This window comes from Pecten maximus, chromosome 10 (assembly GCF_902652985.1).
Source record: "Pecten maximus chromosome 10, xPecMax1.1, whole genome shotgun sequence".
Taxonomy (NCBI): Eukaryota; Metazoa; Mollusca; class Bivalvia; order Pectinida; family Pectinidae; genus Pecten; species Pecten maximus.
In genome coordinates, this window is record NC_047024.1 from 27,098,301 (window position 1) to 27,156,035 (window position 57,735).

Below are 57,735 nucleotides of genomic sequence, written 5' to 3' on the forward strand. Positions count from 1 at the left end.
AATATGACTTAAATTTGAATATTTTGCCATAATTACTAAAACATCCAGGTGAACTATGCAAGGATCTGGGCCTTTGTCATTCACCTACGCAGATTTATGCTGGAAATTATTGAACATGTCATGCACTGTACTTTCTCTGTGTAGAAACATTTGTAAAAACCGAGGTGATAATTTGAACAGCCAGAAAAAATCGCTAGATGTACGTCTCAACAAGACGTTCGCAAAATAAAACAAGAAGCCAATTAAATAAAAAATGAATAGTTATAACTGTACTAGAGTTAGAACCCTTGTTAAAATGTTTCAGAAAGAATGTAGAGGAGCTACTGCAAAAAAGGATTAAAATGGATTCATAAAATAAACAAAATCTATTTTGAATGTACTTTTATCGTGAATTCACTTAGAAATAAACTTAATAATTCAATCAATATGCATTCAGCAGTCAGTTTTAAACAGGGATGGTAAGTTAAGAGGCTTGTGACCTCAGGCTGCAAAATAGTTGTGTTTTTCCAATAAAGGCATATTTTCCAAGAGAAATTGCTGTTGACCACCACCTGGCGGATCCTACATCTATATTTCATATTTCTTTTATATTACAAATGTTCAAACGGTGCCACCAGTTTAAAATTAAGTACCAAATCATGTAATATTATGTTTACACTTTATTTACGACATCATAACTCGTGGGAATCCACAAAAATTAGATAAATAAATAAATGAATAAACAAAATAAAAATATTTCATGCTCAAAAGCAGTCTCCCATGCATCATTTTTTGCTATACTATGACACATCTACTTAGTTCACAGACACCATTTCAACTATACCCTATACACACTGTCGACCACAAACTACTCGGCGACTACTAATCTATCCTTTCTCTGGCCTTCTCTACTCTCCTCGAAGTCTCCGCACTTCAATCTTCTACTCTAAAACACTCCTTTACTCCCAACTCCAGATTGCATCTTTACTGACTGTCTGCCCGACTCCAAACTGACTGTTCTCTTCGACCTCCTCAGTCTATACTTGGACTGGCCACCAGCGCTGACGTTTTTTGTTAAAGGATTGTTCAACTAAATTCCAATACTAGCTTGTCTCCCCCTAGTCCTAGAGACCAGCAATCATGAAGCTACATTTTACTTATAATTTAGAATTCTAGAGACGGGGCCAATCTATTCTAGCCTAGATGTGTTTCCTTTGGCAGAATCCTGCTGCACTAATACAAGGTTGCTGATAAGGATAAGACTGACCTTTAAACAAAATGATCCTACAAATGCTGTATACCCTGTCGGATACGGAAAAGCTAAGCCTGTTTTTCTTAGTGAACAAGAGGTTTTTGGCTTTCGCTATGTTGATAAAAAAATGTGGTTGAAGCATGAAGAACTTTATCTCTCTCTCGGAAATGTAGTCTCTCCCGAACATATCAGTGGTATTCAACGCACGGGGAGATTTTGGAGGTTATATGTTGATAATACGGCTGACAGAACTAAACTGTTAACTGAAGGGGTTGTAGTCAGAGGGAAAGAAATCATGCTATTACCCGAGAATCCAAACAGTCCAAAATACGATCTTGAAACGACCACAAAGTTACGCGTATCAAGCGTCCCGTTGTCCGCTGATGACGGTCAGATACGCCGAGCTCTAACACTCAAAAACTGTAAAATTATCGATATGTACCGTGAAAAGTTGAGAGTGAATAACAAGCTTACTAACTGTGATACTGGTGACAGAATAGTAATCGTTGAAAAGCTGACAAACCATCTTCCTAAATTCATTAAAGTTGGTAAGTACAATGCCGGTCTCTGGTACTACGGTCAACCCAAAGAAGCTTCTAATACAAATACTGTAACAAAAAATTCCGTCTGTGTGAAATGTAAAGAAGAAGGCCACACTTCTTTTGAGTGTAAAAAGGGATGGGTCTGCAACTTCTGTCATGAAGTAGGACATAGACAGAATGAATGCGAATATGAAGGTTTCGCCAATTCGTCAGATAGCAGCGATGAGGACGACGCAGACAAGGACAGTAACGTTGAGGAAAAAGAGATAACAAAGAAAGAAAAGCGGAAAGAAAAGCACAAAAAGGACACGACACGATCTCCGAGTAAGGGGACAAGTACAACAGACAGGAAAGGCAGAAAAGGTAACGCTGGACCAATGGAACGTTTCCTTAAGTCAGCTGCACAACAGAAGGACCAGACACCAAACAGAGCAAGGGACAGAAGTCAATCAAAACATAGATCCCCACCTACACCCGCTGAGGGGAAAGAAAACAAAAAAACGAAAAAATAACCTAAAATGAAATTAATGCCATGAACGTGTTACATTTATTAACATTAAATGTACAAGGGTTACGCGACAAGGAAAAACGATATAGACTATATGAATGGTTAAAACATCAAAAATTTGGGATTGCTTTTTTACAGGAGACACATTTTTCTGAGGATTTGTTTGAACAAATCAATAGAGAAATATGTTCTTTTGCTAAAGTTTTTCATAGCTTTGGGAAAACCAATAGTAGGGGAGTATGTGTTTTGATTTCAAAATGCGTACCAATATCTGTAATAGATAGTAAGTCCGATAATGAAGGCAGATATGTCATGCTCAATTTAGAATTGGATGATAATGTCTATACTTTATTAAATCTGTATGCTCCAAACGATGAAAAGAACAGAAACACCTTTTTTAGAAACGTGAACAGCGAATTGAATGCTTTTAAACAAGGAGTAATTATAGCAGGCGGGGATTTTAACGAAACTAATGATAAAATAGATAGAATTTCAAAAAATGAAAGCAGAGTGTTTAGAAACACATATGGGTATAAGCAACTAACAAAAAACAACAGTTTAATTGATATATGGCGATTACGGAACACTCACAAAAAACAATTTACATGGAGAAGAAAAATGACAGGAGATGCTAGTAGGTTAGATTATTTTTTGATTGAAAATTGCTTAAATGACATAAAAAGTTGTGACATAAGACCGGCACAAATAAAACATACAGACCATCTGGCAGTGTCTTTAAAAATCCAATATAATAGTTCAAAAGGTAAGGGAAGCGGAATTTGGAAACTCAATAACAGTTATTTAGAGAATGACGAATATGTAGACTTTGTTAAAAAAGTCATTGATGATATTATTAATGGCAATGAAAAGTTGAATCCAACTGATTTATGGGATTATTGTAAAGTTATGATTAAACATAAAACTATCGAATTCTGTAAAGAAAAGAGCAAGAAAAAACTATGCATTATAAATCGTCTAGAAAGGGAATTGGCAATTGAGATTGTAAAATTTGACGAAAATCCCAGCAAAGAAACACAAGATAAAATTAATGATTTTGAGAATCAGTTAAACCTCCTCTACCAAGAACGAGCTAGAGGGGCCCAAATAAGAGCACGGGTGGATTGGGTAGAAAACGGGGAAAAAAATACCAAGTATTTCTTGGGCATAGAAAAACATAGACAATTAAAAAACACGATTACACAATTAAGATCGGATAATGGGGAAATCGAAAGAGATCCAGAAAAAATCCTTCGTGAAATTGAATTGTTTTACTCAAAATTATACCAATCCGACAATCCTGATAAAAACAAAATAAACACTTATATCGGAAATTGTAAGGTAGATAATGTACTTAATGAAAAAGAGAAAACTTCTTGTGAAGGAGAGTTGACCATGAAGGAATGTGAAGATGCTGTAAAACATATGAAATTAAATAAAAGTCCGGGAAGTGATGGTTTAACTGCAGAGTTCTACAAAACATTTTGGGGAAAAATAGGAAAAATTGTACAAGAATCCCTTAATAACTGTTATAGAAGGGGCGAATTAAGTTCTTCTCAAAAAAGAGGAATTGTATCACTGATTTATAAAAAAAATGACCCATTAAGTTTACGTAATTGGAGGCCGATTTCTCTTTTGAATACAGACTATAAGATAGCTGCCTACGCTTTGGCATCTCGAATCAAACCTCTCATGTCAAAGATTATCAGTACTGATCAAAATGGTTACATAAAAAATAGGTTTATTGGCTACAATATCAGGCTAATTCAAGACATAATTGACTTTTCGGAAAAAAATAACAGTGATGCCTGCATATTATTTTTAGATTTTTCTAAGGCCTTTGATACGATTGAGTGGGATTTCATGTTCAAAAGTTTAGAAAAGTTTGGTTTTGGGGTATCTTTTATTAATTGGGTAAAAACGTTATATAATGATATTAGAGGAAGTGTTAAAAACAATAATTGGCTAACCGGAAGTTATAAGATATCACGTGGTATAAGGCAAGGCTGTCCTTTGTCTTGTTTATTGTTTGTAATAGCAACAGAACTTTTAGCTTGTACATTGCGTAATGAAAAAGAGTTACATGGCGTCAAAGTACGAAAAAAAGTTATAAAGTTATCTCAACTAGCTGATGATACGACGTTGTTCATGAAATATAATGACATTGAAATGGCGTTGAAGTTAGTGGAGGAGTTTGGTGAAGTATCTGGCTTAAAGTTGAACAAGGATAAAACAGAAGGGATTTTTGTCGGAAGAAATAAAAATAAAGATGAAAGTCATGCAGGTATCAAATGGGTCACTATGGTTAAATCGCTTGGGGTTTACTTTGGCAGAAACAGTAAAACATGCTCAAACCTTTGTTGGAAAAAAAAAATAACAAGCATAGACCTTCTACTAAAGAACTGGAAGAAAAGAAAACTTACTTTACTCGGAAAGTCTATTATAATACAAAGTCTGATCATACCAATGATAACATTTCTTGTAAACACCATCGGAATTGATAGCAAGACTATAGCAGTTTTAGAAAAGATGACATACCAATTTATATGGGATGGAAAACCCGACAAGATAAAGCGGAGTATAATGATTGGCGATTATGCAAAAGGTGGGCTAAACGTTAGGGACATTGATTGCCATGTTAATGTATTACGCATATCATGGATAAAACGTCTGTTAGACAAACAGGAAGCTAACTGGAAACTAATTCCAAGTTTATACTTTGAAAAGTTTGGAGATGATTATCTTTTATTCAAAATGAACACTGGTACTATACAACTTCTGCCAAAACACCATGGAATTACAGATTTTTATTTGGATCTACTTATTGCATGGTATAAAGCTCAGTCCGATACCAATGTTAAGAAAAACTTCAGAGAAATCAAACAGCAGGTGATTTGGGGAAATAAATACATCACTTTTAATGGCAAAGCTTTATTCTTTAAACATTGGTGCGATTCTGATTTAATTTATGTAAATGACATTATTGGAAAGGACGGAATTATCGATGAAAATCTTATACATCAAAAATTAACTTGCAAAAGAAATTGGATTGTGGAATTATTAACAATTAAACGCGCAATACCTAGAAATTGGTTACAGGAGCTGAAAACAGAGAACTCTAAATCAATTGTGCAGATTTTATGGAAAGAGGTCTGTCTATACAATTCTATTAAAAAGTGTGTAGTGTCATTGGCAAATTTAAATAACCATCACATTTACGCAATACTCAGAAAGGAAAAAACTTGTGATACCCTTAATTCAGTTATAAAGAAAGATATACTAAACATCGGAGAGGGGACTCACAATCTAAGAAACCTATTTCGTTTTGTCTTTAAAATGATACCTGAAAACGATGAAAAAATATTTCGCTGGAAATTGCTTCATAACACTATCCCTAATGGTATTCTGTTAAAAAGATGGCACATTAAAGATAGCGAAAATTGTCATATTTGTAATATAAGGGATGACTACAATCATTACTTTATTGATTGTTGTTGTGTCGACCCAATTTGGCAACACATAAAGCAGTCGATGGATAGACTAGGCTACACCATTGATTTAAGAAACTTGAAATATATAGTTTTCGGCTACAAAATTACTTATAATGCATATAATGAGATTAACACCCTTTTATCATTGATTGGTTTTGTAATATACAAATGGTTCCATCTCAGTGAGTCAAGAACGAAATACGTGGATATACTGCAGCTATTTAGGTACGAATTAAGAAGAAAATTGTACCTGACAGTTTACAAAAAAATGTCCCTATTACCTAACTTTCTGTAAAAGACTTGAGGTATAGTGCATACAATACATTTAAAAATAGGCAAGCATTGCTGAACTTACGTAAAATCAAAAGAAAAATTGTAACAATATCATAATTTTTTTTATGATGCATTTCTTAAAAAATGTGAAAATTGAAAAATAAAATAACAAACCACTATGATGAAACGAGAATATGAAGTGTGAGCATTGTATCATTTCAATAATAAATTATGAATATTTCAATGGATATATAAATATAATATTACAATGTATGTATGTATGTATGTATGTATGTATGTATGTATGTATGTATGTGTGTGTGTATGTATGTATGTATGTATGTATGTATGTATGTATGTATGTATGTATGTATGTGCAAGTGTATGTATGTACGTATGTATGTATGTATGTGTGTGTGTGTGTGTGTGAGTGTGTGAGTGAGTGTGTGTGTGTGTGTGTGTGTGTGCGTGTGCGAGTGTGTGAGTGTGTGTGTGAGTGTGTGTGTGTGTGTGTGTGTGTGAGTGTGTGTGTGTGTGTGTGTGTGAGTGTGTGTGAGTGCGTGTGTGTGTGTGTGTGCATGTGTGTGCATGTGTGTATATGTGTATGTATGTAATGTGTACCATTCCCATGTTTGTATCTACATGTGTGGTGCTTATATGGGTGTATTTATATGATTGTAAGGAAATGTTAATACAAAACTAATGTAAAGAATGATAAGAAAACTGCTCACATCAAAGAATTATTCTCTTATCTGAGTGAAAAGAGAAAAAAAAAAAGAAAAAAAAAGACTGACCTTTATGTCCAAGACTTGCTAAACTTAACCCAGAGGTCAGCTCATCCGACCACGCCGACAAGTTATCTCACAGACTAGACCCCCCCCCCCCCCCCCCCCCACCCGGCCATTTTAGCTTCTAACATAACAGTTATCTGTCTTGTTGACTACCTAAATAAACATTCAACAGTTGATTATAGGTTCCTTAGGTCTAAATGATTCAGTCCATTCAAAAAATAAAAGGTATAGAGAGTTTTATCACTTATCCTAATCCTGCTCAAAGATAGAAACTTGACCATTTGTGCAAAGTGTTGATTTTTGGCTTTAATGTGTGTCAACCCAGTGACATGTTGAACGATATTGGACATAACAGACCACCCTGTGACACTCCAAACCTTAATATTAACATGCCTTTCTATAAATTCCTAAATAAAAATTCAGCACTGCCCACATGCAAACATGAATACATGAATACATAAGTTATTTGTACAATGAACAGTTAAATGACCAGTAGATGCGCACGTTTACCAATATTGTGCAGTAAACAGTTGATTAGGTTCCGTAGGTCTAAATGATTCAGGAAACCTATTCACATAAGTAGGCTGTCATTTTCATATCCATTTGCAAAACGAACAGTAAAATAATTTGTCACTTTGAAATATGAAATGTTGTTCCAACGGTCATTCCTGCAAAATAGGTCATTTTTTTCTATCAAAATAACATTCAGATGATAAGAGACCAGGCAGCGTGTTAGAGAAATCACCTAACACCAGAATATTCGACAAAATCAACAGAAATGATCATACAATGCTGAGGTACAGCAGGGATTACCATCGCCCCCCTCCTCCCCTAAAATTGTATTCCAAGTAACCATTTTTTTTATCAGAATCAAAACTATGAATTTCATCAGAACACCCTATACATCAAAGTTTATTCCAGAACAAAATGTATGCCCCCCTCAACCCCCAAAATCCTTGACCAGCCTATGATTACATTTTAGAGGAAAGTTTTTCAGATTTTTTTTATTGAAAACACTGATAACAATACAGCTTACAAATGTTCATACCTGACTAGGAATATTTCTGATTAATACACAAGACAATAACTGCGAAACAACATAAAAAAAGTTAAAACCGAGCCAATGGTTAAGAATTGTATTAGCAAACATTCAATGGAGAAAACATTCTTCATCCTTTATCATATTTTTGAACACCATGTGTATATATAATTTCTAAATTATATCGTAAGTATCAACGTTGGATACCCACAGTTGATTGCAGTGTACTGATAGCCATATCTCTGTCAGACAATAAATCAATAATAATTTGCTGAAATGGTTTAAACCCATCGATACTAGATTTCAGAAACACGTTTCGAGACCATTTGCCGTCAATGTAGTGGATATGCAGCTTCTACAAAGCGTATGCTGCTTTAAGTCTGACTGTCTGAAATTCTGATAAGAAAATGTGACAGAGTCATTTAAATTCACCGAGTCGCTCCACAGGTGTCATTTAAATTCACCGAGTCGCTCCACAGGTGTCATTTAAATTCACCGAGTGACAATGGTAACTATCCGACGATGATAATAATAGCGTAGTGCGGTGTAACCAACCGTGGCTGTACGACAATGCGTTAATATAAATTACCATTGTAGTCTGTTTTCACAATCCTGCAATTGGACTTGGGTATATTATGTATATATTTTTCATTATGATATATTTTTTATGGATCTATGTCTCCAGCTCTGGTAATAAACCTTGTCGGACACTCATGAACGCCGGTTGCGATGAAACCTGAAAATATCATAACTTTCCCCGGACGTTACGCGATATCTCCTGTTGTTATTAATCAGGGTATTTTTGTTTCCATTCTGACCCTGACCCTTTTTACATGTGTGTTCCATTTGTTGCAAAATAAGATCCCAAAGATAACAGGGACCTTTTCTGTCTCGTTTGATGTTCTGAGATTATGGCCAAGCTATCGGCTGGCTGGTTGACCTTTTGAACCGCTTTTCGTAGTCTACATATCGCCATTATCTCAACATTACACATCGTAATTCATGGTTCGTTCTGGACGTAATGGGGCCGACAACAGTGAGGGATATGACCGTTCAATACCGAAGGTGTTGACAGAAGTATGTATTGTATGTATTACAGAGATAATGATCAAATTCGTTCCAACATGGTGCTGTAATAATCTTTGTTGCATTCAAATACGGAAGTATGCTTAGATGTTGAAATAACAATTTCCGTTTTGCATTAGAGATATAAGCATTTGGCTGTAGTTAATTCTGCATTAGCATTATACTAGTTGTTTGATATTCCATTGTCGCTGAAGTAATCATGCCTATTGTTTGGGATCCGAATACGCTGAGTGTGCTTGCTGGCATGTAAAATAATTACACTAAAGATCCCGAAATCATATGATTCAATAGTAAAGAAAATGGCCGAATTGTCCTCTGGAAATTCTTTGATAATATTTTCCCTTTCAGTTTAACAAAAACAATGGAGTGATTTAAAAAAAGTTTAGGTATCAATCAAGGTCATTTTTGCAACGCAGCTAAAATTTGCGCCTTGTGAAAAGTCAGAAGAATCCGTTTAAAGCTGACAGTGCAAGTTAAAAAGCATCAAATTGAAATTAAAAAAAAAAAATACATGTACAGATTTCCAAAAATCGTTTCCGAGACAATCCCCAGTTATGGTAGTGTCGTATCTAAGGACGGGCAGACATTTTTCTTTTTTGTTATGCGTGGATACAACCAAGCCGCCGCTGCTATAAAAAGAACGTGCTTCGTCACACTCGCATTCACTCTAACCTCAGGTGTTCACGGTGACCACAGGTGCCTGACTCGTTTTTATAAAATAATAACATATAGAGTACATATAAATGAGAAAGGTTCTGAACTCCCCCAGGCTTGAAATCTGATGTATTTATTTCTAAGTACCGTAGCTTCGGTTGTATTGGGTGGATTTTTTCGAAGTAGGACTTAAATTGAAGAGAAATGGTCAATCTTTAAAATAAGCCATAACATGTTGTCGATTTCTCGATATTAGTTTACGAAATCGGGCGTGAAACTTCAAAATCCCCTCGATTTTGTTTAGTCGGACAAGTTGACGTAACGGGGTCACCACACTTTGACTCTATTGGACATAGCTTTAAATACGAAGTCCACGGTTTAATCAAGAGGTACGCTTCATCAGATCACCGAATACAACTATTACATACACTTACTTTATGTATACGAGCACCCTATCGACGGCCCCGGGACTTTTTATGCATACTGATAGCAGATTTTCCACTTGAGTAGCCATGTTGTGTCAGCCGCGGTAAATTTGAAAAAGCATTCTGATTGGTTCAACACATTTTCTATAACCAATCAGAATGCTTGTTCAAATTTACCGCGGCTGACACAACATGGCTACTCAAGTGGAAAATCTGCTATCAGTATGCATAAAAAGTCCCGGGGCCGTCGATAGGGTGCTCGTATACATAAAGTAAGTGTATGTAATAGTTGTATTCGGTGATCTGATGAAGCGTACCTCTTGATTAAACCGTGGACTTCGTATTTAAAGCTATGTCCAATAGAGTCAAAGTGTGGTGACCCCGTTACGTCAACTTGTCCGACTAAACAAAATCGAGGGGATTTTGAAGTTTCACGCCCGATTTCGTAAACTAATATCGAGAAATCGACAACATGTTATGGCTTATTTTAAAGATTGACCATTTCTCTTCAATTTAAGTCCTACTTCGAAAAAATCCACCCAATACAACCGAAGCTACGGTACTTAGAAATAAATACATCAGATTTCAAGCCTGGGGGAGTTCAGAACCTTTCTCATTTATATGTACTCTATATGTTATTATTTTATAAAAACGAGTCAGGCACCTGTGCGGTGACACACCTCTATTTTTTACACTATATACACCACGTGACCTACAACTGACACCAAACAGAAGCACTTACCTGTAACTTGAGCAGAAAGATGGTCAGTGTCTCTCAATTATCTTTCAAATTTTGTTGAAAATAAAGTCTCCAAATAAATGCTTGAAAATGCATAACGAATTAATCCCAAATACTCTATCCATCTTCTCACGTGTTTTTCGTGGGTGTCCGAGGAGTTCCGATTTTTACTCGTATCCTACACTAGCACTCCTCGGATGTTTTCCTATTGTCTACACTACACTAGGGCTGTTGTGCGGTTTTATCACGTTTTAATTGCGTTATGGCACGTGCACAAATAATACATTTGTACGAAGACACGGAAAATATTTCGAAGGAAACTATGGATATAATGATGTAACAGTTGTAAAGTTGTTCTTGCTGCATATCCCACTGGAAAGACTCAGGTAGGAATTTACTCATATATTTACTCTGTTTATAATTTCATTAGGTACATGTTTTGTTGGGGCCCAACTAGTTTGTGTTGTCAATACTTTCTTTTCTTTCTTTTATTGTAAAATAAAATATATATGTATATATATAAAGTTACCTCTTCAAATTCCATATTCAAGTTCCGTAATGTGAACAAAAACTCATTTGCGTTTGTATTGAGAACGTATACTATGTACATGTATCGATAGACTGATACATTTATAGCGGCTCGTATCTACGCATAACAAAAAACAAAAAAATGTCTGCCCGTCCTTAGATACGACAGAACCATAATTGGGGGATGTCTCGGAAACGATTTTTGGAAATCTGTACATGTATTATTTTTTTTTAATCTCAATTGGATGCTTTTTAACTTGCACTGTCAGCTTTTAACCATTCTTTAGTTATACAGGCAGACGACAGATTTGACAATGTTTCATGTATATTCATGTTTCGGTGGGATTCTAAGTACTGGGCGAGGACATGAACATATGTCATACCGACCTTGATCCTATACTTATAGGCTGAGGAAGTGACCAAAATGGGTCAAATTAGCTGAATGGTTAGGTTTCCAGCAATGTTATAAGTTCATACAGGAGCCGGCCTAAATAATTTTTACCCTTTGAGACCATTCACAGAAATATTGCTTTGTACCATCAATGTTGGTTCCCTTGGCCATACATTTAATTAAAATTGATCGATGATGCACTGGCCTAATTAACTAATCACGTAACTAAATTTCTAAACTAAGAACGCAGATTGTCACCAAACAGATAAAAAAGTAATTATATATTTTAACGAAATAGAAAATTTTGAACCATTAACTAAAAACCAAAGTACTTAACCAGTAAGTATACCGCTGATACTATTTATTTTTAAGCATTTTGTTGAAAAAGAAACGTCTAATGCTTTGTGAACAAATGACATTTTGAATGTCTTCCATCATATTCAGTCCATTAAAAAAAACAACGTATAGAGAGTTTTATCACTTATCCTAATCCTGCTCAAAGATAGAAAATTGACCATTTGTGCAAAGTGTTGATTTTTGGCTTTAATGTGTGTCAACCCAGTGGCATGTTGAACGATATTGGACATAACAGACCACCTTGTGACACTCCAAACCTTAATATTAACATGCCTTTCTATGGAACGCCAAATTAACATATATTCAGAGATAGGTTCAATTCAATTAGAGATAGATTTAATTCAATTAGAGATAGGTACAACTCAATTAAAGATAGGTTCAATTCAATTGAAGATATGTACAATTCTATTACAGATAGGTTTAAATAAGACTAATTGAACCTATCTTCAATTGATTTGAACCTATCTCTAATTGAATTGTGCCTGTCTCTAATTGAATAGAACCTATCTCTAATTTAATTGAACCTATCTTTAATTACGAACAAAATAGGGGAAAGGGACGAATTAAAGATAGGTTCAATTGGATTAAAGATAGGTGCGATTTATTATTTATTTATTACACTCTAGGCATAAAAATAGTGTAAAGTACATTGTTCGGATCCAGCATGACTGCTCCGACACCTTTACTCCCATAAAGGATTATTATTACCAGTGTCGTACTGGACAGATAAAAATGGAGGTATGTATCCATGTAGCCAGTATCCTATACTATGTTTGCTACTACATGTATTCATATTCTTCAGACAAACCAAATTCTCTACGTACGTACAGTAGGCCTAGTGCCGGTTTGTAATCGGGTACAATCTAACAAAACATCGTCTGACCAATTATATTCGGAACTCGACCGGTTATTTCGACCAACTTCTCCAAACCGAACCCTCTGTAAACCGAACACATATCAATGTCCCATGCATGTTCGGTTTATAAAGGTTCCACTGTACATTCATTTGGAAACCAGTAAGACTTTGCATCCAAAAGTCAAAAGGTATAAGACAAACCTCAAGTTATATATATTTATGCTAACAATCGTCCAGGTTTTAGGTATGGTCGACTTTGACAATTAGAACTTGTAGACTAACACTGACATGGTTCAGCAGTTTGAGAACATTTTGAAAGAGGCAATTTGAGTGGGTTCTTAATGTAGGTCGGTTCCTATGTACTTATAAAACCAAGTATAAACATTTTAGTTTAGTTCACTTTACAATATTTCAAAACAAAGAGATTTTCCCCTTTGCTTTTCTTTTAACAATTGCATAGCAATATTTTAAATCAATTCTAATATTGCTTTGCATAATACTTCTTATTACTAATTTTGGGCAATCTGTTTTATACTGTATAAAGATGTCTTAAGCATATAATTATGAATGGACTGCAATGGAAAGTTGTGTTTTTGACCTTCAGAAAAATTCGCTTAATGTAAAAAGAGAGGGTTCTTACTCAAAATCTGTCACCTTTTTATATCCTGTTCCTGGGGTATTTTTAGCATGTTAATGTTTAGTTGTTTTTTTTAATTGACGAAATGATTAAGTAAAACCTGATATAAAAAACTGATAAATTCCATTAGCACTGATTACGTTTTTGAAACTTTAAAATGTTGCATCAAATATACCGTATAGCGGGAAATTTTAGCGGGGCTTTAATTTGGCGATTTGGCGGGTCCGTATATAGATCGCCAAAATCAAACCCGCCAAATTTTAACACCGCCAGTTAAAAAGACGCGAAAATTTCAATTTCGCCAAAAGTTTCCGTTCTGACCGTCATTTAACCTTTGATACTTCCCGAGAGTAACGGATGGTTGTTGCCTGGAAACTGTCGGCCAAAATTCCGATATGTACATACGAATAGCTAATGAACAACTACTCACGATACATGTATTTTTATGAAAACAAAACCATTTATTTATACCATTCAATGAACTGATGTCAACACTTTACCTTTAGACTCGTTGTTAAAATTACCTGTACGTATACACATCATACAATAGATGACCACTGCGATATCATACGGTTGATTAAATTCTCTTTGTCTGTTGCTTGTACACATACTCATATAAACACTAATTTAGCAAATAAAAATATATGTGTTCGTCTGACGATTTTTGGTATAGTTTCCGGTTTCGAGACAGATGATCGATAATACACAACACACTTAATCAGCATGGATAGGATGTATGGACATAACATAATTGTCTACATATATCGGTAGGTAATGCATATGCTCAACGCCAAATTAAAACCCTGGATTCAAGGGAAATCGCTAAATTTCAACCCGCCAAAATTTAATCTTCAGTTTTCATGACCAAAATTGCCAAATTTTATGACCGCTAAAATTTCTCGCTATACCGTACTATTTTTAGCAAGTTTTCTTCAAAAGTATTCGTCCATTTTTTTCTTTGAATTAATTAAAAGCTAAATAAATTTTATATTGCTCGATCAAGTTATAAAACATACAATCCGGAAAACAATAATTACATTTTGCATCAAATAGGAGACCTCTGAAGAAATATATAATTTTCTCCTAATGTCTGCGTGATAAAGTAGTATTGTGTAATAGTTGTCACGTCTTCATGGTTCAGTGCACAAAAACAAAGCTCACGCTACGCCGGTCTCCAAACTGGCTGAGTCTCTTATCCCTCTATATACGCCCCTGACCTTATACATTCAAATTATGTTCCTAGAATTATTTACATATCGATCCAGTAAAATCCGTGACTAACGAACAAGGCGGAGATTACAAAGAGCGTCAGGGTCATCATGGTTTTCACCATTGGAATATTTTAAACCAGTACACAATCTTTATATTACAGTTCATGGAAAGTTGATAAGATGTCCAATCTTTTCCGATTTCGACTGGCAGCTGGTGTGACGTTTGTATGTTTGACTTCTCTTGTCTGGCTGACTCTATATTCACGAAACTCCAATCATGGATCAGAATTCCTCAGGTTAATCCAGCATTTAGTAGTCAACGATTACTTTCCTGAAAATCACCAGGTAATCAACATGAGTACTCGAAATCCAGCAATGTTTAACTACACCTTGAATGGCGATGGGGTTACATTACGACACGTACAGATAAAGCCACAGAGAACTTCTCTGTCACCACACACCAGAGGTAAGTAATTATTTCAAATTGTTGTACACACAATATATAAGTACCTAATTATTACGTTTCAATACATATTGGGAGTTTGATAGAGCTAAAATAAATTAAATGGCATCAAATTTTGTTTCGGCCACATATGACTCGACAGTGATGCAATAGGGGTCAATTTTGTAATTCAAATTTGTAATTCATCTTAATTTATAACAATGCAAATATATCATGCATAAACATTATATCTCTCGCACATTACCATTCATTCATTAAATATTCATTAATGATAAACTGCTAATATGGCCATAGTGCCTCTTTATTATTCTTATATTATTACTATTATAGGTATACTTATGATTATGCCAAATCAAACAACTAAATCTACATTATGTCCGTTATATATAAGCGTTATTTAGTGTTAGAAAAGAGGTTAAAGCAGGCCTAAAATGGATAGGGAGTTTAAGGGTTAAAAAAAAAAATAATTAAGGGGTGTTTTGAAAAGACGCTATGTAGATGTGTCTAAAAGTTCAAGGATTTTGAGGCTCCTTTATTTGGAAGAACACTTTACATAAGAAAATTAGAATTGTGATATTATTTATAGAGCCTTGCTCTTTTTCACATTCCCATAGTGTGTGAATTGTTGTCTCGATCTCAGTCTTACATTGAAAACAAATAGCAGTATAGGTAAGAGCTGCTTTGGATAGATAAGAGTTTGTCGTTAAAACGTGCTGATTTATTCTGTATTGAAGCCATTGTAATGTTGAATTTCTAGTTACTGTAAAAGAAATCAAATATATCGATTTCCATGTGTCGCCATCATATTCACACAATTCATTCCATTTCCCCCCACTGGATATGGTAATATTTTGGCAGAACAACTGATAAAAATCTTGAGTTATTTTATTTATACTTCATTAATATTTGTAATTCTTTCATGAAAACGTACTTCTGTAATCCTTATGAACTATCCTTGCCCATATATAGATACAAAATTATGTTTACCATGCACTTTTTTAATTAATTGTTAAGAGGATCTTAATCTTATAAACAACAGTTTAAATGCAAATAAGCCAGACATATTTGCACACTTCCACCTGTGAGCATGCGCAATTCCGTCTCATGTAAACAAAAATGGATTTGCATCTGAGGCATCAGAGGATACTTAAAAGGGTTACGGGTCTCATACCAAACGGAGACAGTGAATGATAGGAAAATATATGGAGAATTACTGTTAGGATAGGATTATGATATGGTTTTTTTTCTCAAACAGTTGCGATAACATCAAGAAGTTGTGAGCGAGCTTACAAAGGCTCGACCTTGATCTAGATCAACTACGGAGTAATGTTGTGTAATGTTTTTGTTTTTATGGATGAAATAAGGCACCTAATGTATGTTAATGTTCGTTGGCATTCGTACACAGAATGTAAATTGCTTCTAGGAAGAAAACTTTCTCAGTATTGCTTTGGTTTTATGAGATCAAGGGATTTTTTTATAGGAATCATTGCATCAGTAACAGAAAATAATGACGATCGATCTGTTAAGACCCAGTAGATTTGAAGTTGCATATAGCTACACATTATTAATATAATCAAACATGTTAAAAAGGCACATACTTTAGACACGGAAATGTATATTACGATTTAGTCAGCTGATAAATATGTTGGCTCATGAGTATAACAATCGACAAATGAAACATTCAAGTTGTAAGTAGAATTGGAAACGAACGTGGAAACGGGTACTTAAAACGAACAGTGTATATTTTTATACGGTTTATATACTACTCTGATACTCAACAAAAGGTGAACAGGTACATCGAAATTTATTTAGTCTATTTTTTGCCACCTGGACGTGATGCCAGGATATTTAGGATATAGACTGCCCATCTTTTCAGTTTTTTGAACCATGTTGCTTTTCAGAAATATAACAGCATACAACTTATCTCAGTATAAGATATTAAAGTTATACATGAAGTTCCCGGGTTATAGTCCCTCACATCAAATCAATATTTTACATTCACTTGACGAGGGCTGAAAATAAAAAGGAATGATCTGTTTAATGAGAAAAATCATAATTGTAAGGTGATGTCCAGATTTTCAGATTTATAAAAATCGTCAAGATCATCCCTGATGTCGTTTATGTCAACATGCGAATATATACATGTTATTATACGAATTGTGACGAACGTGGAACGCAATTTTTAATTAAGTCTTGTACGTGTTTATTAGATTATTAAGTAATGTTAAGTTTATCCCAGTACACGATTTGTTCAATACTCCTCACCGGACCCACAAACATAAAAAGTACATGATACTAAAAATATAGACAAAATAGTATATAATATAAACTGTTAAGTTTAGTTATGTTGATAATCAAATGAGGTACTACATCCTGCAATACTTAATTTAATAGTTGCAAATATCAAATGTAGGGTGTTTAATATCCTCATCAACATTGTGTATGGTTCCGCCTATTTTAGAGGTATCACATTTATTTAATAAGTAATGTCATATTTCTGTGGTAGGAATACATGAAAGGTAATTTATGCGTTAGGCGAAAGCAGAGACGTACCAGTATATACATGTGTTCACTTCCATGAACACGAATTCCTCTCAGGTGCCTCATTTGTGTGCACACTGTAAATAGATGTTGTGGTCGATTTGAATCATCAAAACAATAATTCATCTTTGAATCTATTACTTGTGATTCATTTTACAAATATTTGCCTCGTATTTTGTTAAACAAAATCCAAAGAAATAGGGAGGTCAGATTTACAATATCATCACTCATCTTCGCTTGGCTGCAGACTGCATAAATAAGAAGCGCAAGGGCCAAATACAAAGGGGCACCGAAGGGGAATTTGTGTTTATGAAAGTGTACGGTATCTCTCTGTTTTCACCTGAAGAAGAAAATAAGATTAAGGTGTTTTTACCGCAGGAAGCAGACATTATCTATACATGTACTTCTAAAATAACCGGAACCATATTATGAGATTAATTTTATTTATTGTTCCATCTATCTAATTATATATTAAAAAGGATGAAGGACTTCATCATTTGTGTGTGACATGTTTGCGAGACCTATGACGAGGAAAGATGTGCTTCGTGGAATCGAACGCAGTGAAAAAGAAAGTTTGTCACTCTACCAAGACATCTGATATCTGCCGCTTACACAAACCGCTTGAAAAATGCAAGTTTGAAAACCCAAGGGCTTGTTAATTTTAGAGCCAAACACTTAAGTTAACAATAAATATAACTTTGCTAAAAGGTCTCTGTATTAAATATATAACATGTACATTTTATGAATGGTATAATTACATGTATAATATGTGCATCTATATATACGACTTTATATTCCTTTTTTATTTAAGTCCTCGTAAATGTCAGATATTCATGTGTTGTGTAGAACTGTAAAACCCAGGAGTTCTTGGTGTTTACATATAACTTGCACTTTAAATAACTTTATAATGAGATAAGTTGTATGCTTTTATGTTTCTGAAAATCAGAAATTTCATAAAAAGTACCATGTTTGGCAGTCTATATCTAGGTCCTGGCATCCCGCCCACTTCCAAGGATGCAATGAAAAAGATAAATCTCGATGTACTTATTGTCTAGCTCTTGTTACACATCAGAGTAGTATACCACGGATTTTTTAATGCCTGATAATAAAGTTTAAAGTGGCATTATGGTAATATTTTTCGGTACTGTTATTTTTATTAATTAATAACTATTGATGAACAATCTGGATATGTAAGTTTTTCGGCGTAGTACTTGCGTACAGCACACCACACACCTGTAAACAAAAATGGTCTCCCAGTGACTCGACTGCGAGCATTATTGAGTGTCGAATTGGCAGTATCAATAAAAATAATGTATGTTAGACCCTTAATTACGCATGTTTTCCTGATTACTTGAATGTTTACATGTCCATGCTAGACTCATATATGACTATACTAATGAGCTAATTAATTTCAGTTTTAGTTCAACTAGTCCGAAGGACTGGTGGGCTTATGCCACAGTGATGTGTTCGTCTTCTATCAACGTTTCCATTCAATCGCTACCAGTGATAATAAAAAATTACAGACGAAACATATCACACCTAGCAACATTACTCCCTAGGCCGATCTAGATCTAGGTCAAACCAGGCAAACTCCCTCGTAACTTCTTTCTTCATTGCTGTCGCAACTTCTTTCTGTCTTAACAGTCTTCTCCGTGTTTGTTCATCCAATTACTGTCTCCGTTTGGTATGAGACCCGTAATCCCTTTAAATATCTGCTGCCACTTCGTTGGACAATCCCTTTTTGTTAACAGTCACTTCCCCCTTACACTTGATTGAAAAGTACATGGAAAACATAAGCTTGCATCAGTATATGGGCAAGAATAGTTCATAATGATTACAGAACTACATTTTCATCATACAAGTAAACAAACCGGATTAAATTATTGTCCGTTTACTTTTGGAATATCACAATTAGATAAAAAAAAAACTTATTTAAATCCCCATGTTCGATATTACTATTCCATGCATACAGTTGTTCATAAGATAATTGAACTTCATTTGAAATATCTATTTTCGACATTAAGAAATAGTTTGTTGGTTTCCCTCTCTCTTCCGCCCACTTTGCCTTTGTTCTTATAATCCCTCATTTCAACTTGTCTTATTTATTTTAATTCCTTCTTTTTCACCAAATTGATCCAGATTGACATTATCAATATTTTCTAAAGTGTTAATATATTCTATAGTGTTTTCTTGTATATTTTTTCTGAAGTGTTAATATATTCTATAGTGTTTTCTTTTATATTTTTTTCTGCTTTTATCCGTATGCAATAGTTTTACCTTGATTTTTTTAACAGTAAGGTCTCTAAGACAAGTTGGTCGTTTATTTGGAACAGATATACTCGCATTATTAATAAAATGCTTGTTTATATAGAAATAGGACATCATGCTTTTTAATTTCAAATATATATATATATATATATATATATATATAACAGACTTTGCCGCAAGGCCTTTCTGCCCTCTCAGGCTTCTTTTGTGTTTTTTTTTTGTTTATTTGTACGTTGCGGCAAAGTCTGTTTTTTGTTATTTTTTATACATTCACCTTCTCAAGGACAGATTTCAATTTCTTATATATATAGTTTTGAGATGATCCTCATCATTAATAAGCTATTATCAAATTTCTTCTATATATTTTCTAATATTTGCTCCACTTATGAAATATATTTGGTATTACTGAAGATATTGTTGAATATTCTGTTCATTATTTTATAGCAACATTTACATTTGCAGCTTTAAAGTTCTCCCATTGTCGTTTGTAAACAGTGATTTGATTAGTCAAATCAGAAAAAAATGATATACGAAAAATATCAATGCCTGTTTAATAGGGCTATTTCTCTTCCATTACAATCTGGATGTCCGTCTCTAAAATATCTACTAGACTAAATTCAGCTCCCAGTTGAATCATTTTGTCTCATGCATTATGATTGTTTATGTGGTATACCTCGTATCTTAATCTAGATCAGGGTTCAGCAATAAATTAAAACATCTGCATATAGTATACGTTTTATTACGGTCGGTATTCATTTATCACATCTATTTGCTGATAAAAACTGGGGGTAAATAAGTTTGACACACATTGTTATTAGACATTTCCATTAACTGTCGGATATGAGAGTGAGCTGTGAATGCGAGTTATATTTGGGGGTCGTCTCAAAACTTTCCTTTTGTTATTTGGGTCATTACCGCAGGCTATAAAATAAACTATGCATACCTTGCAGAGAAAGATATCTTTAAAATAACATAGGCTGGTATATAAGCCGTTAAGTTCTACAAAGCTATCAGACTGGTTGGTAAGATATGGATAAGCAGGTTTTGATTACCTGTCAGAAATGCTTATTGTTTATTGTGATAAGTTCTGTGATACCTTATCAAGGTATAAGTCTTTATTCACGAAATTGATATTCGAAGTTTCTTAAAATTACAATGACACTTTGGCATAACTGAGGATCTGTAAAGGTATGATGGTCTTCAACTTAGGACGTCGGATATGTTGTCAACAGAAATCTTGAAAAAGCCGGTCTCGAAAGAATAAAAGCGAGGTGTCCATTAAATTCTGCATTTCGACTTTAGTTCATATTTAATGATATACAGGATATAAGTTATATACCTGCGGCGTAACCCACATAAAAAATTATATAAACGATATCTTTTCAGATTCATTCAATACTGACACAATGGATACCATTTGATGCTTTAATTGCTTAAAGTTTATGATAATATAATGGCGTGATTGACATAACTGTTCTATCATCGGTATCGTATTTTTTCGTTTTAATATGACCATTTATTACATTTTTACCAGTGAAATATCAAAAATTATTCATTCTATAAAAGTGATATTTTTCACTAGTGAAGAATATCATATTTTTCACTAGTGAAAAATATCACTTTTGCTGATTTGACCAATCAAATTAATGATTAGAAAATACCAAAATAATTGACCAATCAGAAAGCCCGACATATATGTCAGCACCTGGACAGGGGAAACTACTTTTTTTGTTTACAAATTATCGCTGTAGTCCTAGTTAGCATACGGGGTAGGGTTTTCGTTGATAAAAAATGTAATAAACAAAATATCTAACAGTGTCTTCAGTAAAACCAAATATATTTCACTCGTGTGGCTAATATTTTGATATTTTTCACTCGTGCTGCGCACTCGTGAAAAATATCAAAATATTAGCCCCACTCGTGAAATATATTTGGTATTACTGAAGACACTGTTAGATATCCTCTATGTATTTCTTATAATTCTTCAACATGTTAGGGATCACTGGACTGTCTCTCGCTGTTTGAACATCACATATTAGACTTGCTTAATATAATGCATTGCATACCCGTTTGTATCTCTCAAAGGTATACCTGGATATAGCAGTATTATTCTTCATTTCTAGCAATAATAAAGGTTGGAATGCAACCCAACGTTCATATATATCATATCATATCTACGTCGATTTTCAGAAGAGATCATGAACGCTTATTTGAATTAAGTCTTGAAAATAAACCATAAGATTTTTACTAGAGGAATATAAATGTTGCTATACGGGTATTGCACGTACATTTATGTTTTAGGTGACTACTGTTAGAAGCTCACATTCATAGCTCATCCTCACAATCTAATGGAAATACCTAAGGAAGTCACTTTATCTACTATTAACATGTCCGAGACAATATAATTACCTACTTCATATTTGCCTTCACCTTCAAAATTATTACCGATTAAAATGACTACCACACCCCCACCTGCTCTAGAGTAAGATTTATTAGAACTTAAATAACAGCTATAACCTCATTCTAATAATATTTATATCTATAGTAAAATGAGTGTTTTGTGAACAGGAAATTTTACCCTTCTGGAACTTTAGTATGGTAATATATATCTTTTCGCTTACCTTTGTCCTCCAAACCCAGAAAATTTGCCGATAAGTTGCTTATAGATTATAAACTTGATATAGTATAGACTTGAAAATTAAAACCAATGCCTTGAACATGAACACTACTACGGTATAACGAGAATGTATTAAAAAGAAATAGAAAGGAAGAAGGGGAAAGAGAATGAGAAAGAGCAAAAAAGTAATAAAATATCAATTGGACCAACAGTGTTCATACCAATAAGGCGACGGAGGAAACTAAAAAGAAGGAAAGGGATGATAAAAGCTCATAGGCAGGTGAATACACCCAAAGTTGAATGAATTTCACAATTTTGAATATTGGATTTCAAAGAAAGTCAAACAAATATATTCTGAGCCGTGCCAGTATTGTATGAATTGAAACGTGGCATACAGGTTACGGAAACTAATAATCACGAATTTAGTGTCTGTCATCTGTAATCTCAAAGTAATGTACACAAGAGACAGATATAAGTAGGTATATCTTTTAAAAGAACATTTAAGGATTGAATAAAGTGATGTTGAGGTGTATGGGGGTCTTGAGACAAATTTATCATGAACTGCTTCGCAGTTCATTGAATTTGTCTCAAGACCTATTGAGGTTTATACCCCCATACACCTCAACATCACTTTATTCAATCATTATATTTATATTTTTTGATATTTTTGTATAATATTTTGTCCTTGACAAATAGGGACTTGTGCAAGTCTACCACGGAACTTGCCGAAATGTATGTCATCATTCTTCGTCTACATATGGTTATTACTTTCAGAATTTCTTTCATGAACAAACTTGATAACGAATTAAAACAAATATGATTTTTAATAGAACTTATTTCATATAAATATGATCATTTTTAAAAAGGAATTAAAAAATATAGTCCAAGCTCGACAAATGTATTCCTACGCCGGACTTGATATAGTTCATTGAAAAATGACTCGAGTTAACTGTGGTAGGTTCATTGAGTCTGAATTAAGTGGAAACATAAATATTTAATGATGTTTAAAGATAATCGGCATGGGATTTATTTGAAAATGTGTTATATTGTATTGTATTGTATTGTATTGTTGTGTTATTATTTTCATTTTGTCTATTTCAGCAGACGCCTCGAAGAAACTGTCGTTTTGTTCATGTAAAACTGGAAATGGATGGGATTTTAAATGTACAGTGCAATGTCCAGATCCAGTTGATATATTCAAAACTGATCTTCGATCCAAGTTACGAATCACATGCGATGCGCATGTGTCAACGGAAGTGAGTGCTAATGCTTCAGTGCCTATGTTCAACTTTACCGATAAATGTTTGAGAGACGAACTCGATAATCAATGTTTAGACGGCAAAACCGTACCCAATATTGTGCATTACATTTTCTTCGGTTTATATAAACTTTCATTTTTTCACTTTCTCAGTATTTGGAGTATTCATATCATACAAAAGCCATGTGCTATTCTGATCCATGTTGATAAACAGTTATCTGGTCGATTTTGGGGCTACATCATCAGGGTCATACCTAATATAGTTGAAGTACGAAGAGCGCCTCCTAGTCACATCTTTGGGATTCCGATACATTTGGTTGAACACAAAGCAGATGTTGCCAGGCTGGAGGCGGTCAGAGGTACGTCGTTTCTAATTTGTATCCTCAGAAAGTTTACACTTATTAACTTAATGTTTTCTTTCGACATTTTTGATACAACGAAGTGTCAAAAATTTATTCAAGTCACTTGCTTTAGAAACAAGAAATCCGAGTTCTCTTTGAAGAATTACAGTTGTTTCAACATATTATCTCTGGTTGACATAAAATACTTTCACCGTCAAAATTAGATAAAAGGAAAATATGAGATACGTCTAGCGACATTGGATTTTAATTCAAATTGTATGACCACATCTTACATTCATGTTTTGATTCAACTATTGCCAAGAGATCCCAGATGGATATTGGCGCCAACCATTGAATTATTTTTTTTTTCTTCTTTTACGATTCCCTTTGAACTATTTTAAAACAAGGGGAACCTAAAAGAAGAGCTTTCTGTGAACAAAATTAAATATGCGCAACAAGAGACCACGGAGAATATACACATTAAATTTGAGATATATCATTCTAGTGCTTCTCAAAAAATAGTGATAACTGTAGAAATCCAAGATGGCCACCTCTGGCCAATTTGTTTTTCAGTAAGCCTCTAAATACGACATGCAAAACCAGACACCAAGGTGAACGAACAAAAGAAAGATCTACAAAAACTTTATGAGAAATATGGATAACAATCTTCAAACGTTAAAACTCAAAATGGGCCGTTTGTCAACCATTTTATCATCAATCTTTAAATAAAACACGCACGACTAGGGATCAAGGATATCCTACATATAAGATTTCAAAGTCCACAGATTGCTTTTTGAGAAATAGCAATCACAACTTGTCAAAACACAAATTGACCGCTTGTCAGCCATTTTGTTTTTCGATCAGTCTAAAAAATTCAATAGCCGCAGGTGAGGACCATGGGAAACTTAATATAAAATTCGAAAAAAATCCATTAAATGCTTTCCGAAAAAAAAATTGAGGTTCCAAACTTCAACCTGTCAAATTTTTTTATCAGTCTCGCTATCAATATGCAGAGGTTAGAACCATGGGGAACCCACATATAATTTGAGGAGAATCTATCAAATAGAAATAATAAAAAATAAAGAAATATGTGTAGCCAATTTTTTTCCCGATCATTCCTAAAATTTAATTCAATCTGTGAAAATACAAAAATGGCCGCCTGTCGAACATTTCAATTTCTATCAGTACTTCATTGTGCCCAGCTTAAATCAATTGAAAACCTACCTAAGAGATTTAAGAGAGATCCATACATCATTTTCTGAGAGATAATTGTGACCAAACTTCAATTGCGCTTAAAATCTAGTTTTTGTCAGTCGTAAGCTACACGTTGGAAGCATTATATCTATAACGTTGTGCGGATGTCCTCACAACAGAGTATGATTGCCTTGATTATTACCAATAAAGACCGTCTCTTTCTGAGATGAGATATTGTTGATTCTGATGTTTTGCTCTTCGAGATTCAAATCTGGTCGCCTCCCGTCGTCAGATTTTTCGGAGGTTGCTACGCTGTAATCATAGTTCTTATATATCTTCTCTTCAAGACTCAAATTTGATTTCCACCTGTCGTCGACAATATTCCTGACATAACATCGCTGAGCTCCGAAACTCAAGTTTTAGTCGACTCCCGTCATCACATTTTCGGAGGTTGCTACGTTACAACATTTTGGGAAGAAACGTCTGTAAAGACTTCTGCATCTTCACGTGCGGGAAAAAAAGAATAACGTTCCATCATAAAACATGGTTCTGTTCATGTTACGCTAGTATCTGTCTTCTATGGCACGCCATTTTGTCATAAAATACTCAAAATACTGAAGGTCAGATATTTTTACCTTAAGGTCAAATAACTTCGTAATAATAACTGCCCGTCCTTAGATACGACACTACCATAACTGGGGGATGTCTCGGAAACGATTTTTGGAAATCTGTACATGTATTATTTTTTTTAATCTCAATTAGATGCTTTTTAACTTGCTCTGTCAGCTTTAAGGTCGAACTGTCAAATCTTTTTACCTTAGGGGAAATACACCCAAAGTCGTGATTAAAACTGTGCCCTGGACATAAAGGACTCGTCCATTCCATATTCGGAACAATTAGCTCGGGTGCGGGTACAGCGTGTTCACTTTATCGCTTTGCCAAGGTTGGCTTGACGTTTAAGAAATCTGTCATATCAAACACACCGAAAACTTGTTTTTGACAATATATGTGCATGGGTAGTTCATAGGGAATACAGAAGTACAGCTTGAAGAAGATCTAATAAAAATAGACTATAATCAATCTGACTAATTGTCCTTTAGTTAAAAAAACTTTGTTGACCTTAAGGTTAAAACATCGTTTGAAATTGTCACTTATTTATCTTAAAGTCCAAATTTTTAAAATAACGTTTTTTTGCCATTATGGCAATAATATAAAAAGTTTATTTACCTTAAGGTCAAAATATTCATTGGTGTTACTAATGTAAGGTCATATACATGTTAACACTGATAATCATTGTATTTGTTATCGCTGCCATGTGAAAATCAGTCAAGCATAGTCTTGGGTAGGAAAGGGTTGAGTACACACAATAAGTGTCACTGTTATCTTGATCAGGACTTGTAATGGTAAAGGACAGAACTAGAAAAATAGCAAATGGAAAAAAAATTGTGTGTTCACTGGCCAACGAGGGAACTTTTGTTCAGCGACTCGACATACGGCATTTGACATTCAGATTTTGAATGTTATGTAGCGCAACATACGACATACAACATTCAAGTTTTGAATGTTCATCGGCTCTACATACGACATTGAGATTTTGAATGTTGGGCAGCTCGGCATACGACATTCAACATTCAGATTTTGAATGTTATGTAGCGCGACATACAACATTCAAGTTTTGAATGATTAGCGGCTCGATATGTATTAAGATTTTGAATGATTAGCGGCTCGATATGTATTAAGATTTTGAATGTTGTGTAGCACAACATACGACATACGATATTAAAATTTTAACTGTTCAGCGGCTCGACATACGACATACAAAAGTATAAATATAGATATTTTTTATTTTTCTTTTCTTACACAATTCTTTGTTAAATTCATTTGTTCCTGAGGTTTTCTATAGTTTCAGATAAAACTATCACGGCACAAGTTCAACAAGAGGCCCACGGGAGCTGCATCGCTCACCTCAACTCCCCCTGTTAGGCCTCGCCCCTCTAGTCCCGGAGTAGTCGAATTTGCCATTTATGCAAAATATGTTCCCCATACCCCAAGGATGGCAAAATTTGGTTCAAATTCATGTAGTATTTTATGACTACATTATAGTAGCAATTTAAAGCAATTACACTATTTTCCCTATTGGGTCCCACCCCTCTGGTCAAAAGGAGTCGGAGTCACCATTTATGCAAAATCTCTTCCCCTTTCCACATGAATGTTTGCTGACTTAAGTAGCGATTTAAAAGAATTACTCCTGTTTCCCCTGTATGGCCTCACCACTCTGGCCCCTTGAAGGATGTGTCTGAGTAAATTTGGTTAAAATCCATTAAAAATATTATGAGTGGTAGCGATTTAAAGGAATTACGTCTATTTCCTCTATTTGGGCCTCCCCTCTGATCCCTTGAGGGTCAGAGTCACCATTTATGCAAAATATGTTTATAACAGTCGTTATCATAGTGTATGACAGTGTAACAGTCGTTAATATAGTGTATGACAGTGTAACAGTCGTTATTATAGTGTATGACAGTTTAACAGTCGTTATCATAGTGTATGACAGTGTAACAGTCGTCATCATAGTGTATGACAGTGTAACAGTCGTTAATATAGTGTATGACAGTGTAACAGTCGTTATTATAGTGTATGACAGTTTAACAGTCGTTATCATAGTGTATGACAGTGTAACAGTCGTTATCATAGTGTATGACAGTGTAACAGTCGTTAATATAGTGTATGACAGTGTAACAGTCGTTATTATAGTGTATGACAGTTTAATAGTCGTTATCATAGTGTATGACAGTGTAACAGTCGTTATCATAGTGTATGACAGTGTAACAGTCGTTAATATAGTGTATGGCAGTGTAACAGTCGTAATTATAGTGTATGACGGTGTAACAGTTGTTATTATAGTGTATGATGGTGTAACAGTCGTTATTATAGTGTATGACGGTGTAACAGTCGTTAATATAGTGTATGACAGTGTAACAGTCGTTATTATAGTGTATGACGATGTAACAGTCTTTATTATAGTGTATGACGATGTAACAGTCGTTATTATAGTGTATGGCGGTGTAACAGTCGTTATTATAGTGTATGACAGTGTAACAGTCGTTAATATAGTGTATGGCAGTGTAACAGTCGTTATTATAGTGTATGACAGTGTAACAGTCGTTATTATGGTTATGACGGTGTAACAGTCGTTAATATAGTGTATGACAGTGTAACAGTCGTTATTATAGTGTATGACGGTGTAACAGTCGTTATTATAGTGTATGACAGTGTAACAGTCGTTATTATAGTGTATGGCAGTGTAACAGTCGTTATTATAGTGTATGGCGGTGTAACAGCCGTTATTATAGTGTATGGCAGCGTAACAGCCGTTATTATAGTGTATGACAGTTTAACAGTCGTTATTATAGTGTATGACAGTGTAATAGTCGTAATTATAGTGTATGACAGTGTAACAGTCGTTATTATAGTGTATGGCAGTGTAACAATCGTTATTATAGTGTATGACGGTGTAACAGTCGTTATTATAGTGTATGACGGTGTAACAGTCGTTATTATAGTGTATGACAGTGTAACAGTCGTTATTATAGTGTATGGCAGTGTAACAGTCGTTATTATAGTGTATGGCAGTGTAACAGTCGTTATTATAGTGTATGGCAGTGTAACAATCGTTATTATAGTGTATGACGGTGTAACAGTCGTTATTATAGTGTATGACGGTGTAACAGTCGTTATTATAGTGTATGACAGTGTAACAGTCGTTATTATAGTGTATGGCAGTGTAACAGTCGTAATTATAGTGTATGACAGTGTAACAGTCGTTATTATAGTGTATGACAGTGTAACAGTCGTTATTATAGTGTATGACAGTGTAATAGTCGTAATTATAGTGTATGACAGTGTAACAGCCGTTATTATAGGGTATGGCAGTGTAACAGTCGTTATTATAGTGTATGGCAGTGTAACAGTCGTTATTATAGTTTATGCCAGTGTAACAGTCGTAATTATAGTGTATAGTGTATGACGGTGTAACAGTCGTTATTATAGTGTATGACAGTGTAACAGTCGTTAATATAGTGTATGGCGGTGTAACGGTCGTTATTATAGTGTATAGTGTATGACGGTGTAACAGTCTTTATTATAGTGTATGACAGTGTAACAGTCGTTATTATAGTGTATGACGATGTAACAGTCGTTAATATAGTGTATGGCGGTGTAACAGTCGTTAATATAGTGTATAGTGTAAGGCGGTGTAGCAGTCTTTATGATAGTGTATAACAGTGTAACAGTCGTTATTATAGTGTATGGCAGTGTAACAGTCGTTATTATAGTGTATAACGGTGTAACAGTCGTTATTATAGTGTATGACGGTGTAACAGTCGTTATTATAGTGTATGGCGGTGTAACAGTCGTTATTATAGTGTATGACAGTGTAACAGTCGTTATTATGGTGTATGACGGTGTAACAGTCGTTAATATAGTGTATGACAGTGTAACAGCCGTTATTATAGTGTATGACAGTGTAACAGTCGTTATTATAGTGTATAACGGTGTAACAGTCGTTATTATAGTGTATAACGGTGTAACAGTCGTTATTATAGTGTATGACAGTGTAACAGTCGTTATTATAGTGTATGACAGTGTAACAGTCGTTATTATAGTGTATGGCAGTGTAACAGTCGTTATTATAGTGTATGGCGGTGTAACAGCCGTTATTATAGTGTATGGCAGTGTAACAGCCGTTATTATAGTGTATGACAGTTTAACAGTCGTTATTATAGTGTATGACAGTGTAATAGTCGTAATTATAGTGTATGACAGTGTAACAGTCGTTATTATAGTGTATGGCAGTGTAACAATCGTTATTATAGTGTATGACGGCGTAACAGTCGTTATTATAGTGTATGACGGTGTAACAGTCGTTATTATAGTGTATGACAGTGTAACAGTCGTTATTATAGTGTATGGCAGTGTAACAGTCGTTATTATAGTGTATGGCAGTGTAACAGTCGTTATTATAGTGTATGGCAGTGTAACAATCGTTATTATAGTGTATGACGGTGTAACAGTCGTTATTATAGTGTATGACGGTGTAACAGTCGTTATTATAGTGTATGACAGTGTAACAGTCGTTATTATAGTGTATGGCAGTGTAACAGTCGTAATTATAGTGTATGACAGTGTAACAGTCGTTATTATAGTGTATGACAGTGTAACAGTCGTTATTATAGTGTATGACAGTGTAATAGTCGTAATTATAGTGTATGACAGTGTAACAGTCGTTATTATAGTGTATGGCAGTGTAACAGTCGTTATTATAGTGTATGGCAGTGTAACAGTCGTTATTATAGTTTATGCCAGTGTAACAGTCGTAATTATAGTGTATAGTGTATGACGGTGTAACAGTCGTTATTATAGTGTATGACAGTGTAACAGTCGTTAATATAGTGTATGGCGGTGTAACGGTCGTTATTATAGTGTATAGTGTATGACGGTGTAACAGTCTTTATTATAGTGTATGACAGTGTAACAGTCGTTATTATAGTGTATGACGATGTAACAGTCGTTAATATAGTGTATGGCGGTGTAACAGTCGTTAATATAGTGTATAGTGTATGGCGGTGTAGCAGTCTTTATGATAGTGTATAACAGTGTAACAGTCGTTATTATAGTGTATGGCAGTGTAACAGTCGTTATTATAGTGTATAACGGTGTAACAGTCGTTATTATAGTGTATGACGGTGTAACAGTCGTTATTATAGTGTATGGCGGTGTAACAGTCGTTATTATAGTGTATGACAGTGTAACAGTCGTTATTATGGTGTATGACGGTGTAACAGTCGTTAATATAGTGTATGACAGTGTAACAGCCGTTATTATAGTGTATGACAGTGTAACAGTCGTTATTATAGTGTATAACGGTGTAACAGTCGTTATTATAGTGTATAACGGTGTAACAGTCGTTATTATAGTGTATGGCGGTGTAACAGTCGTTATTATAGTGTATGACAGTGTAACAGTCGTTATTATGGTGTATGACGGTGTAACAGTCGTTAATATAGTGTATGACGGTGTAACAGTCGTTATTATAGTGTATGACAGTGTAATAGTCGTAATTATAGTGTATGACAGTGTAACAGTCGTTATTATAGTGTATGGCAGTGTATTTTTTAAACCCTTTTTTTATTATAGTGTATGGGCGGGTAACAGCCCTTATTATTGTGTTGGCCGGGTTTTTTTTTGGGCCGTTAAATTTTAGTGTTATGGCAGGAACAGTCGTTATTATGGGGGATGGCAGTGTTTAATTTCCCTTATTATAGTGTAAAAGGAAAAATTTTTGGGGTTTTTTTTTCCAAAGGGGGGTTAAATTATTTTTGTGTATGACCGTGTAAAAAGTCGTTTTATAGTTTTATGACAGTGTAAAAGTCGTGATTAAGTGTATGACGTGTAACAGCCCTTTTATGGGTTGGCAAACAGTCGTTATCATGTGTATGGCAGTTTTAAATTTTCCGTTTTATGTTTTGCAAATTTTAAAACCCTTCCCTAATTTTAGTGTTAAATGGTAGACGGTTTTAAAACCCTTTTGGTTTTTATTTTATGACGGTGGGGGTGTTTATTAAAGTGTTTTGAAGTTTAGACAGGGCGTTTTTTTATAGTTTTTAGGCGGGGGTAACCCGTCTTTAATAAATGTATTTTGGTTTTTACCGGGTTTGTTATTATAGGTTTTAGTGTAAAGAAGGGGTTTTTAACGTCTTTATTTTAGGGGTTATAAAAGATGTAACCCGTCGTTTTAAAATAGTGTTAAAGGGGGGTTAAAAGTCGTTTAAAATAGTGTATAGTGTATGAAGGGTGTAACGTCGTTATTTTAGGGGGAGGACCGTGTAAACCCTCTTTATTATAGTGTTTTGACGGTTTTTTTTAAACCCGTCGTTATTATGTGTTTTGGGGGGTTTTTACAATTTTTTTGTAGTGTATAACCCGGGGTTTTAACAGTGTTTTTATAGTGTTGGCATTTTCCCTCTTTTAATGTAATTCCCCTTCCCCTTCCCCTTTTTTTTTCCCTTTTTTCCCCCTCGTTTTCAGATTTCCCTTGGAAACCCTCTTTTTTATATTTTTCCCCCCCCTTAACCCCCCTCCTTTTATATTTTCCCCTGTAACAGTCGTTAATTTAATAGTGTAAGACAGGGGTAACCCCCCGTTAATTTTTGTTTATGGCGGGGGTTTAAAAACCCTTATTATGTGTATGACAGGTTTTAAAGTCTTTTTTATAGTGTATGGCCGTGTTACAGTCGTTATTATTTTAGGGTTTTAAAAGTCGTTTTTTTGTTATGGCGGGGAACGGGGGTTCAGATAAAGTTTTATGGTATGACGTGTAAAGTCTTTTTTAGTGATGACAGTGTAACAGTCTTTTTTTAGTGTATGGCAATTTTTCCCCGTCGTTTAAAATAGTGTATGGCGGTTTTTAACGGGCGTTTTAAATTTTTATTGTAGACGGGGGGTTTAAAAGTCTTTAAATTTTTATAAGGGGTTGGTTTTTAACATCTTTTTATAGTGTATGACGAGGGAAAAGTCGTTTTAGTGTATGGCGGGGTAACAGTCGTTTTAAAAGTGTATATTGTTAAAAGTATAAAAAAGTCTTTATTATAGTGTAAAGAAATTTTAACGTCGTTATTATAGTGTAGGCCCTTTTCCCGTCTTTAAAATAGTTATTCGGTTTTTAACTCTTAATTTAGTGGGAATTTTTGGCAGTTAAAGCTTTTATTATAGTGTATAAAGGGGGGGTAACAGTCGGTTTTTAAGGGATGGCCTTTTTTTGGTTTTTTTTTTTTGTAATTTTCAGTTAAAGTTTTAATTTTAGGGTTGGTTTTTAACAGCCCTTTTTATAGTGTATGGGGGGTTTTAAAAGTCGTTATTTTAGGTATAAAGGTTTTAAAATTCCCCTTTTTATAGGTAAAGGGCAGGGGGTAACAAGGGCGTTTTATTTAAATTTTTTTCTTTTAAAAAAAAACCTTTTTTTAGTTTTATTACAGTTAACAGCCCTTATTTAGTGTAGACCGGTAAAAAAGTCTTTTTTAGTGTTGACATTTTAAAAAAGTCCTTTTTATAATGTTTTTGGGGGTAACCCGTCCCTGATTTAGTGATACGTGTAAAAAGCCCTTTTATAAATTTGAAAGTTTTTAAAATCGTTATTATTTTTAACGGGGTTACCCGTCGTTTTTTTATAGTGTGACAGTTAAAGTCGGTTTTATAATGGTAAACGGTTTTAACGGGCGTTTTATGTGTTGACAGTTTTTTAACAGCCCTTTTATAGTGTATGCAGGGAAAATTTGTTATTTTTGTGTATTGGGGGAAAGGGAACCCGTTAATTTTAAATGGATGCAGGTAACAACCCTTATTTAGTTTTTGGGATGGGGGGTTTTAACTTGTTATTATAGTGTTGCGGGTGTAACGTCTTTTTTAGGGTATGGCGGGTAACATCGTTTTTATGGGGTATTCGTGTTAAAAAGCGTTATTATAGTGTATGGCAATTTTAACCGTTTCTTATATTTTATGGGAAGGGGAAAGGGCTTATTATTTTTAAAGCCGGGGGTTTGTTTAAATTTGTTTTTGGGGGGTTTTTAACACGTTATTATTAAGTGTTGAAAGGGGCCTCCCTTTTTATCTTGTTGGCGGTGGGAAATCGGGATTTTAGTGTAGGCAGGTAACAGTCGTTATTAAGTGGATGGCAGTGTAAAAAATCCCTTTTTAAGTGGGAATTTTACAGGTTTTAAACGGTTTTGTTTTCGTGTAAATGAAAACAGTGTCCCTCGTTATTTATTAAGGGGTTTTAAACAGTATAACCCCCGGGGTTTTTCTTTTTGTGTATGGCGTGTAAACGCTTATTAAGTGTTTTTGAAAAGGGGGTTTTCATTCCCCTTAATTAGTGTATGGCCCGTTTTTAAAAGTCGTTTTTATAGTGTATGGCGTGTAAGGGGTTTTAAAAGTTTTTTAGTGTATTACGTTAAAAGGCCCTTTTTATAGTGTTTTTTGACAGTTTTTAAAATCTTATTTAGTGTTAGAAGTTAAAAAGTGTTTTTTTTATATGTTGGAAAGGGGAACGTCTTAAAAAGTGGGGAATGTATGGCGGGAATTTTTTTAAAAGGGCTTTTTATGTGTAATTTGACTTTTAAAGTCCTTTTTTATGTGGGATGACGGTTTTTAAAATCTTTAAGGAAAAAGGGGGTAAAGGCGGTGTAACAGTTGTTAAAATATAGTGTTATTGTTTTTAAGTAAACAGTCCCTTTTTTATAGTGTTTTTGTGTAACAGTCGTTTTATAGGTTGGCGGTTTTTAACAGTCTTTTATGATGGGTTTTAACAGTGTTTAATTTGGGGTTTTTATTTGTATGGCGTTTAAATCTTTTTTTGGTTAAAGGTGGTAACAGGGGTTTTTATAGGGGTAATTTCGGGGTAACAGTCTTTTTATAGTTTTTTATGGACAGTGGAACATCCTTTTTATTATAGTGTTTTTAAAATTTGAACAGCCCTTTTTTATAGTGTTGAAGTTTTAAAAGTTTGTTATTATAGGTGTATGACAGTGTAAAAAGTCGGAATTTTAGTGTAAAGGGCGGGTAAAAAGCCCATTAAGGTGTTGACGGTTTTTTAAAGTCGTTATTATAGTTTTATGAAAGTTAACAGTCGGTTAAATTTTTGTGTTGACATGGTAACAGTCGTTTTAAAAGGGGGGTTGGACAGTTAACATTTGTTATTTTTAATTATGACTTTAACAGTCGTTAATATTTTATGACAGTTGGGAAAAAGCGTTATTTTAGTGTATGGGCTTTAACAGTCGTTTAAAATTTAGGGGTATTTTTTGGAAAAAGTCGTTTAATTTTAGTGTATGACAGTGTAAACCCCCGTTATTATAGTGTTTGGGCCCTTTTTTTAAAAGTTTCCTTTTTTAAAAGTGATGAAGTGTAACGTCGTTTTTTATTTTAAAGACAATGTAACCCTCCCTTATTTTTAGTGTATGACGGTTTTTAACGGTTTTTATTATAGTGTAAAGGCAGGTGTAAAATCTTATTATATGGTTTTTCCGTTTTAACATTTTTTTTTATAGTGTTGGGAGTTTTAACATCTTTATTTTGGTTATGGCGGGGGTAACGGGGCTTTTTTAATGGTTTTTAAGTGTAAAAAGTTGTTATTTGTGTATGGCGGGTTTTAAAAGTCGGTTTTTTATAGTGTTTTTGACGGGGTAACTTTCTTAATGTAGGGGGTTTTTTTGGGCTTTTTTTGGGGGATGGAATTTTAAATCGGGATTTTAAATGTATGGCAAATTAACATCTTTTTTAAGTGTTGAAAGGTTTTTAACAATCTTTTTTTTAGGGGTTTTGGCGTGTTTAAATTTTTTAAATTGGGATGACAGTTTTTTAACAGTGTTTTTATAAATGTTGAAAGTGTTTAAAAATCTTATTAAGTGTATGACGGGGTAACAGTCTTTTTTTATTAGGGGGTTTTTTGGGGAAAAGCCTTATTTAGGTATGACCCGTTTTAAAAATCCAATTTTAGTGTATGAAATTTTAAAAAGTCGTTATTTTAATTTTTGCAGTGAACAGTCTTAATTTTTTAGTGTTTTCGGGGTTAAAACGGGTTCGTTTAAAATTAATTTTTATAGGGGTTGACGGGGTAAAAAGTCTTTTTTTTTGTGTAACGTGTAACAGTCTTTATTTATGGGGTTGGGGGTAAAAAGGGCGTTAATTTTAGTGTATAAATGTTACGGGGGGTTTTTTGGGGGGGTTTTTTGTTGAAGTTTTTTTTTAAAAATTTTTTATTATAGTGTTTTGACAGTTTTTAACAGTCTTTTTTAAGTGTATGACGATTTTTCCCCCCGTTAAATTGTGTAGGGGGGGGGGTAAAAGTCGTTTTTAAATAGGTATATTGTATGCAGTATAAAAAAATCTTTTTTTAGTGTATAAAGTGTAACCTTTGTTTTTTAGTGTTGGCGGTGTAGAAATTTTTATAGGGTATTCCGGGGTAAAAAAGTCTTTATTATATTTTTGGCAGTTAAAGTCTTTTTATAGTGTATAGGTGGGAACAATTCGTTTTAAAAGGTTTCGGTTTTTAAACGTTGTTTATTTTTTGTGTTGACAGTTTTTAACATCTTTATTTAGTTTTAAAACATTTTAAAAAGCCCTTTTAAGTGTTGGCAGGTAAAGTCGTTATTATAGTGTTTTTGGGGAAGTTTTTAACAGTCCCTTTTATGTGTATGACATGAACAGTCGTTATTATAGTGTAAAGACGTTTTAACAGTCCTTTATTATAGTGTATGAAGGGAACCCGCCCTTTATAGTGTTTTGCAGTTTTAACGTGTTATTTGTGTTAAAGCCGGTTTTAAAAGTTTGGTTTTATAATGTTACGGGGGTTTAAAGTCGTTTTAGTGTAGACTTTTTAACAGCCCTTTTTAAGGGTTGACAGTAACAGTCGTTTTTTAAGTGTTCAGTGTAACGCTTAAATTTGTGATACGGGAACCGTCGGGTTTTTATAAAGTTGACGGTTTTTTAACCGGGCGTTTTATAGTGTTGACAGGGGTAACAGCCCTTATTTATTTTATGGGCATGTTAAAAGTGTTATTTTGTTTGACGTTTTTAACAGTCTTAAATTAAAAGTGTAGGGGGTGAACAGTCTTTTTTATAGTGTTTTGACGTGTTTGTTTTTTTTTTTTTGTTGGTTTTAAAATCCCTTTTATTGGTATAAGGGTTTTTTGGGGGTTTAAAAGGGCCCTTATTAATTGGATGGCTTTTAAAAAGTCGTTATTAAGGGGTTTTGCTTTTTAACAGTTTATTATAGGTTGGCAGGGAACTCTTTTTAAGGTTGGCATGTTTTGTCTTTTATTTAGTGGGATGGCAGGTTTTACAGGTTTTAAGTGGGATAAAAGGGGGGTAACGGGCTTTTTTATATTTTATGGACGGTTTTAACATTCCTTATTTTAGGTATGGGGGTTTTTTAAAAGTCTTTTTTATATTTTATGGGCAGGTTTTTTAAAAAATTGTTATTATAGTGTATGGGATTGGGAATGTCTTTTTGATGGTTTTCAGTGTAAAAATCGTTTTATAGGGGATGACATTGTACCCGTTTTTATTATGTGGCGGGGTGTTTAAAAGTCTTATTTTAGGTATGGGTGTAAATTTTTTTGTTTGTAAAGGACTTTTTTTAACGCCTTTTTTATAGTGTATGACAGGTTTTTAAAACCCTTATTATGTGTATGACGTTTTAAAAGTCGGATTTTGTGGATTTCAGGTAACAGCGTTAAATTTTTAGGGGGTTTTTGACCGTTTTAACAGTCGGTTTTTATAGTGTTTTGGCGGGGGTTGTTTTTTGTTTTGCGGGGTAAAAGTCTTATTTGGGTTTTGGCGGGGTTTCCCGTCGTTATTTAAATTTGGTTTTGACGTTTTAAACAGCCGGTTTTTAAGTGTATGACCGTGTAAACCCCTTTTTATGTGGGAAAGTGTAAAAAGCGGGGGTTTTTATAGTGTTAAAGACCCTTTTAACATTTTTAAATTTTAGTGTAAAAGGGGGAGGGAAAAGTCCCTTATTATAGTTAGGGCGGGGTTAAAAGGGCGTTATTATAGGGTAAAGACCTTTTAAAAGTCCCTTTTTTATATTTTATGACAATTAACGTCGTTTTATAAGTGGGGTTTTGCGGTTTTTAAAAGTCTTAATTTTAGTGTATGGCAGTGTAACCCGGCCCTTATTTAGGTTACATGTAATTTTTTTTTAAGTGTTTTTGGCAGTGGTTAAAATCTTTTTATTTGTAGACGTGAAAAGGTTTTTAGGGTTCCGGGGTTAAATTTTTGGTTTTTAGGTTTTTTTGGGGGGTAACGGTTTTTGTTATTTTTAGGGATGGCCGTGTAACAGTCTTTTTAATTGTATGACAATTTTTAACAATCGTTATTATAGGGTATTTGGTTTTTTAATTTGGTTTTTTTAATTTAAAAGGGTATCCCGGTTTTTAAAGTCTTTTTTAGGGTATGACATGTAACTTTTTATTATAGTGTATGCGGGTTAAAGGTTTTTTTATGTAATGACGGGGGGTGGGGGGGGTAAAATTTTTTATTTAGTTTACAGTGTAACAGTCGTTATTATGTGTATGACAAATTTTAAAATCGTTATTATATTTTGGGAGTTTTAAATTTTTTATTATAGGGTAGACAGGGAACGTCGTTTTATAGGGTATGCGGGAAATTTTTTTTATGGTTGGCGGTTGGGAACCGTCTTTATTTTATTTATGACGGGTTTTTAAAAAAATCGTTTTTTATGGTAAAGCCCGTTAACCGTCCCCTTTTTAGTGTATGACGGGTTTTTAAAGCCCTTATTATAGGGGAAATTCAGTTTTAAAGTCGTTTTATGGGTTTTGGGGTGTAAAAAGCGTTTTATAGTGTATGGCGGGGAACAGTCGTTAATTAAAGGGGATGGCGGGGGGAAAAAGTCGTAATTTAGGGATGACAGTGTAACCCGTCGTTATTATAGTGTTTGACGGGTAAAGTCGTTAAATTTTAAATGATGACAGTTAAAGCCCCTTATTAAGGGGATGACAATGTAAAAAAGTCGTTATTTAAAAGTGTTGGCGGTTCGTTTTTTGTGTTTGGGGTTTTAAAATTTTTTATTATGTGGGAGGACAGGTTTTAAAAGTGTTTTTAGTGTATGACGTGAAAAAAGTGTTTTATAGTGTTGAACGGTTTTTAAAATCTTATATAGTTATGGGGTTTTTTTAAGGCGTTATTATAGTGTTTGACTGTAAAGTCGTTTTATATTTTATGACAATGTAACGTCGTTTTTATAGTGTATGACCGGTTTTTTTACCCGTCTTAATTTTAGTGTAATTCATGTAAAGTTTTATTATGGGGTAGACAGTGTAAAGTTTTTTATAGGTATGGCAGTTTAAAAGCCCTTATTAAGTGTATGACAGTGTAAAAGGGCTTTTTTATAGTGTATGGAAATGTAACAGGCGTTTTATAGTGTATTTTAAAGGGGTAAAGTTTTTGTTAAAATTAAAGGGTTTTGCGGGTTTTAAAATCGTTATTTTAGTGTTGAAAAGGGGGTAACAGTCGGGATTATTTTGTGTTTGGAGGTTTTAACCCGGGCGGTTAAATTTTATTTTAAACGTTTAACGTTTGTTATTTTAAATGTATGACAGGGGGAAAATCGTTTATTTATGGGTTTCTGGGAACAGTCTTTTTATAGTGTATAAAAGGGGGGTAAAATTGTTATTTAGTGTATTCGGGGTAACGTCGTTATTTAGTGGTTGACCGTTTTAAGTCCCTTAATTTTTAGTGTATGGCAGTTTTAAAAATCGTTATTTTAGTGTTAAAAAGGGGTAAAGTCGATTTAAAGTGTATGAATTGGGACAGTTTGTTTTTATAGTGTATAACGGGGTAACAGTCGTTTTTATGTTTTATGGGGGGTTTTCAGTCTTTTTTAAGTGTATGGGCGGGGTAAAAGTTTTATTTAGTTATGACGGTTTTACCCGTCTTTTTTATAATGTATGGCGTGTAAAAGTCGTTTATTTATAAATAAATTAAACCCTGTAACAGGGGCGTTTATTTTTTGGGATGCAGTGTAACAGTCGTTATTATAGTGTATGGCGGTGTAACAGTCGTTATTATAGTGTATGATGGTGTAACAGTCGTTATTATAGTGTATGACAGTGTAACAGTCGTTATTATAGTGTATGGCAGTGTAACAGTCGTTATTATAGTGTATGACAGTGTAACAGTCGTTATTATAGTGTATGACAGTGTAACAGTCGTTATTATAGTGTATGGCAGTGTAGCAGTCTTTATTATAGTGTATGACGGTGTAACAGTCTTTATTATAGTGTATGACGGTGTAACAGTCTTTATTATAATGTATGACAGTGTAACAGTCGTTATTATAGTGTATGACAGTGTAACAGTCGTTATTATATTGTATTGCAGTGTAACAGTCGTTATTATAGTGTATGGCGGTGTAACAGTCGTTATTATAGTGTATGACGGTGTAACAGTCGTTAGTGTATGACAGTGTAACAGTCGTATGATATTGTATTGCAGTGTAACAGCCGTTATTATAGTGTATGCAGGTGGTAACAGTCGTTATTATATGTGTATGACTGTGTAACAGGTCGTTATTATAGTGTATGATGGTGTAACAGTCGTTATTATAGTGTATGACAGTGTAACAGTCGTTATTATAGTGTATGACAGTGTAACAATCGTTATTATAGTGTATGACAGTGTAACAGTCGTTATTATAGTGTATGACAGTGTAACAGTCGTTATTATAGTGTATGGCGGTGTAACAGTCGTTAATATAGTGTATGGCAGTGTAACAATCGTTATTATAGTGTATGACAGTGTAACAGTCGTTATTATAGTGTATGACGGTGTAACAGTCGTTATTATAGTGTATGACAGTGTAACAGTCGTTATTATAGTGTATGACAGTGTAACAGTCGTTATTATAGTGTATGACAGTGTAACAGTCGTTATTATAGTGTATGGCGCTGTCGTTCAGATAAATAATGTCCTATAATAATGACGTCGTACTGCAAGGCTTGTCTGCTGATCTGAAAAATCAATTATGTGCAGGTGCAGTCGCACACGTTATGCGCACGATGTGTGAAATGTGCGACTCCAATCGTAACGACAGATGTGCGCACGCTAGGGAATCGGAACGGTTATGCGTGCAATATAATGTTGATTTTGGAATTTATCTTATAATGTACATGTAAAATTTTCGGAACGATTGCTACAGATACATATATAAAAAGGCTATTCTTTTACTAAGCAGGCTTATCACCCTTTTTTTGAGCAATGAATGCAATAATTATTTAAATCCATTGCAAGAAAATTTGTATTATTTGCCAGAATGTCATCAAAGACACCAACGATACAGTTAGCCTGCTCTCAAACGAAAATATTAGACTGTAAAACGCCATGAATCCTAAGAAATCAGTTAATACATTTACGAAATAAAGATAATAATGATAAATCATGTTAAATGGTTATATTAACATGAAATAATAATGTATGCCAGGTATGTCTTATAATGACACAGCATAAGGAAAACGTCAAGGCCCAAAATATCTAAATAAATCCAATATACAACACCTGGAATTTGAACATATTACCTGTTTGAATCAAACTAATATAGTCCTGACACGTGAACATAATTACTTACTGGAGTCAAAATTCAAAAGCATCCCTGTAGTTACGTAAGTTTCAAATACACGAAGATAATACTGGGCTAAGAATCGCCAAATCAAGTACATCATTTACACCAAAAGTATATTAAGTTTGAACCATCCATAATTGAAGTGATCTATACTTGTAATTATGTAAAAGGACAGATCTCGGGAGCTTTCTTCATCAAAAATCTTTTCAAAATAGTTTATGTCATATCAAATATGTTTCAAATATCAAATCATGAAAAAAAATCAGATGAAATTATTCTTGATTTTTGTATATATTAAAAATGATATAACATATCGAGCATCGATTGATTAATCTTTAGATACACATGGCTTATTGGAAATCAATGCAATTTCAACATCAAAATCTGAATGTCTGTCGAGCCGCTGAACATTCAAAATCTGAATACTGAATGTTGTATGTAGAGCGGCTGAACATTCAAAACTCTCTTCGTTGGCCAGTGATTACACTTGAATGTTGATAGTCGTATGCAAAGCCACTGGAAATTCAAAAGATGACATGTTTGAATGTTTAATGTCATATGTCGTATGTTGAGCTAACTTCACACAGCCGAAAGGTTCATGTTTTTTTTTTCAAATACCATATAGAATTCTATTTCTTATTGTATTTCTAGTACTGTTTATATATCATGTGATTGTGTTTGTATTCTTTGTGACGTGATGAAGGGGCAGATTGCCTCGAAAATTTGACATCTTCCATTGTCCACACTGTCTGAATAATTTCTTTGTCACATACTAACATTTTGAGTAATTCGTATCCTGCAGATAACGCTTGCAAGGATCCAGTGTTAACCGGAAAATAACCGTTTATATTACTTCCTGACCTTGTTTTAGATATTCTTCGTCATTTTTTAGATCTCAAAAAAGTATGTCACTATCAATGAATGTTTTTTTTTTTGTTTTTTTATTTTACAGATTTTGGGGGAATTTACATGGATACGGACGAAATATTACTCCGATCTCTGGAACCACTCAGGAAATATGCGTTCACGCTGAGTCATGCGTATGATTTCAACCTAAGTAACGGATTGATCATGTCATCCAAAAATGCATCGTTCGTGAATCTGTGGTACAAGGAGTACAAAACGTACAATGGTAACTTGTGGGGTCATCACTCTACCATTGTCCCATATAAACTTTCACAAAAGTATCCTCATCTTATTCATGTTGAGAACAAGACTTTTGTTAACCCAGACTTCGATCATGTAGATATGATATTCAAGGAAAATTTTAACTGGAGTAATAACTATGCTATTCATTTGTTTATCAGAAAATACAGTTTGGAGCATAACTTTACCGATATACGTCACCTTAATACTACATTGGGTGCCGTGTCTAGACATGTCTTATACGGCTGTAAAGAACTCTGCTCGGATTAGCCATAATCTGATGTGCGAATGATCTTTTTGAGGATGTTTGATATTGTGTTATTTTTTGAACAGGTACCAAAATATGTAATATGGCATCATACATGTATTCATGACTTGATTTGGTATTGTTTAATGCCCCATCGACAAATTCAGTCATTTGAATACGGGTTGTGTGCGAGATGCATGCGTGCGGTGAGTGTGTTTGCTTGGGTTCGTAATTGTCTCCTTGTGATAGGGTGAAACTGCTGCTTAATTTATAGTGCTAGCTCTCTGAAGCATACTGCCGAAGACATCCCATAGGACAAATTAGCTGGTCACATTATACTGATGAAGGACTAACCAGTCGTCCTACACCCAAACATGCTGAGCGCTAAGCAGGAGCATAAACTACCATTTTTACAGACTCTGGCATGTCTCGGCAAGAGGACAGAACCCAAAGCCTTCTTCACAGGGGCGAACGCTCAACTAAAGGCCAGAAGTAAGGCATTGTCAAGGGTAACATGACGAAGAATAAAGATGATAGAAAGAAGGGAAAATGAAATATAACCCAAATATGTTTGCCTCTTACTATCTGGCAATGGTGGACAGCAGGTAAAATTCCTATGTCCTACCTGCAGGACAGCCCAGCTAGATGATTCTTGAATCTCTTTTCACCTGAAACCTTAAAAAACATTTGCGTATTTACTTAATTGAAAATATGCAAAATTATTGAAATTATGATGAATGAAATATTTCTGAAAAATAATCAAATATAGATCGTCCATAATGTTTTGATGCTCTAGTAAGAATATAATATTTGTAATTCTATAGAATTGGTCCATCAATTATTAAGGGGAGTGAACTGTTTAAACAATGCCAACACATGTTGCGTTACAGATGATGGATAACTCTGATATAACTGGTATAGATATGAGCAATTTAGTAAATCCATTTGTGAAAGATACATCATGTACACTCTCAAATGATCTTAATGTATTGAAACCCGTTTTAGTTACTCATTTTTCAAAATGATACTTGAACCAATCAGGATATTATCAAAAATGACAAAGTAACACAGTATTTCAAAAAACAAGTGCCTTAGAGCTGTAAAACAAAGCAAACGTGTCGAAGAAAATAGAATGAAGTTCAGTTAAAGTCACAAGATCTACGCTATTCACGTGAAAATAGTACGTTCAGTTTTCAGGGAAGCGACTCTCAAATTAAATAAATGCATTGTAAAAATACTCTTCTTTGTTTTGTTTTAATCAAAGATCAAACGCTGAAACAATGAATACCTTTTGAGGCTATATCTTTAAAGTTAATTAAAATATAATAACGGAAAACAAGATACACACGATTATTTTTCGATAGTAATTGTATTACATGATTCTTTAAAGTTGTGTTCATAGTGTGGTTTTCTCGATTATTTATTATTACTGAATAAATTTTGATGACGTTTTTTGTCTTATCACAAACGGTGTTTCGTGAATAACGTTAAAGCAAGGGTACCCTACGCTGTTTCCTGATTAAAATCATTAGCGTGTGTGCCCACCCTTGGCATCAATCGCTGGTCTTATTCTTTTTTACATTGACTACATCAAGCTGTTTATTGTCCTTTCAGGGAAACTATTCCACTACTGAATAAGAGCCTGCTTGAGTTGAGTGACGTTATATGGGTGTTAACGCGGTTCCAAACCCTCCTGTCAAGCTCGACTATAAAGGCTCGATTGGAGACATATATGGATTGTTATGTGGCCAATCAGGAACTGCAATGTTGTTTTGAGCCAGAAAGTCATGAGTTTTCATGTTGTAATGTAAGGCTACTTTGATGGATAGGAAGATGAAAGTTTGGTCTCAAGACCCGATCTCGATATCTTACTGCTTTAAGATTTCCATGGACAACCATGAAATATCCCCGTGCTAGCCATAACAGACTCTCCCCCGAATCTATCGCTTTCCGTTAAGCAGGCGTCAGAATATCACTACGACGTCGATAGACACGTTGTCGTCCATCTGACCTGTAAAGCGTAAAGTGTGATTCTTCTGTGAACAACCTGTGTCTGTAATGGTCCAAATGAAATCGAATAGGTGCATTTGAAAGTCGCCACTGCTTCGACATAGGCGTCGCCTCAGCGTAAGTGGTGGACCAACATAGGGACGTCGTGGTCTAAAATAAAACTCCCGCAACCGATTCGTAACCGCTCTTGGACATACTGGCCGATCATTAGAGTCAACAGTTTGACGTGTCGTTTCCGTTGCCTTCTGATATCAGTTATGAATGTGCAAAATATGTGTTCCTCTATTTTTACCTCACAACGTAATGCGCGAGCGTCCGTTATGTAATCTCCAAGTGGTCTAACTACATTATGTACACGGTATATTGTGATCTCATATACACCCTATTACCGGACTACAGGACGTTGCGGATACCCCTGTATTACACGAGCAATGGCCCTACCCCTATCGTCTTCACTCATTCGCGGTATATCGCTGTACAACCGTGTCGAAAAGAAAAGTTGTGTAACTGATCTGAATTCTTCCAATGTTCGTTTTATAATGATTTGCCAATACATATCGTGCAAGAGTATCCGGATGCACCATTACTTGCACCATTACTTGCAAGATCTGCTAAAAAAGCAAGCAGCGTCTAGCGAGGTCACAGTCGATTTGATTGTACCTGAAGTTCACAGTGGTAGTGTAAAACTTAATTGAGTTATATTAGAAACACCCAAATTGCTTTTTCATCCGTGACGTACTTCGTCGTGGTTTTGTGACTATCAAGTTTTTATACACCAGATAAAACATTTATTTCTCACTATGCTTGTGATCACTGGACTGTCGCTAGCTGTTTGAACAGCACATATTATACTTCCTTCATTTCTAGCAATTACAAAGTTTGGAATGCTATCTCATATTTATTTAACATCTATGTCGTATTTCACGAGACATCCTCAACGTCCCTCAGAATTTAGCCAGTCTCGAAATTCAATAAAAGCATATTTACTGTGACTAAATGTCATTACATGTATCACTACTGTTAAAGATCACATTCACAGCTCCTTCACAAAATTAAATGGAAATGGCAAATAAAGTCACTTCTTTATTGACATATTTGAGGCAGTTATATTCCCTACCTACAGTTGAGTGTAAGCTAACCTTTACACCTAGTGCACTAGTAGTACACTACGTTTAAACTAGTAGTGCACTACATTTAAACTATTTTAATTCTTTCTTTTAAAAGGCAAATAGCATTTTTTTGATGCGCGTTAGCTACCGACTATACTGTGATATAGACACATATAACGCTAAACTGAAAATGTTACTTTTTTATATATCATAAAGTCACATATAACATCAATTTAAAACAAATATTCTGATCCAAAATATAGCGTATATATAATATCAATGAATTTTTTTTTATTTGACATATTTTAGGGATAAGATACAGGTAGCTCGTATTTGCTATTGGTAGCCCATGTAGTGCTTGATTTACAAATAGGCATTCAAGCTCAAACATATACATACGCAAGGATATAACACACTAAACGAGGCAAAAAAACCAACAAAACAAAACAAAACAAAACAAGCAAAAAAAACAATCGGGAAAATGCTTCAATAAAATTTCTTCATTTTTTAGTAAACTTATCACGAACAAGCTTGAAATAACATGTTATATATCATATATGCAAAGTAAGAACATTTATTTTTGAATATATTAGGAACAAGAGATGAACGTCTCTGAAATAAGAACAATCTCTTATAACAGTAAGCGAGACTTCCTGATGCAGTCCCTTCGTAATATGTGGTAAAGCATCTTCAAACAGTATAAATTATATTCCCCTTAAATAGTAATTGTGAATTTGTTTGCAAAGTTATTAAAATTGATTGGCAATATTGCTTTATAATTCTCAAAAGAAAATGAGCAAAGAGTAAAATCTGTTTTGAATTGAAATATTGTAAAGTGAACTGAAATAAAATGGTTACACTTGGTTTCATTAACACACAGGGACTGACACCTACACTTATACGCAACTTAAGTGAAATGTTTTACTTTCAAAATGACCTTTCCCCGATAACCACAAATATCAAATGTTCTTACAACTGCTTATAATCACTTTTCTGAGAGTACGCAGCATGATAGAGTTATGTTGGTTTACACAATAAACCACCTGATCTGGAATCTAATATGACTTACTCGTCCTAGAATCTGATATGCCTTGTCAGTATTGGTCTATATTGTAGTTCTAATTGTCCGGGTCGACCAATCCTAAGAGAAAATTTACATCACTTGGGGTTTGTCTTAAACGCTTTGACGTTTGGATACAAATGTTTACTGGTTTAATCCCAAATAGGACATGATACTGGCTACATGGGCACATACCTCCATGCTTATCTGTCCAGTACGACACTGGCAATAATAATCCTTATGGGAGCAATGGTGTCGAAGCTGTCATACTGGATCCAAACAGTGTACGTTACACTGCTTTAATGCTTCGAGTGGATCTGACATCGTCGTCACCATGACTGAGGTGCTTACTGATATAGTCAGCTGCCAGTGATATTTGGTATGTGGAACATGATATTGTCAAAATGTATTCCATCTAGTAAGTCAAAATCATCTGATAAAATCTGGTAAGGCATATTTAATGTTAAACCACGTGATTCCAAATTTGGCGAAAACATCCCCAAACACTCGATGAACGACGACATTTTCATCTTTCTCCAGCTTCACGGTTAAAGTCAAACAGTGTTCAGAATTTAAACAACAGGCATTGCTAGGCTTATAAACTTCTTTTGTAAGATATATACCTCAAAAAATGCTTCGGAGAACACTATGTTGCGCTTCAAAATGTTTTCTCTTGTAAGTTGTTCACGTCCAAGGAACAATGGAACAATACTTATATCTAATGCTTTCGATATGCTGGGAAATGACATGTTAAAAAGAGTTGAACACTGCTTCCACGATATGCTTGTCTTCACTTTTGCCCAGAACAACAGTAGTACATCCCTGTGGTTCGGAGTGTAAATGCAAATGCCAAAAGAGGACGGGCAAGGTGAAAGAATTTCTAGAAACCGTGTTCATGTCCAACATGTCCAGGCTTTGGTATCTGCATCATCCAGAAAGAAGAAAAGCAGAGTAAATGAGGACTTCTGCTTTGATTGCATATGTGATATTTCCATATCTCCAATAGATCATTTAATGATTTCCTTTGATCTCGAAGGTAGCTTGGAAGTCAACATTTCTCTTCTATCAGTGCGAATTTCTTTCCCAATGAGTTGATGTGAACAAATACGTGAGGACCAAGGACACAAAAGTTTGTGTTTTGGTTGAAACCGTTTCAACATAGTTTGTGTTTGGCATAGGAAGAATGACCATCAGATAGTTCCTCTATTGATAAAAATAGGTTCCGCCACGTATCATCATTAACACCAACGTTTTGATCTTCAGGTTATGGCTTCCGTTTCTGATAATTCATGAAACACTATGTACACATGTCAATCTCTTGATCATCAGTAAAGTTATTGGCATCTGCTTGTAAAACATCAAACAAGATTTCTTAGTTTTAACGTCTCCACTAAAGGCAACTTACAAGCCGCAGCTACAAACCTATCTATAAGTCTCCATCAGACTCGATTTTATAGATAATATAGAAGCGCTTTAATATAGTATCTCAAATCAGGGACATACAGGCTATTTACTTGAAGAAAATCAATTTGGCATAAATGTTGAAGTTCTGATCTTTGGACAGGATTAGGTTTTATGACATAACTCTCTATATGCTAAATGATTTTTAAATGACTGAATGTGGAAAACATTGCAAATGTCATTTGTTCACAGAATTTTTTTTTTTTTCACAAAATATTTGAAAAATAAATAGTATCCGCAATACACTTTCTGTTTTAGTATTTTAGTATTAAGGTTATTGTTGAAACTTTTCTATTTCATCAAAATAAATGTTTTATCTGTCAATTTTCGATCTGAGTATAGTCACGTGATTAGATAATTAGGCATGTGCATCATCGATTAATTTGTGTTAAATGTTAAGCAAAGGGAACCAACTTTGATGGCACAAAGCAATGTATTGGTAGAAACCCCACATTTAGTCACGACTTATGATCATGCAATGGGGACAGCAGGTACATTTCTTAACCCTACCCTCAGGGCAGTCTAGCTAAGGAGTCATGGAATTTCGGATTTATTTTTTAAATAATAAAAAAAATTAAGAGAAATATTCATATTATAAGAATTATAAGATATTACTAAGATAGTTAAGAAAAATAAAACATTAAATTTCAAAAAATGCTTCATCAGAAAGGTTTTATACAATGGTAACAAATACTATATTTGAAATTCTATAAATATACGTAATTCAGAGAACTTAAATTAATTTGCGAACGGTACATCATTTACACTCTCAGATGATCCTAATGTATTGCAAACCGTTACCCTCAGCCTCACTCAATAATTGTTTCGGTCTATTAGACTTATTTCTATCAGTGAGAATGTTGAGAACACAACACTTATTTTCTCAAGCAAGTGCTCTAGTTTTCGGCATTGCAAGATCGTAGATCATACATATTGTGGGCGTATTGGAATTGGCCAAATAATCCTCCGTGATCCTAACAGCAACTTGATTGCATTGGCAGTGTTTTTGCCGTCTCTGTCATTTTATATTTTTGTCAACTGTTTTTAATCGTTAGAAGGCAATCCCGTTGAGCTTTCAAAATGGTCATCGCAGATCGCGGGGAATTAGAAATGCTGCCATGGCAATCATATGAGGGCGGACAATGAAAATTGAAGACCGGGTCGGGGAAGCTGATTGCAATAAATAATAGCAAAACGGTTGCATTTTGTGTGTTATCTATTGTATAGGGAATTTTACATACATGTACTTAATAACAATAATCATTCTTTCTGTCTGTTTGCAGATAAATTTTACTACTGGCTATAATTTTGGTAATTATTGACCGATTTACATAAAACTTCTTTAGAACATAGCAAAATGGAATGATCAAGTGTCCATTTGCTATGACTGATATCGAAGCCAGAACCACAAACAGATGATAAAAATAAAGGTTGGGCATCAGTCGAGGTCAAATGTTTCATCTATTGTTTTAAACACAAACATTACTGTATAGTCTACAAGGTATAAGGGTCGACGAAACATCAGGTCAGTCTGTCCTATCCTCCCAACACGAAAGATTTATTGTATACACTATAACTGTATTCCGTTTGGAAGACCACAGAAATCATTGTTTGTGGGCCTTACGTACATGTCCGATAACATAGTGTGACAAATTAAAAAGGAAGTAATGAATCATTTTACATTTCATATTTTTAACAATTATTCTTTAATGAAATATGTACAGTGAAAATAAAAAATTGTGTTATAAATAGTGGTCATGACATATACATGAGTAAACAAAAATATTGAAAAGCTGTGATATTGATAGATAAAATGAAACAGATATTGCATTCACAGTTATATTCCAAGGATTAAAAAGGTTCCGACTAGAAAACATTCAAATCTAGGATACTTCATCAACAGATGGGTATACAAAAACGTAAAGGTCATAGCAAAGTCACTTATACGATTTTGACTAGAAAAAACATGTGATTTGATGCGCAAAGAGTTCTTTAATCAGTTTTCTTGGAGCAGTATTTATCGTTGCCCTTTTTTGCTTTTATATTTAGCGGTCATGTCCATATTAAGGTAAACAAAACACTCTTTGCAAAATGTTTTATTCAAAGTTTGTTAACTCATTATTTAGAAATAAAAACCTTGAACTACGTACGTACTGGTACAAACAAGCATATTAACGATCGATTGATGACCACAAATTGTAACAATAGGGTCTGTTTTTTTTTTGTTTTGTTTTAATTTTTTTTTACTTTTGACATTTTTGTTCAGAATTCCCACATAAAGTAATCACATGTTACAGAAAGAAACAAAGACAACTTTCACACACACTTACATACACAAACTATATATAACGACTATAACCATTAACAGACAGACACTGTATAGGTATAAAAAACTATAACCATTAACAGACAGACACTGTATAGGTATAAACAACTATAACCACTAACAGACTGACACTGTATAGGTATAAACAAATATAACCACTAACAGACAGACACTGTATAGGTATAAACAACTATAACCATTAACAGACTGACACTGTATAGGTATAAACAACTATAACCACTAACAGAGTGACACTGTATAGGTATAAAAAACTATAACCATTAACAGACTGACACTGTATAGGTATAAACGACTATAACCACTAACAGAGTGACACTGTATAGGTATAAACAACTATAACCACTAACAGACAGACACTGTATAGGTATAAACAACTATAACCACTAACAGACAGACACTGTATAGGTATAAACAACTATAACCACTAACAGACAGACACTGTATAGGTATAAACAACTATAACCACTAACAGACAGACACTGTATAGGTATAAACAACTATAACCACTAACAGACAGACACTGTATAGGTATAAACAACTATAACCATTAACAGACTGACACTGTATAGGTATAAACAACTATAACCATTAACAGACTGACACTGTATAGGTATAAACAACTATAACCATTAACAGACTGACACTGTATAGGTATAAACAACTATAACCACTAACAGAGTGACACTGTATAGGTATAAACAACTATAACCATTAACAGACTGACACTGTATAGGTATAAACAACTATAACCACTAACAGAGTGACACTGTATAGGTATAAACAACTATAACCATTAACAGACTGACACTGTATAGGTATAAACAACTATAACCACTAACAGACAGACACTGTATAGGTATAAACAACTATAACCACTAACAGACAGACACTGTATAGGTATAAACAACTATAACCACTAACAGACAGACACTGTATAGGTATAAACAACTATAACCATTAACAGACTGACACTGTATAGGTATAAACAACTATAACCACTAACAGACAGACACTGTATAGGTATAAACAACTATAACCACTTAACAGACTGACACTGTATAGGTATAAACAACTATAACCACTAACAGACTGACACTGTATAGGTATAAACAACTATAACCATTAACAGACTGACACTGTATAGGTATAAACAACTATAACCACTAACAGACTGACACTGTATAGGTATAAACAACTATAACCATTAACAGACTGACACTGTATAGGTATAAACAACTATAACCACTAACAGACAGACACTGTATAGGTATAAACAACTATAACCACTAACAGACAGACACTGTATAGGTATAAACAACTATAACCACTAACAGACAGACACTGTATAGGTATAAACAACTATAACCACTAACAGACAGACACTGTATAGGTATAAACAACTATAACCACTAACAGACAGACACTGTATAGGTATAAACAACTATAACCACTAACAGACAGACACTGTATAGGTATAAACAACTATAACCACTAACAGACTGACACTGTATAGGTATAAACAACTATAACCACTAACAGACAGACACTGTATAGGTATAAACAACTATAACCACTAACAGACAGACACTGTATAGGTATAAACAACTATAACCACTAACAGACAGACACTGTATAGGTATAAACAACTATAACCACTAACAGACAGACACTGTATAGGTATAAACAACTATAACCACTAACAGACAGACACTGTATAGGTATAAACAACTATAACCACTTAACAGACAGACACTGTATAGGTATAAACAACTATAACCACTAACAGAGTGACACTGTATAGGTATAAACAACTATAACCACTAACAGACAGACACTGTATAGGTATAAACAACTATAACCACTAACAGACTGACACTGTATAGGTATAAACAACTATAACCACTAACAGACAGACACTGTATAGGTATAAACAACTATAACCACTAACAGACAGACACTGTATAGGTATAAACAACTATAACCACTAACAGACAGACACTGTATAGGTATAAACAACTATAACCATTAACAGACTGACACTGTATAGGTATAAACAACTATAACCACTAACAGACAGACACTGTATAGGTATAAACAACTATAACCACTAACAGACAGACACTGTATAGGTATAAACAACTATAACCACTAACAGAAATGACACTGTATAGGTATAAACAACTATAACCACTAACAGACAGACACTGTATAGGTATAAACAACTATAACCACTAACAGACAGACACTGTATAGGTATAAACAACTATAACCACTAACAGACAGACACTGTATAGGTATAAACAACTATAACCACTAACAGACAGACACTGTATAGGTATAAACAACTATAACCACTAACAGACTGACACTGTATAGGTATAAACAACTATAACCACTAACAGACAGACACTGTATAGGTATAAACAACTATAACCACTTAACAGACTGACACTGTATAGGTATAAACAACTATAACCATTAACAGAGTGACACTGTATAGGTATAAAACAACTATAACCATTAACAGACTGACACTGTATAGGTATAAACAACTATAACCACTAACAGAGTGACACTGTATAGGTATAAACAACTATAACCATTAACAGACTGACACTGTATAGGTATAAACAACTATAACCACTAACAAACTGACACTGTATAGGTATAAACAACTATAACCACTAACAGACTGACACTGTATAGGTATAAATAACTATAACCACTACAAACTGACATTTTATAGACATAAACAACTATAACCATTAACAGACAGACACTGTATAGGTATAAACAACTATAACCACTAACAGACAGACACTGTATAGGTATAAACAACTATAACCACTAACAGACAGACACTGTATAGGTATAAACAACTATAACCACTAACAGACATACACTGTATAGGTATAAACAACTATAACCACTAACAGACAGACACTGTATAGGTATAAACAACTATAACCACTAACAGACAGACACTGTATAGGTATAAACAACTATAACCACTAACAGACAGACACTGTATAGGTATAAACAACTATAACCACTAACAGACAGACACTGTATAGGTATAAACAACTATAACCACTAACAGACAGACACTGTATAGGTATAAACAACTATAACCACTAACAGACAGACACTGTATAGGTATAAACAACTATAACCACTAACAGACAGACACTGTATAGGTATAAACAACTATAACCACTAACAGACTGACACTGTATAGGTATAAACAACTATAACCACTAACAGACAGACACTGTATAGGTATAAACAACTATTACCACTAACAGACAGACACTGTATAGGTATAAACAACTATAACCACTAACAGACAGACACTGTATAGGTATAAATAACTATAACCACTACAAACTGACATTTTATAGACATAAACAACTATAACCTTTAACAGACAGACACTGTATAGGTATAAACAACTATAGCCACTAACAGACTGACACTGTATAGGTATAAACAACTATAACCACTAACAGACAGACACTGTATAGGTATAAACAACTATAACCACTAACAGACAGACACTGTATAGGTATAAACAACTATAACCATTAACAGACAGACACTGTATAGGTATACACAACTATAACCACTAACAGACAGACACTGTATAGGTATAAACAACTATAACCACTAACAGACAGACACTGTATAGGTATACACAACTATAACCACTAACAGACAGACACTGTATAGGTATAAACAACTATAACCACTAACAGACAGACACTGTATAGGCATAAACAACTATAACCACTAACAGACTGACACTGTATAGCTATAAACAACTATAACCACTAACAGACAGACACTGTATAGGTATAAACAACTATAACCACTAACAGACAGACACTGTATAGGTATAAACAACTATAATCACTAACAGACAGACACTGTATAGGTATAAACAACTATAACCACTAACAGACAGACACTGTATAGGTATAAACAACTATAACCACTAACAGACAGACACTGTATAGGTATAAACAACTATAACCACTAACAGACAGACACTGTATAGGTATACACAACTATAACCACTAACAGACAGACACTGTATAGGTATAAACAACTATAACCACTAACAGACAGACACTGTATAGGTATAAACAACTATAACCACTAACAGACAGACACTGTATAGGTATAAACAACTATAACCACTTAACAGACAGACACTGTATAGGTATAAACAACTATAACCACTAACAGACAGACACTGTATAGGTATAAACAACTATAACCACTAACAGACAGACACTGTATAGGTATAAACAACTATAACCACTAACAGACAGACACTGTATAGGTATAAACAACTATAACCACTAACAGACAGACACTGTATAGGTATAAACAACTATAACCACTAACAGACATGACACTGTATAGGTATAAACAACTATAACCACTAACAGACAGACACTGTATAGGTATAAACAACTATAACCACTAACAGACAGACACTGTATAGGTATAAACAACTATAACCACTAACAGACAGACACTGTATAGGTATAAACAACTATAACCACTAACAGACAGACACTGTATAGGTATAAACAACTATAACCACTAACAGACAGACACTGTATAGGTATAAACAACTATAACCACTAACAGACAGACACTGTATAGGTATAAACAACTATAACCACTAACAGACAGACACTGTATAGGTATAAACAACTATAACCACTAACAGACAGACACTGTATAGGTATAAACAACTATAACCACTAACAGACAGACACTGTATAGGTATAAACAACTATAACCACTAACAGACAGACACTGTATAGGTATAAACAACTATAACCACTAACAGACAGACACTGTATAGGTATAAACAACTATAACCACTAACAGACGGACACTGTATAGGTATAAACAACTATAACCACTAACAGACAGATACTGTATAGGTATAAACAACTATAACCATTATCAGACTGACACTGTATAGGTATAAACAACTATAACCACTAACAGACAGACACTGTATAGGTATAAACAACTATAACCACTAACAGACGGACACTGTATAGGTATAAACAACTATAACCACTAACAGACAGACACTGTATAGGTATAAACAACTATAACCACTAACAGACAGACACTGTATAGGTATAAACAACTATAACCACTAACAGACAGACACTGTATAGGTATAAACAACTATAACCACTAACAGACAGACACTGTATAGGTATAAACAACTATAACCACTAACAGACAGACACTGTATAGGTATAAACAACTATAACCACTAACAGACAGACACTGTATAGGTATAAACAACTATAACCACTAACAGACAGACACTGTATAGGTATAAACAACTATAACCACTAACAGACAGACACTGTATAGGTATAAACAACTATAACCACTAACAGACAGACACTGTATAGGTATAAACAACTATAACCACTAACAGACAGACACTGTATAGGTATAAACAACTATAACCACTAACAGACAGACACTGTATAGGTATAAACAACTATAACCACTAACAGACAGACACTGTATAGGTATAAACAACTATAACCACTAACAGACAGACACTGTATAGGTATAAACAACTATAACCACTAACAGACAGACACTGTATAGGTATAAACAACTATAACCACTAACAGACAGACACTGTATAGGTATAAACAACTATAACCACTAACAGACATGACACTGTATAGGTATAAACAACTATAACCACTAACAGACAGACACTGTATAGGTATAAACAACTATAACCACTAACAGACTGACACTGTATAGGTATAAACAACTATAACCACTAACAGACAGACACTGTATAGGTATAAACAACTATAACCACTAACAGACAGACACTGTATAGGTATAAACAACTATAACCACTAACAGACAGACACTGTATAGGTATAAACAACTATAACCACTAACAGACAGACACTGTATAGGTATAAACAACTATAACCACTAACAGACAGACACTGTATAGGTATAAACAACTATAACCACTAACAGACAGACACTGTATAGGTATAAACAACTATAACCACTAACAGACAGACACTGTATAGGTATAAACAACTATAACCACTAACAGACAGACACTGTATAGGTATAAACAACTATAACCACTAACAGACAGACACTGTATAGGTATAAACAACTATAACCACTAACAGACAGACACTGTATAGGTATAAACAACTATAACCACTAACAGACAGACACTGTATAGGTATAAACAACTATAACCACTAACAGACAGACACTGTATAGGTATAAACAACTATAACCACTAACAGACAGACACTGTATAGGTATAAACAACTATAACCACTAACAGACAGACACTGTATAGGTATAAACAACTATAACCACTAACAGACAGACACTGTATAGGTATAAACAACTATAACCACTAACAGACAGACACTGTATAGGTATAAACAACTATAACCACTAACAGACAGACACTGTATAGGTATAAACAACTATAACCACTAACAGACAGACACTGTATAGGTATAAACAACTATAACCACTAACAGACAGACACTGTATAGGTATAAACAACTATAACCACTAACAGACTGACACTGTATAGGTATAAACAACTATAACCACTAACAGACTGACACTGTATAGGTATAAACAACTATAACCACTACAAACTGACATTTATAGACATA

General features: G+C 34.2%; 1 protein-coding gene across 2 annotated transcripts; it reads left to right on the top strand.

Annotated features, from left to right (window-relative positions):
- The first annotated feature begins 8,819 nt into the window (after nucleotides 1-8,819).
- LOC117336135 lies at nucleotides 8,820-44,257 on the top strand. 2 transcript variants are annotated; one of them, XM_033896519.1, is made up of 4 exons: nucleotides 8,820-8,949; nucleotides 14,918-15,222; nucleotides 23,747-24,262; nucleotides 42,580-44,257. In XM_033896519.1, the coding sequence occupies exons 2-4, from the start codon at nucleotides 14,937-14,939 to the stop codon at nucleotides 43,041-43,043; spliced, it is 1,266 nt and encodes a 421-aa protein (XP_033752410.1). In that variant the 5' UTR covers nucleotides 8,820-8,949; nucleotides 14,918-14,936; the 3' UTR covers nucleotides 43,044-44,257. The 2 variants fall into 2 exon arrangements, with proteins under 2 accessions (XP_033752410.1, XP_033752411.1); XM_033896520.1 differs by having other exon boundaries at nucleotides 23,750-24,262.
- Nucleotides 44,258-57,735: the final 13,478 nt, after the last annotated feature.

Excerpts from the sequence above, each read along its gene's own strand:
- LOC117336135 (XM_033896519.1), top strand. The coding sequence starts at position 14,937 with ATGTCCAATCTTTTCCGATTTCGACTGGCAGCTGGTGTGACGTTTGTA. Across the intron at positions 15,223-23,746 it reads TCTGTCACCACACACCAGAG|CAGACGCCTCGAAGAAACTG; the intron begins GTAAGTAATTAT and ends TGTCTATTTCAG. Across the intron at positions 24,263-42,579 it reads CAGGCTGGAGGCGGTCAGAG|ATTTTGGGGGAATTTACATG; the intron begins GTACGTCGTTTC and ends TTTATTTTACAG.